We start from the raw sequence: 71,397 nt of genomic DNA, 5'->3' as shown, positions 1-71,397 counted from the left end.
CTGGCCTCTGAAGGTACCAGACACAAATCTGGTGCACAAGCATGCCTGCAGGGGAAACATCCATGCATGCTGAATGAATAAAACTTTTTAAGCATGTGATTCCACACCCAGGTTTCTATACATGGCTTCTGAGGATTGAACTTGGGTCCTCATGCTTGTAAGATAAGCATGTTACTAGCTGATCTATTTGCCCAGCCACAGCCCTGGCTTCTTGACTCTAAGGATCAAAGTGGGAAGGGATGAGGGAGAGGGTGATGGCGAGAGATTTGAAAGAATAGACAGACATCCAAAGATGGAACTCTTTTTTGGGCCACTTCAACCTTTCAGACACACGGACACCAGGATGTCACAGAGCAAGAAAAATCAAGTGGTGTGTGTGAGTGTCTCCAGCCAGGTCTCTAGTTACTTTGGTCCTTTCCCCCTTAGATAGACGGCCCTAGCCAGCCACTGCAGATCGCATCCTCAAATTCATGTGGGGTGTGCTGGAGGCAGTGTGTGAAAGCCAGGTGACGACTTAGCTTCCAGCTGTTTTCCTAATAACAGTGTGATTGTCTTCAAGCAGTCCACAGTGGGGGCATCCCAGCATTACAACTGACCAATTGGATGAGTCAGGGTTGTTTCTTAGGGAAAGCTCATTGATCCAGCACCCCAGGGCATCCAGGGATGGTGGGACTTTCCGACTCCCAACTACTGTGATACTTGTAGCCCTCCTAAAGGGGTTCACAAGGATTCTAGTTCATGAATCACACACCTTTGTGGGTAGTGTCACGTAAGACCCATCAGTCCATCCCTGCAAGCCCCAGAGGTAAAATAAGGACACTGGCCTGAGGGATGCTGTGTCCACACAGGTTTCTGGGGAAAAGTACCATTTCATTTTCTATCTCCAAGAGCACACATTAACTGCCCTTTTTGGGCCCTGGGGCCACTCCTACCTTCCCTCAGACATGAACACCAGGAAATATTTTGATGATGTTGCAATAAGCCCTGTCTCTACTCCTGCCAACATGGCTGTGGGGGTGGGAACTGGAGGAGAACATTCAGCCCTAAATTGTGCTTAATAAATCCATATCAAAATCATAAACCCTGGACTGCCATAAATTCCCCGACCTTGGTTCCTCCACCTCACCTGCCCTTTGCCCTCCTGTCTTAGGGCAGGCAGCCAGAGCCTCAACTCTGCTTCCCATTTCAGCTGCTAAACAGTATCAGCTAAGGTGACAAACAGTAATACCCTCATTTGGAGATGGTAAAACAAAAGTTAAGAAAAGTGAAAGAACCAAGAGTTGTCTGAGAACTGGGGCTTCTGGGAGAGCTCTTGCTGTCAGCCCATCCATAAAAGTTCTTTTCCAAGACATGAATCAGAAGCTTTTTATCCCATCATAACTAGCAGGGCCTCGGTGCTCACAGTAGGACCAGAAGAAACACAAAGAACACTGACTGACTGACAGGCAGCTTTAAGAGCCCAAAGTCTCAGGTAGCATGAATGACCTGTCACCCCAAATTGATGAGATTACCACCTTCCTCCATTTAAGAGCCCAGATCACCTTTGATTGACACTTCTCCAGTCTGTATTCTATGTAAAGTCCAAGCCGAGGTCTAAGGGGCCAAGGTCCCAGAATCTCTTGCAACTGTTTGATGATGGAGTGGAGTCATGATGCCAAGTACAATGTGCTTGGGTGCTTCCTCTTTGCTTAGCTTGCTGGACATAATGACATTCTCCTACTCTCTGGGGCAGCTATTGTTCTGTCATGTAAGTGAAGGACAGGCTTAGGAGAAGAAAGGGACTTGCCAAAGGTCCCTAGCTGGCGTGGCAGCTGATCAGGTTCCCATTGTCTAACTCCAGGGGCCACCACGAAGACACAGGGGGAGCCATTGATGACTTGTCACTGTGCAGTGGAGACAGTAGGGAGAATACTGGAAAGTGACAAAGGTCAATGGGCAAAGACCCAGGATGAGGCATTCTGGCTTTACAGAGAAGCAACACCGTGAGGCACCTCCCTCCCAGAGCTCATCATGTTCACGTGTAGAGGGAAAGGCAACACGTAGCTCACCAGTACGAGCCAAGGAGGGATGGTAAGGTGGAAGGAAGGGAGAGATCGCTAATGTCTGGGAAAGGGAGTGGCATGCATGTTGAAGGAAAATGATTTAGAGATTGCCATAGTGAGGCAGAAAATAAAAGTGCACTTGAGGTAGAGCTGAAGTCAGAGAAGGCCTCCAGAGGGAGGAGGTCAAATTCCTATCTTGGTTTCAACAACAGCACGTGCCACCTGGACCTTCTCCATCCATGAACCTTTTCTTCAATCAGTTCATAAATATTCTCTTTGAACTCAAAGCCACTGACATAAATAGGAAAGCTGTAAAAAATAGAAGTGACTGCAAAATTAAAGCAGAAATAAATTTACCCTGGGTCATATAGCCTAGACTGACTTTGAATTTGCTATGTGCTGTCCTTGGGGGAATCCAGGCTCATTTCATACCAAAAGCTTAGGCAGACGTGGGTGAGTTCAGTGCAGACTTTCAGTTGACATGAGCACACAGGGAACAGACTTCTTAGGAGACAACTTCAGTGAGACAACTCATTTAATTGGGGCCAAGAAAGGTTATTTAAGCTTTTGAGTGAGTAGGGGCTTTCCGGGGAGTGTACATCATTGGCCAGGGCCAGAGTGCTGAGGATGCCTCATTTGCATAAGGAAGAATTCTAGTTTCTGCTGGACCTTACGTTATATGGGAAAAGGAAGTTTAACCTGGCTGCCAGCCTACATGGCCTCCTCAGGGAGGAAGAGTGGGGGCACAAGGCATGGGGGCTTAGGACAGGGAAGGAGCCGGCCTATTCCTGCCAGCCTTAAAATGAGATTTCTGGAATTTGGACACTTCTCAACCCTACCCTTGCTCCAGACCAGCCTCCCTCACCCTGGCCCAGCCCCTTCACACAGCTCCCCAACTATGTTTCCACAGACACCTTTGAATTTTTGATTCTCTTGCCTCTGCCTTCCATGTGCTGGAATTACAGGCAAGAGTCACCAGGGCTTTGTGTATGCTAGACAAGTACTCTACCCACTGAGCTCCCTTCCAAGGCCCTGCCTCATGTGCTCCAAAGACCCCCTTCTGCTGTGCAGAGAACAGGCTTGTGACAGACACTGGGTTGAGGCAGTGAGCTTGGGAGTGGTGCAGGTGAGGGACAGGTGCATGGCCTAAGGAGCAGGCAGAGTGGGGAGCAGACGGAATTCTGAAACAGGGCCCAGGATTTCCGCCCCACCGCAGCCACGTCTTCTCCTGTTCTTCAATCTACCCCTCACTTACCTGCTTCAAGGAGACTTTTTAAAAAATGTTTTAAAAGTACATTTTGTTTGTTTTGTGTGGGTGGGGGATCTCCATGTTCACCGTGTGATTATGGAGCCCTGAGGACAGCTTGCAGAAGCTGGTTTTTCCTTTCACCACGTGGATCCCTAGGAATGGACTCAGGTCATCAGGCTTGATGGCAGGTGTCTGTACCAACTGAGCCATCGTTTCTAGCCCTACGGTAAGGACTTTCACAGGCTTAATTAAGGACCTAAAGCCTTATTTTTAAAGGTTTTTTTTAAAGGCTTTAGGGGTTCATTAGTAATCCCTTGAAGGAGAGAGAGTAATTTCTACCATATTAAGAACTATAGGAGGAGGGTGAAGGGGACTCCATAGCAAGAGTGTAGGTGGCCCCTGCTGGCAAGCAGCAAGAAAATGGTGACCACAGTTCTGCAACCATGAGGAACCAAATTCAGCCAACAGTATATGTGATTTGTGTCCTTCCTTAAAGCCTCTGGTTAGGAATACAGGCAGCTGGCAGCTGGCCTTAAGACACAGTAATGCCAGCCCATGCTTCTGAGCTAAGCATTGCAGAGGTATCCAGGGGATGTTACTTGATTGTATTTGGGATCTTCAACGGAGAACAAATACAGGCAGTGGTGAGAGGGTCACATTGGGATGTCTAAGGAGTCGGATCAAGGACTTATTGAGGTTGAAGAAGAAAAGCGATGGCAGGGAACGTGGCAGTGGTGCCCTGGCATGACATGGGGAAGAATTAGAGGAGCCACCCATTTGAGCTGAGCTTGGACCGCGTTACTTGAGATGTCAATGAGACACCTATGGAAACACTGAGTATCCGAATCTTGAGTTTAGGGGGAAGTTGGAGCTGGAGATGGGAAGTCCACATCGAGTTTCTCAGGGTCATGTTAGAGGCTGCCAAGCAAGCACTCAGGAAGCTGAGGCAAGCGAATCATGATTCTGGGGCTACACAGAGAGAGAAACCTTGCTAGACAGAAAGAGGGAAATGGAGGGGGAAAGGGAGAGGTGAAGAAAGGGGAGAGAGGAGAGAGATGATGTGGAGGGTGGGGGAGAAAAACCAACATACATCTCAAATGTGTTGATGGAAAGAGGCAGGTAGACTCGGCAGAATCCCATGACATCACCTGTACAATGTTCAAGAAAGACAAACCACAGGGGCAAATGCAGCTGCCGAGGCTGGGGTAGCTAGTTTCGGGCTAGAGGTCCCAAGGGGATACGGTTTGGAAAGATTCTGACCTCTGGACTGGATGTGAGCACAAGACTTTAAGCATTGACCAAAACTTTTAGAAACACACTCTTGATGAGGAAGAAGGGTCCATTTTGGTGCCTGGGGAGCTCCCAGCAGTGACTCAATCTTATTTAAATGGGTGTAGATAGCAAGGAGATGAAAGGTGAGGGCTTGTCTTGGAGGCTGGGAAAAGGATCCAGGAGGAGGAAAGTCAACGGTGAAGAGAAAGGCTTCAAGCCTTTTCTTCCTGTGCTATGTTACATGTGCTCCCCGCCTATTCGGACCTCAGTGAGGTGGTGGGGAGGCTAAATGAGTTCTCATAATGCAGAGCAAGAGAAGCAACGTGCCCAGGTCAATAAGCAGCACAATGTGGCATGGGAAGAAACACAAGCTGTTGTGTCCCACACAGCATTCCAAACAAGCAAAAGAGAATGAATGAATGAATGAATGAATGAATGAATGAATGAATGAATGAGTTCTTGAATGAGTGATTGTCACTGTACTCCAGGTGCCGAGGCCTCCCCAGCACACGCAGGCTGAGGCTATGAGAACGTGGTATTTTTAGAGAAGTGGAGGCCATAAAACTTGTACCAGAACCCAACGCCCAGCCCCTCCTCCTGAGCTCTGAGATTGCGCCCAGCCTTGGGAAAGGCTCCCCAGCCTTATCTCGGGAAGAGTGAAACTGTAAAACTCTTTATGGCTTTGAGATCATGTCTGGCAGGAGCAGCGATTGTTGCCATAAACCCGAGGGCGATGCCCTGGGTTGCAAGGAGTCAGGGGACAGTTGAGCAATGCCAAGGGAGTGGCCACTCCTCAGCTGAGCTCTTTGGTGCCTGTGAATTAAGACCCATCACAGACTTAGCCCACATTGTCCCTGGCTGGTACTTACACTTTTAAAGCTCACCAGGCCTCTTTCTATGTTATGATGTCATTGAAATTAGGATGTCTCTTTAAATCCTGAATCCCGTGGTGGCTGTTGGTTCTGGTCATTTTTTCCCCCTGTGCTCTTACTGGACAACTGTACCTTTTCCTCTTTTATCCTGAGTGACATGAGGGCCATTTGAGGAAGGGCCATGAACTATGGCAGTTTCCAGAAGCCTTCTGTTTGATAAGAACACTGGAGCCTCTGCAGCCGCAGCAGCGGTGGGGAAGCATCTAGAGACAACCACAAAGCAGCCCTCCTAGAAACGCCGCATGATGGAGATGCCTGCCAGTGTGGACAACAACAGTGAGAAGCATAGGGAAAAATGGTTCTAGGAGGTGAAGGGACATAGAACAACTGGATATGGATGCAAGGTTTGGGGAGGGGGAGACTCCTTAATAAATATGTTTTGCTTGTATTTCCCTCTTTTCTGTTTTTCTCCATGTAGTCCAGGCTAACCTCCAAATCTCTGTGTAGCTGGGGGTGGCCTTGAATTTCTCATCCTTTGCCTCCCAAGTGCTGGGATTATAGGTGTGCCTCACTATGCCTGGTTTATGCAGTGCTGGGATAGACCCCAGGGCCTTACACTAGGCAAGTGTCCTACCAATCAGCTACACACCCAGCCTAGTACTTTTATTTTTCTGAATAAACAAGAAAAAAATATATGGATCACCGAGAATCCTGGTGTGATTGCTCAAGCCTATAATCTTAGCGCTTGAGAGGGTGAGGCACGAGGATGTCCAGTTAGAGGCCAGCCTCGGCTACATAGTGAGTTTGAGCCAGCCTAGGCTTTCTTCATAGTAAGACTTTACACCCCCCCAAAAAAAAAGAGGAAGAAGAATAGAAATGAAAAGAAAGAAAGGCAGAGAGAGGGAGGCCTATAAAAATGCCTAGGCTGATATCACATGTGTGCTCAGCACGGGCAAGGCCCTCCGTTCAACCTCCAGGACCACATAGGAAAGGGGAAAAAACCAAGACAAATAAACAAACAACAACACACCAAAGATCTAAAAATCTCATCTTTAAGAATCTGGGGGGAGGGGCAATAAGACCACTGTCTTGGGCAGGGTTACTATTGCTGGGATGACACATCATGACCAAAACTAACTTGGGGAGGAAAGGGTTTATTCGACTTCCATATCCCAACTCAGAATCTTCGAAGGAAACCAAGGCAGGAACTCAAACAGGGCAGGAACCTGGAGGCAGGAGCTGATGCAGAGGCCATGGAGGGGTGCTGCTTGCTGGCTTGCTCCTCATGGCTTGCCCAGCCTGCTTTCTTATAGAACCCAGGACCACCCACAACGGGCTGTGCCCTCCCACATCAATCACTGATTATGGAAATTCTCCACAGACTTGCCTACAGCCCGAGCTCTTCAACTGAGGTTCCCTCCTCTCAGATGGCTCCAGCTGTGCCAACATAACATAAAACTGGCCAACACAATGGCTGAACGAGATGCTTGCCACCAGGCCCGAGAACATGACTGCAGTGCCACAGACCTGCATGGTCAGGGGAGAGAGCCGACTCTTGCCGGTTGTCATCCGGCCTCTGTACTTGTGCAGTGGCACGCCCTCCTAATTGCTCAATGTAATGAAATAAAAAAGAGGTCTTTGAGGACATAGGAAGGATAGGTCTGGCTTTGTAGCCCCAGCCAGACTCAAACTGGAAATCCTCCTGTCTCAGACTCCTGAGTGCTTAGGTTATAGTTGTGAATAACCACACCCAGCTCCAAAAGCTCTTTGAACAAAATAAGATAAAATATTCTAAGTGACAAGGAAGTACTATGTCACCATTTGATTGACAGTGTCTTCTTTCTGCGGGGTAGGTAAAATGCTGGTCCCTCTTACAACAAAAGCACCTCAGCTTAACCTCTTCCACCTCACCAAGGCCAAGGACTGATGACAGAGCCAAGCTCTCAGCAAACCCTGTGGTCTCTCAGTGCCCAGGCCTGGCTTGATGCACAGTAGCCACTGGGTTATTCCTCAGTCAGTCTTGTTCCAGCTGGACTACTACCAACCCTGCCATCTGTGGCACTCTGAGAAGCAATGAGCTGCCTTATTGTTCAGGCTTGGGACAAAACTCAAGCTCAGGTGGCCTTAGTTGTTTACTCCTACAATGGCACCACTTGAAAGTGTGGGGCAGGAGGATCATGAGTTGGAGGTCAGCCTGGGCTGTGTGGCAAACTCCAGTCTCAAGGCAAAGAAACAAACCATCAAAAATACTTCTCCTGGCTGGGGCTGGCTCAGTGGGTACCGGGAGCTTGCTATTGAGGCTGGCATCCTGAGTTCCAATTCTACAAGGAGTTCGCTGATCTCCACCGATGTGCTGTGGTGTGTTCCCTGTCCCCACATAAATAAATACGTAGATGTAGTTTTAAAAAACACCCTTCAGACTCACTAGCTCTCTGAGCTCTCCCGTCCAATAACCAGGTTCCTGATCCTTGCCCTATATTCCCTCCTCATGCTTAGTCATCCCTCTGTGCTCTTTCCATCCCAGCCCTCTCAACTACTTCCTGTGTGTCTACGTGCCCAAGGGTTCCCTTTTCACAGCTCTTTCCGAAGGTCCCTTTATCTGGAACACTGTTTCCTCTGCTCTTCGAGAAGCCACTTCCTCCTACCCATTTGGGTCTCAGCTCCAGTGTGGTCTCTTTGAGATGACTTCTGAAAATATGGCTACGTATAGGAGCTTCAAAGCTCGATGGTCTCACACATGGCTGAGTGCCAAGCAAACTTCATCAGCAAAGCAGGTAGCAGGCTGGACTTGGCTTGAGATCTTAGCATAGCAGCCCCGCTCTAACTTGTCATCTTGTTTGATTTTCTTCATTACCCTTAAAACTTCCAGAAGCATCTGTATATTTGCTTATTGGTTTATTGTCGTCCTCTCCCCTTTCCCTCCTAGGGTAGTAACTCCAAAAGAGTAGGAAGCTGGCCAGTCTTGTTCAGTATGGTTACTGTGTTAACTGGCCTCCAAGATGTACCCTGAAGAGCCCCCATTTTCTGGTGTCCATGCCCTTGTGTAGTCATTCCAGACAGAACAGGGCTTCCCTGGATGACCGATAGCAGTGGAACGCGGCTTCTGAGGCACTGTGGTTTCCTTCTTGCTGTCTTGGATGCCTTGCTCTGGGGTGATGGGAAGCCATGGTGAAGACACTCAGGGATCCATGGGGAGGGGGGTACTGAGGCACGCTGCCAATGAGCACACGTGGAAATGAGCTGCATTAGAATGAAGAGTTCAGCCCATCAAGTCCGCTGGAGAGCAAAAGGGCCCAGAGACACTTTTCCTGCAGCTTCATTGGAGACCCTGACACCAAGCCCACTCATTTAGACCATTCCTAGAGTCCAACACCCCCAAACCATGAGCTAATACATGCTTGCTGCTTTAAACCATAGTAATTCAATGTGAAGCCCCAGTTGCACAGCATAACGTTCATGGAATGTTGACCAACATGTGTGTTCAATTAATATTGACCAAAGAATAAGTTAGGTGCTCGATGAGTATAGTGCACACTATAAAAACAGATATCTGAAGGATAAACATCTATGTGAATAACATAGAGGGTGGAAGCTAGCTCAGCGGTAGAGTACTTGCCAGCGAGTACAACGGCTTGGATTCAATTCCCCCCTTGTTCTGATTTTTAAAAAATATTAAATCTATTCTTAGGGGGAGTTGTTTTGGTTTTCAAGAACAGGGTTTCTCTGTGTAGCCCTGGCTGTCCTGGAACTTGCTCTGTAGACCAGGCTGGCCTCAAGCTCAAAGATGCACCTGACTCTTTCTCCCAAGTGCTGGGATTTAAGGTGTGCGCCACCACCGCCCGGCTATTCCTGGGTTTTTACATTGAGTGTGCTTATTCATTCGTGTGGGGAACGTTTGCACGAGTGCACGTGTGGGCATGCTACACGAGCATGTTGTTGAACAATTTGCAGGTTCATTTTTCTCCCTCTACCATGTGAGTCCTGAGGATTGAACTCAGGCCAGCAGTCTTACATGACAAGTATCTTACGCCTCATCAGCCTAAATTAAGTGAATTTGAAGGACTCAATGAAGACTTTCCTAAACCCCTAATAGTCCTTAGACAAGAAGTTTGGGCAAGACTTTCTTTCACTACAGGATCCATTGCTCGGGGAGTCTCAGCTTAGCACGTTTTGACAGGAGCCAGGTTTCACACACCGAGTCTGGTCTCCACCACCTTGTAGGTCTGTTATTCTCAACCTTCTGACTCATTTAGCCACGAAAATCGACACTCAACACCTTGTTTTTAAAAGATGTGTTTATTTTTAATTCACCGTGAGTGTTTTGACTCTGTGTACCCGCCTCAAATGCATGCGCTACCCACGGAAACCAGAAGAGGGCACTGGATTCCCCTAGCACCGTAGCTACAGATGGTTGTGAGCTGCCATAGGGGTACTGGGTTCCGTAAGAGAGCAGCTAGTGCTCTTAACTGCTGAGCCATCTCTCCAGCCCCTCAGCTCTTTCTGTATGGCACAGCGCTGGCAACCGGGGGTTCAGGAGAGAGATAACCCAGTTTCTCCTCCTGTGGTCGCTAAAGGATGGGGTTTTTGACAGGAACATGTAAACACACACAGGATGTACAGCAAGCACTGGGACTGTGGTGGGGGTAAGAGAAGGACACCAGCAGACTACAGAGAAGGGCCCTCGGGAAGGACTGGATAGCAGAGGTCAGAGGTGAGAGGGAGCGCTGCTTTCCACTCGGTGCCCTTTTGCCCATTTGGATGTTTACTTTTCGCCAAGTACACACAGCAGAGCCAATCAATGAAACAAACAATCACGATTAAAATAAACAATTCAGTTAGCGGGTGCTTTTGTAACTCCAAGCACCTGCCTGCTTTTCCCTGTGATGAAATGTCTATTTCCTGGTGTCTCGATCCCTTTTTCTGTTGCTATGACAAAATCAGGGAGACATGGCAACTTATAAAGTAAAGAGATACACTTAGCTCGTAGTTCCGGAGGCTGGGAAGTCGAAGTTCGCAGTACTGGTATGTGCTGGTGACCGCAGAGCTGTATTAGAACATGGTGGCGGGCATCGTGAAGTGAGATAGACGCATGGGGCTACACCTACTACCGCAATCCTCTATTACCCAAAATCCGCAGACAGATAATACCCATCAACTTCCCCCAAGTTTCCACCTATCAGCTCTGCCGTGTTAGCGAACCACGTTTCAGTTGCACCAGGTTTGGGAGAGAGTGTTCAAACCGCAGTGCTTTGCATCCTCCAAGACGTGTTCAAAAGCCCGTCTCTTGGGCCCTGCCTCTGCCCTCCTGGGACAGCTCCTGTCGATGACTTCTACATGGGCGCCATTGGATCACCTCCAGCCTCTCCCTCTCTCCCCAGGAGGTGCCATGCCTTCTGACTTCTGGTAGGATTTGGCAAAACAACCCAGAGAGAGAGAGAGAGAGGATGTAGACATTTGCTTCCGGCTGAGACCACATCATTTCTCCGTGGCTTATGCTTCTGGTTTTGGTGTCACTTCTGCAGCTACAGCCAGCCTGAGGCAGCATCACTGCTTTGTGCTGAGTGTGTGTGGCTTGTTGTTGTTGTTGTTGTTGTTGTTGTTGAGATACTAGCATCTCTTGCTGGCCCTTGGGTCCCTCACCACATCCTAACCACATCCTCGAGTTGTCTCGGCCTTCCTACCCCATGCAGTGTTTGGGGGTGAAATCCAGGGCTCCTGCATCCTAGGCGAGTGCTCTACCAACCTGAGCCCCATTCCTGCCCTGAGCTTAGAATGTTCTCTAAGTTGTCTATGTCAGGCTTTCGTGGGTAAAGGGCTTTATGGCTAAGAAACTGTAAGGTTCTGAAGGTTCTAAATTTGGCCTATCAGAAAGAGACTGAATGAGGCAGCCTGCCTTGAAGGTGATTCCTGGGCACTGATGGGTGCCAGAGATGTCTGTAGGGAGGAGTCCCCCAGAAGGTAGCAGTCCACTGTGGTCACTGTCTTAAGGGTAAATGGTGACCCTATAGTCAGAGCTTCAGCATGTAAGTCCCCTGGGCCTGCTCTGTGAAATCACAGTGGTGCACTCTCATCCAATAATCACTCAGACAATACCGCCAACAGAGGCAAGGTGTCAGCAGGGCACGTGGCTTGGGAGGGCTCTCTGATCACAACTCCCACCAGCCCAAACATCCAAAACCCACCTCTTCTCACCACCTTCCCTTTCCTGGGCCAAACTACCAGAAGCCCACACTTGCCTCGCTCCTGGAAGCCCTACCCCAGATAAACCCAACATCTGTATTCTGCAGTATTCATGTAAAACACAAATTACTCTTAGCCCCACCTCACGTGTGTCGGTGCACTCTGGTAATTTCTGCCTTCAGGAGGCAGGTGCATCAGAATCTTTGCAAATTCGAGTCCATCCTGGGCTACACAGTGAGTTCCAGGCCAGCCAGAACTATCATGGTGAGACCCTGTTTCAAACAAGAGCAAAACCAAAAGCTCCCTTTGCCTTCTACCAACCTGACCCGTCTCCCCCTTACCCAGCGACACTGGCCCACAGCTGCAGGACCCTGGAGCTCTTGTTACCCCAGCCTGCATGGCTGTTCTGCCACAGCCTTAAAAAGCAATTGCTGCGACTGGAGAGATGGCTGCTCTTCCAGAGGACCCAGATTCCATTCCCAGCAAACACACATCTCACAACTTTCGGTAACTCTAGTACCAGGAGATCCCCAACCCCAACATTCTCTGACCTAATCGAGCACGTGCTACACAGACATTTGTGCAGGTGAAAGCATTCAGACACATAAAATTTAAAAACAAACAAGCAAGCATTGCTGCCTCTTGATGTTTTGAGGCCACTAAATGCCATGAAACGGGCAACATAAGGGCAAATTGGGAGGAAGACATCAAAGCTGGGAACAAGGGTTTACAGCCTGGAGAGATGCTTCAACTGCTTGAACCGCAGGCTATGTGCATATTCAAATAATAACAAATTATTAATTATGCCAAAAGGATCTCCTCAGCGAATTTGCATCTTTTTGTTTGTTTTGGTTTTGGTTTTTTTGAGACAGGGTTTCTCTGTGCAGCCTTGGCTGTCCCCGACTCAACTTGAAGACCAGGCTGGCTTCGAACACACAGCAATCCTCCTGCCTCTGCCTCCCGAGTGCTGGGATTAGAGGTGTGTGCCACGGTGCCCGGCTGTGAGTTTGCATCTTAAGAGTAGCCTGGTGGCCTGTACACTGAAGACTTGGTTGCCAGCCTGGGTGGGTGGGTTGGAGCTGGTGGAAGGAGCCTTTAGGAGGGTGGAGCTTGGTATTGGAGGACAGTGGTGTGAGGAACTTGAGAAGTCTGTTGGGAGTAGAGCCAGGACATAAGGCAGACAACAGTGGGCTCTTATACGATAAGGGACCTGAGGCTGGAGATGTCACTCTGGGATCAGATCCCAACTCCTAATGCGCTCACAGGTTAGAAGCACCTGCATGTCCCCGTAAGCAAAGGGCTGCCATTCCTTTTCGTTTGACTGGTGAAGAGGAGGATGCACTCTGGCCCAAGACCAACCAGGAAAGGAGCCTAGATTTTGTTTTACCCTTGGATCTAAATAACCGTTCACTTTCAAACTCTCTCACAGCTTTGAGCCTCACACAAGGGCCCAGCCTGGACCCCAGAAGGGACTAGGAGTTCAAACCCTGACCTTCCCCAGAAGCTTGAGCCCTTTTGCCCTCTTGCCCTCTTGCCCCCAACTCCAAAATAAGAGATAACCAAAGCACCCCGCTTACAGGACTGCTATTTTAAGAAAGCGACAAAACAATCACAGGCTTGTATGAGATAACAATAATGAGAGGGTTCCTAACAAACGGCTGAGCTGTGAGCTATTGGCTAATGAGCACTGGGTTTTATGACCTGTGGGCCCAGCCCCGATAGAAACTGAAGTCACAGGCAGAAAACTCCCAGCATCCCCTGTGTGGGGAGAGGCCTGATATCTCCTTTACATATGAGGGTGGGGAATAATTCTTGGGACCCCCCCCCCCATGGGCCACCATGTGTTACCTGTCTGGTTGGGTCTGGCATGCTCGGTATCTCTCTTGCTGAAGAAACACACCTGTGACCACTAAACATTAAGAGACCTTAATGTTTCGGTTCGTTTCTTCCCAGGCCTGGGGGAGGGCGGCAAGCAGGTGGGGCAGTGAAGGAGGTAAGATAAACCTGGCATGAAGCAGACATTTACTTAAAGTCACTGGTAATTGGGACACCAGTGATGGCAGAGGAACTTAGAGGGAGAACCAGGTCTGGACCCTAGGTCCCCAATTCCTGGAATGGGGTCTTCCCCTAAACAAGCCTGTCAGGAGCTTGTCCCTTAGGCCCCCTGGGAATTCTAGCCTGCCCTTCAGTACTCACAACTCATCCTTAGATACCAGGGACCCTCTTTAGAGTCCCCATATTGTTTTTTTTATTAAAACCGAACCTATATACCACAAGAGCTCAAACAATATGGAGAAACACGGAGAACAAAGTTCAAGATGATGACATTCTGCTCTCCAGAGACTGAGAGAGCCAAGCTAAGCAGCTACCATGGGTCCAAGCATTGCATCCTCCTGCCTCAGCCAACTTATGTGCTGGATTCATGAAGCTGTATACTTAATAGTGTCAGGTGGTGTCGTAAGTGTGAATTACAATGCTACATAAACAGTTTAAAGATTCAGAAGCCAAAGGCAGGTGGCTTGCTGTGAGTTTGAGGCCAGTTTAGGGAGTTACACGGTGACACCCCGTTTCAAGAACAAAAACAAACAACAACGAAACAAAACAAAAATCCCATGACTCATGACCCTCTGAACACAGCTTAGGATTTCACAGGAAGAACTCTGTTCTTGAAAAATCACAGTAACAGTGATTTTAGTTTAGGGATTTTTTTTTTTTTTCGTATGTTTGTTTAGGGTGGAGCACTTTTCCACAACTTGGGAGTGGAGGTCAAAGGAGAGCTTACAGGAGTTAATTCTATCCTTGTGCCATGTGGGTTCCAGGGTTCAAATCCCAAATCCTCAGGCTTCAGTGGCAAGTGCCCTTACCAGCTGAGCCATCTTGCTGGCTCCTTCATGCTTTATTATTATTATTATTATTATTATTATTATTATTATTATTATTATTGTTATTGTTATTGTTATTATCATCATTATCATCATCATCATCATCATCATCATCATCATCAAACATGTTAGTATCTCTTTATTGAAGATTGGCTGGAGCGCCCCCACGTGTTCACATTGTGTCATAACACCTCAAGGATTGCAGAAACTAAACTTTAGACTTGTCAACAGCTGTCCCTAACTCGAGTCCCAAGGGACCCAGTGCCCTTTTCTGGCCTCCTCAGGCACTAAATTTGTGTGGTGTACAAACATACTTAGAGGGAAAACACCACATAAACCAAAAAGCTACCCTTTTATCCAAGCTTAGTCTTTCTAAAAAAAAAAATGTGTAGTTTGTGCACAAATTAGTAAATTTCATTGTGCTTTGATTAAGCCCCTCACTGCCCTCTTGTTCCTCCTTCCCACTCCCCTGTCTCCTTCCTCCCCACCCCAATAATTCTTCTACTTTCATGTCATATATGTATTCACATACACATATATGTAGTTAAGTCTAGACCCTATAGGAGCTGGACGTGGTGGAGCATGCCTTTAGTCCCAGCACTTGGGAGGCAGAGGAGGATGGAGCTCTGTGAGTTCAAGGCCAGCCTGGTCTACAAAGTGAGTCCAGGACAGCCAAGGCTACACAGAGAAACCCTGTCTCAAAAAAAAAAAAAAAGTCTAGACCCCATATATTAAAAGTCATATTTTCTTTCTTCTTTCTTTTCTGGTTAATAATTAATTAAGAATTTTTTATGTCTGTTTTGTTTTTCCACATGTCTGTGTACCACATGTGAACTCTGGTGCCCACAGAGTTCAAAAGAAGTGTCAAATCCCCTAGAGTGATAGGTGGTAGTGAGTTGCCATGAGGGTGCTGGGAGCCAGTACTCCTAGCCACTGAGTCATCTCTCTAGCCCCTCCCATTACCTTCTCTCCTTTTTCCCTCTTCTTTCATGTCCTGTGCATACTATGCAGTATGCTAATTATGTATTGTGTATTATATTTAAATATGTATTCCACATTTTAAATAAAGCTTGTGGTATTTGTCTTTCTAAGTCTGGCTTATTTCACTTAGTATGATGGTCTCCAATCTCATCCATTTTTGTACAAAGGACAAAATTTTATTAACTTTGTTTTGTCTTTTGTTTTTGGTTTCGGTTTTTGGAGACAGTAGCCTTGACTAGACTCCCTTTGTAGACCAGGCTGGCCTCACAGAGATCAGCCTGCCTCTGTCTCCCTGAGTGCTGGGATTACAGGCGTGCACCCCAGGGCCCAGCTTCATTTGGGTTTTTTACTTGTTTGTCTGAGACAAAGTTTCCTCTAGCCCAGGCTGTCCTTTAACTGAACATATAGCTGAGGACAGCCGTGGCCTTTTGACCCTCTGATCTTCAACTCCCTTCATTCTGGGATCACAAGCATGCCCCTGGGAACCCAGGGGAACCCAGGGCTAGGGGTGTGTATCTTAGTTGGTAGAGTGCTCACCGAGTATGTAGGGAGCAATGGTTTTGATCTCCAGTGTCCCATAAAATGGAACACAGTGGCACATGCCTGTAATTCCAGCATTCAAGAGGCAAGAGAATCAGAAGTTTAAGCTCATCTATTGCTTTTTCTTCACTGCTGAATACAATTCCGTGGTGTGTTTATGCCAGATTTCCTTTTCCCATTCATCTGTTGCTGAGTGCCCAGGTTAATTACATGTCTCCACTATTATGCACCGGGCACAATAAACCTGTATAGCCTTTTGGGATGCTGACATAGCTTCCTTGGGGTAGATATGCAGGAGTGCTCTAGCTGGATCATATGGGAAACCTATTTTTAGTATCTTGAGGAAACTGCATACTGATTTTCATAATGACTACAACAGTTTACAAGCTTGAAATCTTGATTCCAAAGGGCATTTTTTTTTTTTTTTTTTTTTTTTTGCTTTGCTTTGCTTTTGTTGCAAGGCCACATTAAAAAAAAAAAAAAGTACTCAAACCTACACTAACCTAATGGGTCCCAAGTCCAGCCCGGCCTTCCCAAGATACCCTCCCTGAAGGTGCCAGAGAAAACTCAGCTGAGAATCATTCTACCTCCTCTGGATTCGGGTGCCAATGGAAAAGTGATCCGGCTTTCCAGGTACCACTATCACAGTGTCAGGATGACATTTCCTAGGCTTCAAAATGCTTCCATCTTGATAATCGGCACAGTGACTCACACCGGAAAGCCCAGCTTACACCGGAACGCTGAGACAGGAGGCTTAACCATACAAGGTCAGCCTGGGTTCCACACCGAGACCCTGTCTCAAAACCCAAACCAGACCAGACCAAACCGTGATGACCACAGCTAGCTCATGGCCACCTCGTTGAGATGCACACATCTGCTGTTCCTCAGTGTCTCTAACGACCTGCGGAGTGCGCCGTGGTTTACTGGCTTCTCCCTTCCCTGACACAGTGAACTTTGGGCCTCTCCTAGACCAGTCACCAGAGCCAGGTCGGAAAGTGCTTTGACTCAAAGGCTGAGAAACTTGAGAAGTCAGCAAGCGCTGGCTGGGGGAAGGCTGATAACAGCTGAGATTCACTGAGAGCTTTATGGCGCCCGGCCTGTGCTGGTGGTTTAACGTGAAGGTGCTCTCGTTTGATCCTCGAGGCAATCGGGAGGGAGCATGTGTTATTAATCAGACCTGAAGCTCCAAGGTTAGGGCTGGGGTTCTGAGCCAGGTTCCTCAGGTTCAAGTGTAGAGGGCCTAGGCAGTACACTTAGGGGGCAATAAGGAGAAGGACACAAAGGAAGGTCTTGTAAGGGGGGGAAGCATCCAGTGACAGACTCTGAAGGTGAACAGCATGGAAGTTGCACAGTGAGACTCTGACGAAAGAAAGGAAGGGAAAATTTTCTACTCAGTGAGAGAGCAGCCCATGGCACAACCCCATCTGTGTCACAACCAAAGCAGTTCTATATTTTTTTAATCCCTTACCCAACCCCCATTTCTAGAAAGTGTGTGTGTGAGAAAGAGAGAGAGAGAGAGAATACCATGTGTAGAGATTGGAAGAAAGCATCAGTATCTTCCATCATTCTCCTCCTTAGTTTCTGAACCGTGTTCTCTCACTCAACCAGAGCTTGCTGAGTCAGCTAGACTGGCTAGGCAGCAAGCCCTCGGGCCCTGCCTGTCTCCACCTCCCCCTCACAGGGTTACAGAGGCACACCACCTCAGCTGGCTTTTGTTTGTTTCTCGAATCATTGTTTTGCTTGCATATATATGTCTGCGTACCACGTGTGTGCTGTGCTCATGGAGGCCCAGAAGAGGCCACCAGACTCCCTGGAACGGAAGTTACAGACAGTTGTGAGCCTCCATGTGGGTGCTAGGAATGGAACCTGGATCCTCTGTAAGAGCAATAATCATTCTTGACTCCTGAACTCACTTTGTTTGTTTGTTTAGTTGTTTGTTTAACGTAATGCTGGGAATACAAACTCAGGTCAGATGCATAGTGAGTACTTTGCCAATGGAGGCATCTTCCCAGCCCATTCTCCAAATCATTTAAATACATTTAAAATGTATTCTGAAGCTGGTGCATGCCTTTATTTTGAACACTTGGGAGCAGAGGCAGGCGGATCACCATGAGTTCGAGGCCAGCCTGGTCTACAGAGAACATTCCAGGACAGCCAAGGCTACACAAAGAAGCCCTGTCTTGAAAAACGAAACAAAAACAAACAAACAAACAAAAAAGTGTTTCCTGTAGAGAAATGTTTTTCTCGTCTCTGGGAGGAGACTCACCCCCACAGCTCTTCTGCTCAGAAGACAACTTCATAATCTCAGGTTAGAATGTCCAGCCAAGCTGCCAGTACAAGCTCCCAACCTGATTCAGGCGTAAGCCTCCTCCACAGCCTAGCCAAGCTTGCTGGGGAAAGTGGCATTGATGCCTCTTATCGCTTCCTCTGAGCTAGGGGTTGTTGTGGCAGTGAGAAGGGGAGCCTAAGATGCCCCAGCCTGGCTGCCTTCCAGCTCTCTGGACCCAGTGGGCACTGAAAGCTTCCGATTTAGGTGGGCACCCACAGAGATGGCCATGCACACAAACCTCTCTTGCCTTTGGCTTTGGAAGATGCAGCTCTCTTACAGGGTATGCTAGGTGGGTCCCCTTAGGAATCCGGATCCCACCCCCTGTGTCCTGCTGGCTACCCTTGACCTCCCTCCAGGGATCCTTTGGTCACAGGAGCCGAGTCCTTCTTGTAGGCAGTCTCTTCCCATACTGGCCCGTGGGAAATCCTCAAGTACACTCTGTCCCTGAAATGCCTTCAGCGTGGGCTGACCTTGGCATAGATGCATGTTCAGGTGCGTTCCAATGCCAGGCCGCCCATCCTTTCAGCCCTACTTGTCCCTGCATCAAACCCCCATACTTAAGCTTTCCAAATAGTACCTCTCTTCCTCCCTCCTCCCCAGGAGATGTTTGCTGCATCCTCTCCTCCGTCTTCCCATCCTGGGAGACCTGTGAGTAAACATTGGGATCACAGGAAGGGGGGTGCTTCTGCTGCTCCTGCTCTGATTTTAGCAGTGCAGGCTTTGGCACTCTGCCTTGAAAACTGGCTGCTGGTTCTCACAGGGGAGCTTCCTCCAGCTTGGTACAAGTCCCTTCTTCCATCCTGAGACTCATTTTCGACATTTCTTTAGGAGACGGTGATATTTATGCAGTGGGCTTGCTACGATGCTGTGCATGACCCAGTAGATGTACAGAGCATCATCAGAGCTGACACACCAGGACTCCCAGCACCGCCCTGCAATTCCTTCTCTGTGTGACCATTCACGAGTCACTTGACTTCTCTGTTTTCTTCCCTTCCCCTTCCCTTATTGCAACAGTATTTCATGGTCACTGTGTAACTCCAGGCTGGCCTTGAACTCACTATAAAGCTCAGACTGGCCTCAAAGTTGAGATCCTCCTGCCTCAGCCTTCTGAATGCTGAGATTATGGACGCACCTCTGAGTCCGTTTGCTCAGCTGCCACATGGAATCAGAAGATCTGAGGCTGTTCCACAGTGCCTCTGTGGAGTTAGGAGCATGAACACACACACAGAGCCTGGTACAGTGCCAGGTGTGTGGTCAGAACTAGGTCTAGGCTAGGTACAGGAACGATGAGAGGGGAGGTGAGCTCTTAGGCTGGCATTGATGGGACAAGGGGTGGGATTTCTCCTATCCCTGCCCCATCACCATTTAGGGCCATGTTTTGGAAAATATTCAGTCTGGCTGAAATCCAAAGCCCCTGGGAACAGACAGGACATCCTGTCCCTCCAAGCAGCCATGCTGACTCAGGGAGATCAATGTGTGACCGCAAAAACACAGCTGGCTCTGACCTCTTCTGGGAAATCCACATGGCTAAGCCCTGGGCACTATTCTGCTCCCATTCTGAGACCTGGATGCCTCCCTTCGGGGGCCTGATTCTGGGCTCTTGAGCAGAAGGTGGCACGCAGAGAAACAAGTCTCTGGCACTCGAGGCACGCCAGGCCTGGGGCCGGGGGTCACAAGCTTCCCACGACCCTCTGATTGAAGTCACATATGTCTCCCGAGATTGCCAAGCCTCTGACCGCCATCCCCACCCCCACCCCAGCTCAGGTCTGGACAGTTTTCCAGCCAAGCCAGGCTTCAAACCACTGGTTGGGCAACTGTTGACCTCAGACTAGGGCAGACCCAGCAAGTGAGACCGGTGAGGCTCGGGCATGGGATGCTGTGTCCTTTAGCTTCGCAAGAGCTAGCGTGAGCCCTCCCTATCCCAAAACTCCAGTACCCAACCTCACTGCCATTCACTTGTTTTATAATTTGGGCAAGTCCCCCTATCTCTCAGAGTTCCAGCCCTGCCCCCTGCCCCCTGCCCAAGAACTTCGTGCCACCCTCGAGGGCAGTTGCCCAGCAGGTGGAAGTTATTATTGCGAACAGCACTAAACGCCAAGCATAAAGTAGTGTGGGCACAGTTCCTATGAGGCCCTTAGGTTCAATCTGCACCTCCCCTCCCTCCCACCAAATAACCAAACTAATAAACAGCAATGAGGTATTTGGTTTAGATGGTTCTGCGTTCAAAGCCAGACACAAAGGAACAACTCACGAGGCCCCACCTCTCCCCACCTCAGTTAACAAGGGTTGGGTGAGGGACGGTGTTTACAAAGTTTTAGCTGCTCAGCTGGTAAGGGAGCTTGCAGCAAGCCTGGTGGCCTGAGTGACTCACGTGGTAGAGGGAGAAAAAAAAAAGATTCTCCAAAAGTTGACCTCTGACCTCCACACATGTGCCATGCGCCACACCAACACCCGAATCACATATACACGTGCCACATACAGACTAAACAAATAGGTATGTAAATGTAAATTTAAAAACAAATAACAACAACAACAACAAAAAAGCTAAAATGCTTTATCAGATCCTGTGTGGCCACACGTAGTTTCTTTGAGCCATGTAAAAATGGAAATTAAAAAAGTAGCCGAGCTGTGAGAGTCTGCCATTTTAGATGCTCTGGGATTCACGGCTGACCAACAGTAAGCCCAGAGAAACCTAAGCATTTCTAGCCGTGTTGCTAATGCTTCTCAGATCATACAGCTAAGTCTTTCTGATGAGTCACAGGGGACACACAGTGAGTGCCTGCTATGTGTGTATTGCTGCAGAAACCACACAACCTGAGTATGTACAAGAACACACACACACACCACTTAGGGAGGTAGGCAGTTTGGTTTTCACTTATTAAAACCTGGGTCTTATAAAAACAAAGCAGTTACAGAAAGTCAAATTCAATTTGTAGCTTGAAGAATTCTTTCAAAGGTCTAGAGAGATGACTCAGCAGTTAAGAGCGCTTTCTGCCCTTCTACTAGACGGGGGTGGGGGTGGGGGTGGTGGTGGTTCTACTCCTAGCACTTGCATGGCAGCTGCCCATTATCTCTATCTCCAGTTCTAGGGAACCCAATGCCCTCTTCTGGCCTCTGAGAGTGCTGCACAAATGTAAAGCAGCCAAAACACCCATAAGCAGAAAATAAAAATAAAGAATAAATCTTTTTAAAACATGACTTATTTCAAAACAAGCAGGACTCTCACAACTGTAATGCCTTGTTGGGGTCAAGAGAATCAGGAGTTCAGGCTCATCCTCGGCTACATAGTTCAGGACAGCCCGAAACATGTTAAAATATCTCAAAAAAATTAAAATAAGCAAAAGAGGGTCCAGCAAGATGGTTTGATCAGTGGAGATGCTTGTTGCCAAGCTATTGACCTGGATTTGACCTACATGGGGGAAAGAGAGAACTGACTCTTGTTAGCTGCCCTCTGACCTTCACATATGCACGTGATAAGTGTGTGCGAACACATACACAAAATGTACAATTTTAAGAGAGTATAGTTTGTAGCAGAGCATGGCAGCTCAGATCTGTCATCTCAGAACTTGGGAGGCGGAGGCAAAATAAATGCTGCACGTTTGAAGGCACTTTGTTCTGCACAATGAGTTCCAAGGCAGCCAGGGGTACAAAGCAAAACTGTGTCCCGAAGACAAGGGGGAAGGATACCCGTGAGCTGTTTATATGCTTATACATTTCTTTGGTGCAAGGGGAGCAATGGGACACCTACTTAAATTTGAATTTCTAAGAAACAAAGGTTTCTAAAGTATAAGTGTGTTCCGGATGTTACCTAAGGCACCCAGTCTTAAAAACAGACCTCTGTTTATCTGAAATTTCAGTTTAACCGAGTGTTCTGTATTTTATTTGGCAACCTAGAGGTTGGGCACTGGAGAGAACCTCAGATCACAGGTCTCACGACTTCTAACCTGGGGTGGTGGCACACATTGACACCCTAGCACTCAGGAGGCAAAGGCACAAGAATCATGAGTTGGGAGCCAGCCTGGTCTACACAATGGCACCCTATATTAAAAACAAACAAACAGATAAACACAACTCAGGATTCCCAGGCCACCTCACACTCCTCCCACACATGCAGTTTAACATCTGGCAAAACCCACGTGTCTTTGTGTCCCTGCTGGTCACTGCCCACTACCGTAGAACTCCTCTTATCCATAAGGTAGGGGAAAAAAAGATGTAACTTAAAAGCATCCCTTTGCATCCGATATTCTCTTCCACCACCAGAATTTATTTCTAGAAATGATCCATTGTCCTTACTCTCCCTGAAAGAGGAACCTCAGAAATTTGCCCCCAAATTACGGTTACACAAAACATGGATATGTGTATGGTGAGGGTAGTTAACGCGCCAGATGTAGAGCCAGTAAACTCCTTTTTAAACTACTGCAGTTTGGAGTTAACTTTGTGAGCCCCAAAGCAGGAAACAGGTAGCTTCTGAGTTGGGGTCCAGGGCAAGAATCGTGTTATTCACGAAGAAACTGAGGCCAGGAAGCTAGGGCATTTTGCCAAAGTGGCTCAGCTGATGGCGTATTGACACCAAACAACAGTCCAGATGTCAGCTAAGAACCGAGGAGTTTTGGAATGATATTCCTTAGGTATGAGTCTGAAACTATTTTCTGCCCCGATTTGCCACTTCCCTGTCATGAAGTAGAGGGATTTGCATAAACGTGACGACTTAATGAGAAAACGATGTAGAACAGTGGGCATATGGCAGTATATTCTAGGGAAGCTGTTGTTTTCCTCCTCCAGGACAATTTCCCTATCTACACACACGGCTGAACGGCCCGGAGCCACCAGATGGGGACAGACCCAAGCCAACCATGCAAAGTTCACTCCTGCGCACTCCCGGGGAGGCACCGCCTTCGCGCGCTCTGAACGTCACTTCCGGCGCGAGGGCCGGGCCGGCCGGCTGGGGAGTGCGGGTCTGTTCTGCGCGCGCTGCCAGCCGAGGCTCCTGCCGCCGTGACCCGCGCTCCGCCCGCCGCCGGGCTGGTGAGTGCCCTCGAGCCCGTGCGTGCGCCTAGGGGCCAGAGATAGGGACCGGAGAGGGCGAAGCCGCCGGAAGTGGGCCAGAGGGGCGGGAGACCCCAGGAAATGGGGACACCTGAGGAGGGGGCGAAGACCGGAAGTAGGGACCTTGGATCGCTGTCAGCTGCACGGAGGTCTCTGGGGCTCCGAGAGAGATGGCTTCCTGCCTCCTGTTGTTGTAGGAGAGAGGGAATGCTCCACAGGGAGGTAGCGCCAGGTGGAGAGGATGTCAGGCATTGTGTCCTGTTCCCAGGGCCACCCATCACGTCGTTTCCCCAGGCTGACAGCTACTGCTGAGCCCTTGGGGACCCAACAGGAAGCTGCAGGTGGAGGAGAAAGATGATGAGGCCTGGGTGGGGCTTGACGATATGCTCTGCCTCACTGAGCTTGCCAAACTTCCCCTGATGTTTACTGAGTGCTGTCATAAGCCGGCACTGGGGCTTGTGGTGACCCTGGCAGGCAAGTTCTCTGTTTCCTCCTTTGCAAAGTGGAAACAGTGATGGTTGTGCGCTCGCTCAATAGTTCCAAGATGAAATGTGAAGTTGACCGGGTAGTTCAGTGGTAGAGTGGTGCCTGTCATCCTGGGTTTTATCTCCATCAACACGCAGGAAGAAATAAGAAAAATGGATGGACGGTGCAGAGTTTGAGACAACGCTTAAGCTTGTATGACCTCTTCGCACCAGTCCTCCGTGATGTAAGCTGCACGAGGCAAGGGTTTATTGTTTTCTGCTGTGTCCCTAGCATCCATCAGCACAATGCCTCCCACATACAGGAGGCAGTCAGTAATTCTTTGATAAATGAATGGGTGGGAACTGACTCCGAAGGGTTTCATGTAAACCCCTGTGACACTGAACAGACACTTCTAAAGATAGGTGCGAAGTGCTGTGGAAACCTGGAGGAACTCACCCTGAGGAAGCCAGATGGGCTTCACAGAATAGATGCCATTGCATTTGGGCCTTGAAAAGGATGAATTGTCTGGGTGGTGGCAAACATGGAGAGGAACTTTCATGCAGAGGGTGTTAAGTGTGTGAGGTAGTTCAAGAATGGTGGGTGGGTCATTAGTTCGTCCTCCCTGGCAGGGGAGGGGTGGGAGAGGAAAGAAGAGGGCCTTTGAGGCTATCCTGTGGCACGACAGTCAGTCTCAGGTAGGCAGGGAACTGGCATTCCAGGCGTGGAAACAGCCCAGGATAGATCCTGTGAGGTCAGGATTGTCCCATTCCTTGCTCCGCTTACCTCTGCAAAGTACGTTAAAATAAAGTATTTATGGTGTGGGTCCTCTATGTCTTAATACCTTTTTAGGGGCTACATTCAAGTTAATGAACAAGACCTGGGTATCACACACTGGTTACCCACAGACATGACAAGCATGGGAGATGTGCTAGACGATAGAGCTCACGTCCCGGCAGCTCAGACAGCCTAGAGTAAGTGCAGGCTGACTTCTTCATGTCGCTGTACCCTTTCGTCAGAACTGGTGAATCTTTTATATCAGTGGTTCTCAACCTGTGGGTCATGACCCACAAAGACCATTGGAAAACACAGATGTTGACATTATGATTCCTAATAGTAGCAAAATTACAGTTATGAAGTAGCAACGAAAATAATTTTATGTTTGGGGGGGTCACCACAACATGAGGATCCCAGCGTTAGGAAGGCTGAGAACCATTGCTCTGTATCGTCACTTCCTTACAGTTCATTTTTAAAATTAAAGTCACTTCACTATCACTTGTGTGATGTGTGGGTGCACACAGCATGGCGCAGCTGGGGGTCAGCGGTCAGCCTTGAGTTGGTCTTCTCCCACTTTTACATGGGTTTTGTAAATTCAGTGAAGTTAGTTCCAGGGATTGAACTCAGGTAGCCAGGCTGGAGCTACAAGTAAGCCATCTCACACCCCTAGTTTATCCCTGAGACAACAGAGCAATCCTTTTCAGTAGGAATCAGATCATGTCGAAATCGATCTGCCCCTCTTCACTCAGCACAAAAGTCTGAAGCTCTTACTGACCTACAGTGCCCTGGCCATTACCTCCAATGGGTCTCTGGATCCATCTACTTTTTCCCACCTTGCTTCCTTAACTCTGGCTGCACTGGGTGGGCTTCTTGCTTTTCAGAAAAGCCAGGCATTTTCCACATGCCCCCATCCAACCACATGATGTGTTTGGCTCATCCTGTCTTCTCATCTTTGCTCAGATGTTACCTAGGCGAGCCTTCCCTGACTGCCCTATTTAAAAATGCAAACCTGAGCCCACTCCCTGTTCTTCCTCTTCATGACAGTGGACTGCATATCATGGTTAGGAATTCCTCCTATCTCTACTGGGCTCAATGAAGCAGGGTTTTTCTTGATTTCTGCAACCTCAGTGCCTGGAAAAGAACCTTGTACAGCATGAGTGTTTAATACTTGTTGGGAACCTGTGTGTCATCCAGTCAGGACTTAGGGTGAATGTGTGTGGGTTGGGAGGAGCTGGAGGAACAACACCATTGAGAGGAACCAGAATATGCACAGAGTGAGGATGTCCTCACTACATTTGGAAGCAAGTGCAAGAAGCTGGTGGGGGGAAAAAAAAAGAAGCTGGTGGGGCTAGACGATAGAATTCAAGATATGGAGTGGGCAAGCCTGAGATTTGGAGGGCGTGGCCTGCTTGGTCTCTGGCTGCAGTGGGCCAGAGGGAGTTCAGCCAGGGCATTACAGGTATGTACAAGGACTCTGAGATCGTCCCTGCTCTTGCTGAGCATGCGATGGAAGATCAGCATTCACTCACAGACAAAGGCTTAGGCTCTGCAGCCAGAGAGTGCAAGCAGCTGTCCCGTTTTTCATTCAATAGTGTGTCAGTGCAGGTTTTCCCAAATCAAGCCCTAGGATCCACAGATGGACAGACAGTGTGTGGAGTTTGTTGGAGTGCCTACACCGATAGAGGAATGGAGATGAGAAAGGAAGAGCCTCCAGTCAGTGATGTAGGTCTGGACCCTGGAAAGGAGATTTAGACAGGAAGAGTCCAGCCAGACCAACAGCCCTTGAACCACGGTTGCCTTTTGGAGTTATTTGGTCACTCACTAGAGGGTGTTTGTACAAAGTGTGGCCTTCATTAGATCCATTAGATTCATTAGTGCCACTGAAGGGACAACAGCTGGGCCCCTTCGTTACATTTCCTTAGCAACAGATCTGACACATTCCCACAATCACTATAGCAAATTACATTGTGAAAGGAAAATTCAAGCAAGTTGTACACGGTGTCACTTGTAACCCCAGCACTCTAGAGGCTGAGGCAAGAGGGTAAGCAAGTTTCAGACCACCTTGAGCTATGTTAGTGAGACTGTCTCCCAACAAAACAAACAAAACAGTATGGTTAAAAAAAGAGATCTCTTAAATGTCCAGTTGTTCAGATCTACTTCTTAGAGGTAACTGTTGATAAGATTTTTTTTTTTATCTCCTTTCACACAAATGTGAATTTTTTTAACTGTACTCTCTTCTGGCTTTTTCCTTCATATGTCGGTTCATGAAGATCTGTATCTCTCTGTGTGATGTCAATGTTGGCTGTCTTCCTTGATCAATTAGTTATTGGGGGGGGGGGCATGCTCAGGCCACAGTAGGGAGTGTGTGAGGGAGATCAGAAGACAGCTTGTGTGAGTCAATTCTCTTTTTCCACCATGTGTGTTCAAGCTCACATTGTTAGGCTTGGTGTCTGGTGTCTTTACTTCCTGAGCCATCTTGCTGGCCCTCCACCTTGTATTGTGAGACAGTCTAACAACCTGGAGCTCACTTACTCCACTTGTCTGCCTGGCCAATGGGCCCCAGGGATCCTCCTGTCTCTGCCCCACCCCACCCCGATTCCCCCCGCATAGGAGCGACAGACTCACATGCAGCTATCCCTGGCTTCTATGTAAATAATGGGCACTTTGCTGGCTGAACCATCTCTCCAGCCTAGTTTTGAATTTCCGTATTGACAAACTGCTCTCTGGAAAGATTCTGTTTATATTCTGACCAGTATTTTAGAGAACCTGTTTGTTTGTCTGTTGTTGTTTAAACAGGGTTTGAATCTCAAAGTTGTTAACATTCACATTTCTGTAACAACAAGTCAAGCCTCTATTAAGAGCCTTCCAAGGAAGGTGTAGTGTTTAGCTGTTGGATTTGACTTAGGTATGTGATTCAGGTCACAGTCATTCCTCCTTGGGGCTCACCTCCCTGAGGTAACTTAGAAAAAACCCTCAGCACCTTCCCCCCATTTGCTGCTCCTGGTGTCCCATGTAATCAGTGCTTCACCTTTAAAACTTACTTGCACACACATACATGTAAGTTTATGAATATGCACATACCAAGTTTCTGGAGAGGACAGAAGACCAATGGGGTTAATTCTCTCTCTTAATCTTTCTGTGAGATCTCAGGATCAGACTTGGGCAATCATTAGGTTCATGTGGTAAAAGTTATCTGTTGAACCATTAACAGAAGGCCCATGATGTGCTTTTAAAAAAAAAAAAAAGAAAGAAAAAAACAGTTTCTCTGTATAGCCCTTGTGGTCCTGGACTCTGTAGACCAGGCTGGCCTCATCTAGATCCACCCGCCTCTGCCTCCTAAGTGCTGGGATTAAAGGAGTACGCCACCACCATTGGCTGCACGCTGCACTTTCTTAACCTCACTTGTGGCCTGTGTTGTCAGCAGGGACCCTGATAGCTAATGTCAGAAGAAAGTGACTCACTGAGAACCAGCCCCTCTGTGGCCTCACTCTCCGAAAATGAGCTGCCACTTCCTCCGCCCGAACCTCCCAGCTATGTGTGCTCCCTGACGGAAGACTTGGTCTCCAAAGCCAGAGAAGAGCTTCAGGAGAAGCCCGAGTGGAGACTCCGGGATGTGCAGGCCCTTCGAGATATGGTGCGGAAGGAGTACCCGTACCTGAGCACGTCGCTGGATGATGCCTTCCTATTGCGCTTCCTGCGGGCTCGAAAGTTCGATTATGACCGGGCCCTGCAGCTGCTGGTCAACTACCATGGCTGCAGGCGGAGCTGGCCAGAGGTCTTCAGCAACCTGAGACCCTCGGCCCTGAAAGACGTTCTCAACTCCGGATTCCTCACGGTGCTGCCCCACACCGACCCCAGAGGCTGCCATGTTCTCTGCATCCGACCAGGTACTAGGGGGATGTGTGGTCTCTGAGATTGGTCTGACCTTCACTCTGTTTTCTCTCATAGTTCCTCCCACTTCCTTGTTTTAGTGAAGTTCTTTTCTTGTTTGGTTTTGGCTTTTTAAAACAGTCCAGGCTGATCTCAGACTCACTATGCATCAGAGGATAATCTTGAACTCCTGACCCTCTTGCCTCTACTTCCTGAGTACTAAGATTTTAAGCATAAGCTACCATGGCTGGTCTTAAAGCTCTTTTGACTACAGATAGTAAAACCTTCCTCAGACTACCTGAGGACCACAAGGAAGACTTGACCAAATCAGGTAGAAACAGCTCCAAAGATGCTGCCACTCTGACCAGGAACTCGACCCCAGAGCATAGAACCCTAGCACTGTTTGTGCTTGGCACCGGTAGCTTCGCCATGCTTTTCCTCCTCAAGTTAAATCTGGCCCCTCTCAGTCTTCAGGCTCACCTGGCCACCCAGTGAACTTCTGTCATTGCAAACCCAGGTTTCCAAAGGAGAGACTGCAGTGGGCTGAGGAATCTGCTCTTGGTCATGGGATGCAAACATGCTTGCCAAGCCCCTCCCAGCATCTGCCCTGAGCGAATTGAGTACAGATAGAAGTGAGGTAGTGTGGGCTGCACAAAAGCCTGGAAAGTGCCTATTCTGTGCCTTCCTCCCCTCACCCCTCCTTTCCTCTGTTGGGTTAAACCCTGACAAGATTCACTTTATTTTTGCAGTGTTGGGAATGGAACCCTGGCCTGCACCAGCTGTTTAGGAGCTGTGCCACTGAGCTATGATCAGAACCCCTTGACTTCATATGCTCCTTGGTGTAGCTTACTTTTAAAAAAAAAAAAAAAAAAGTGTATCTCTCCCTCTCCCTCCCTCTCTCTCCTTTTCTTTCTTTCTTTTTTTTTTTTTTTTTTTAGATGAAGTTTCTATGTAGCCCTGTCTGTCCTGAACTTGCTATTTAGAGCAGGCATACCTCAAACTCACAGAGATCCACCTGCCTCTGCCCCCAGTGCTGGAAAAGGTATGTGTCCAACTTAAAACAACAAAACCATGTCTTTTTAATATTACACAAAGAACTATGGTAGACTCAAAGATAAATAAACATTATCACATCTGTTTATTCTACCTTCTAGTCTGTTGACTTTACTATTCAAACAGTAGAGAGGAGATGGCAGCTTAGGTATCAGGAAAGATAATGAAAACACATTTCTGTTCCTGCCATGTTGGCTCTTCTCAGATCTTTGGCACAGTCGTCTGTAGCCAGGGAAGCTCCCCACAGACAGCATTTAAAACTGTAACCCTAGGAGAAGCTAATAAAAGGGAAAAAATTAGAAATGTTTTAGCTAGTGAATGGAGGGTGCAGGAACTCCAGCCTTCTGATTCCTAGTTCTGTCTCCTGGGCACCAGGTGCAATTGAAGAAAAAGCCTTCATTCCTCTCGCAGCCCCTCATTGCAGCGCCCATAAAGAATGAGAGTTAGATTACAGCATTCCTCCTAAGCAGGCCAGGAAGTGAGCCAGTGCTGGCAGCCCTCTGTCTGAAGGAGTGTCACCAAATGGCCACCTCCACATGTTTCCCTCTGCCTGGATGCCTCACATCATGTTTCCTTCTAGCCTTTTACCAAACTGTCTCTGCAGTCTAGACCATTCTCTTCACCCTGCACCACATGTCACACATAGCTGGAGCTGCTTTACCTGCTGTGCTAGGCATTTTCTGAAATTAGGTGTTTATTTTAAAATAAGCAGTGAAGATTTCTGAGCACCAGGAGACCTAGAAACCAGCCAGCAAGCTTTTTCCTGCTACTGTTAGCTCAGCTCATAGAAGCATTATCAGATGGCACCATGCTGGCTGCTCCTCCTCCTGGCACGTGGCTGCACTTGTGACATGAATATTGTCCTCCAGTTTGGATGAGATCTGGATCCCTCCCTGCTGACCCAGCTTCTTAGGAGGAAGCATACCTACGAACTTGTGTTCCTAACTGGGATTTACATTGCCTTTTTCTAAGCTCTTGAAGTGTATGTGATTGAAAAGATGATATGCACTTGTATGGCAGCAGGCTTAATTCATGTGAACATTATTCACCCAGTTTGGCCAAAATTTGCATAGGGCCAGTGAGATGGCTCAGCAGGTAAAATCACTTGCCCCATAAGCCTAGAATCCAAATAAAAGGGGAGAGTGACAATCCAAGATTGTCTTCTGACCTCCAAACATGCTCTTTCTTACATAAGTCTCCTCACACATAATTGGGTACATGTATCATATATACATACTCAAAAATATTTTTAAAAAGAAAATAATTTTATGCATATTGCATATCCTGTTGCTAGCAAGATGAAATTTTAATGTATTCTTTTTATGATTTCATATATATCATTACTTTGATCATAATCCCCATTATTCTTTATCACCCTTCCCTCTGAATCTCCAAGCCCCTTCTTATTTCCAAGAAGCCCTCAGTGTTTGTGCCTCAGCCCCTTGCAGGGAATGGGCGAGTCGGAATGGCACACACTGCATTTTAGTAGGGTTGCTTGCATGAGCATAGATCGGGGATTATTTACCTGAGCAAGGGGATATTATGAGTAGCCATACCACTGAGGACTAGGACCCCCTCCCCCAGCATTTAGGGGTCTCATGTAGCCCAGGCTGACCTTCAGCTTTCTGTGTAGCTGAAGAAGACCTGAACTCCTGTTCTAACTATCACCACCTCCCAAGTGCTGGGAGTGCAGGTGTGAGCCACAGCACCTGACTAAGCTTTGTCTTTCTACAGGACATAAGATCTTGGTTAAGATTTTCTTGAGAATAGCAGTTACCAGTTGGGCATGGTGGCCCATGCCTATTATCCCAACCCTCATGAGGATTGCTGAAAGTTCAAGACCAGCCTTGGACACAGAGTAAGACTCTGTCTCGACCCTTTCACCCCTGCCAAAAAAAAAAAAAAAAGTGAAAAAAGAATAGTGATTAACTGTCAAAAATACCATTGCCATTCTTTTATCCTTTTTCCAAAGAGAGGAATCATTAAACATGCAAATATTAATGAAGCGTACATCCTGCAAGGAGGAATTTGAGGAAGGACTTTATGGAACACAGCCGTGCTTCCTCCTGTAACACCTCTGGAGGTGTGTGTGAGTTAGGACCCTCACTTTAGATGGCAAAGGACTAAAAGCCAGCTTCAACCAACTGAACTCCTTTACTTGGGTGACATCTGGATTGTTAGACTTGAGGGGACAGAACGGGAGAAGTGACTCTGCCAGCCATGGCTTGTGCGTCATTCTCAGGCCACCTCTGGCCTCATGGGTATCTGGGCCTCAGATTCACAGCTTCACAGCTATGAGAGGGAGGAAGAGATCTTCTCTTTCCCAAGAACCACACCCTAGATGGCATCTGGCTCAGTGTGACCTGGCTCAGACCACAGGCTCTGGCTAGGATGTCATACCAGACTGTCCAGCCAATCCTCATCTCTTACCCTCCCTGGAGTCATCAGTCAAGCCAGTTCTGTGCAACCTGTGTGACCAGAATGGAAAACTGGGGTGGTGGTGTGATAGTACTTGATGGCAGGAAGCAGAGGTGGCCGAGAAGGCAGGTAGCCTACCTGTTTACTTAAGAGACAGAGGCTCAGAGTACTGAAGCATGTTGCCCAAAGTCACACAGCTAGTCAGAGGCCAGCATGTCTGACTTCAGAGCTTATGCTTTTAACCTCAACACTCAGTGGTGGTTTCATCTCCAGATGTTTCATCTCTGCTGGGCTTGGGAGGTTACGAAACATCAGCTGCTGGGCAGGATTATTGTGACAAGAATATCTTTCATTGTAAGGCCAAGGTTTTAGAAGATGTATCTTTCTCTGCATAGATGTTTATATTCATTCTATAACGCGGTCTATCTCTTGTGACCTCAGACAGATGGATACCGAGCAACTACCCAATTACCGAGAACATCCGAGCCATTTATTTGACATTAGAAAAACTCATTCAGTCCGAGGAGACCCAAGTGAACGGAATTGTAATTCTCGCTGACTACAAAGGAGTGAGCTTATCTAAAGCATCTCATTTTGGTCCTTTTATAGCCAAGAAGGTGATTGGCATCCTTCAGGTATGGCTCCTGTTCACCACGTACCCCTAGCTGTGGTTCTTTGCTTTCCACCACAGCCCTGTCCCCTTACTGTCGTCTTATGGAGGATTACACAGACCCCACTTCCCACCATCAGTGGGAATAATCTTCAGTCCTTCTTGTCACTTCTCCACAGGTACCTGCAGAAGGTACCTCTTATCTGTGTGCTTCAATGCCGCTGTCATTGCAGTTCGGTCCTTCAGGGAACACACTGAGGCAGACAAGAACTTGTTTTCCTTTTTGATAGGTGGGGCAGCTGAGGGCTTGAGAAGTAGCCTGCTCATCCCACAGCTACAAGAGGTTGAGCTCTTGCTTACTGGCCTGCCCCTTGAGTGCTGCCTCTTGTGAGCTTTGAGGTGCCAATGGTGCAAGTGCCTGTTACTGGCTTCCACAGATGTCCAAGTCCCCACTGTGAATCAACTTACATAAACAGACCACTTCCACATTGGTCATCATTTTATTTGGCTTTTGAGAAGAATCTCTTATAGTCAAGGCTGGCCTCAATTTGATTTGTAGCCAAAGACTGACCTAATCCTCCTCCACCAGGCATAGCTCCATCATTGTTAATTTGAAAGTCTTGATTTTCCTTAGCTTCTACTATTTTTATTTTCTTGTGCTATGAACAGAACTCAGGACCTCCTGTATGCTAGGCAACCACTCAACCACTGAGCTACCTCCCTGGTTCTACCTTTCTTTTTTTAATTATTTTACATATATGGATGTATGTATATCTATGTGTATGCCTAGTGTCTGAGGAAGCCAGAAGAAAGTGTCAGATTTCCTAAGATTAGAATTACAGACAGTTGTCAGTTGACAAATGGCTGCTGGAAATCAAACCCAGGTTCTCTGGAAGAGCAGTCAGTGCTCTTAACTGCTGAGCTATTTTCCCAGCTCCTAGTAATGGCTACTGCTGAATAACACATACATACAGTGTTGGGGTTGAGTCTGTATCTCTATTTCTCTACTAATGTAAGATCACCAAGAAAGGACCAGAATTCCAGGATTAAATTAGTTTGGGAACTATGTGACTTAATGTGTCCCTTTCTTGTGAATTTCACTGCAAACATCAGTGTACTGAGACAGGGTTTCCCCAAGTGGCCCTGGCTATCCTTGAAATTACTCTGTATATTAGTTACTTTTTTTGTAGCTGTGATAAAACACCATGACCAAGGCAGCTTATAGGAAAATAAGTTTATTTTGCACATAGTTCCAGAGAAATGAGTCCATCGCGGCAGGGAAGCATGGCATCAAGAGTCAGGCACGGTGGCAGGACAGGAGGCTGAAAGCAGACTTCTTCACTAGCAGCACAAAGCAGAGAACACCCAAAATACTGTGAGGCTGTATGCTTTTAAAGCCCATGCCCAGGGCCCTGCCTCCTCCAGGGGGTCACGCCTCAGCTTCCCAAACAGTGCCACCAAGTGGGACCAAGTGTTCAAATGCCCAAGCCTTGGGGGGACAGCTCATGCAAGCCACCATACTAACCAGACAGGCCTTGAACTCAAAATCCTCCTACCTCAGCTTCCTGTGGCTACAGGTCTGCACCACTAGATTCATGTAAAGAAACCTGTTTGACTCTGCATGCCTCTGGCTCATATGTTTCCCAAGCAGCCCTGCCTCATATCATATGTGGTGTACCTTGGGAAGTACAGTGGCACAGCTCTGACCTGGAAGGCCTATTGTTTTACAACTCTTTCTCTGCACACTTGGGCTGTTGTTTGCTGCTATAGGAGGGCTCCCTACCTCTTTGCTAGCCCTTCGGACCCAGACTTTCTCAAAACTTGTCTTCCTGTTTGTTCACACCATGGCTGGCTCTGAGGAGGCTGTGAGAGTCAGGCAGGACTGGGGCTGGACTTTTTATGGTTTAGATGGGGAGGGCAGCTGCGGAGGGGACAGTTTGCAAATATTACAGATGTTCTAACATGGTGTCCCTCCCACCCACAGGATGGCTTCCCCATTCGGATAAAAGCAGTCCACATAGTGAACGAACCTCGAATATTTAAAGGCATTTTTGCCATCATAAAACCATTTCTGAAGGAAAAAATAGCAAACAGGGTGAGTGATGTTCTTTGAACTTGATACTTTAAGAAATCTCCCTTGATTTTTTTTTTTCCTCCCTTGATTTGTGACGCCTAGGACATCATTTTTGTTTGGGAACTAACCTGGAAAGTACAGACATGATCCATCCTTTTCATGAGGGGAAAATGGAATCAGTGAGAATACACAGTCTGCCAATAGCAAGAACAGGATTGGGTGCTGGGTTTACAACAGGACCTCAGGCAGCCCAGGCTGAAGGTGGGATTTTTTATCGTCAGCTGCCTCTCTGCTCTGCTTAGACTTCCTGGTCTCCTGGCTTATGCATTGTGAACCAACATTGCATTTTATGTTTAAGAGGGTCTAGGGAAGGGAAGAAATGGGTAACCAAGCAGATGGATCATCGTTGACTCAGAGCTTCATGTGTGCCAAATACTTTACCATTGACTTACACAGCCAGCCTTAGATGCCATGTTTAAAAGAGGGGCCTCCTTTCTGACCCCTCTTCTTTTCATCTTCCTCAGGGCCACTGATGGAAATGTGATAATAGCATTTTTATTCTCCTTCCCTCTACCCAGAGACATTAAGATTTCTCCATCGTGCTCTTATGTTTTTAAAGATCTTTTCATTTGCAGTGTATGGGGTAGGGTGGCATGGGGTGGGGGAGCGTGTGTATGCAATACCCAAGGAGGCCAGAAGAGAGCATCAACTCCCCCCAGAATCAGTTACAGACCTGTTGTGAGCTGGCTGATGTGGGTGCTGTGAACTGAACTTAGGTCGTCTGGAAGAGCAGAAAGTGCTTAAAGTGCTTTTAATTTCTGAGCTATCTCTCCAGTCCAGTTCCATATCTTTTCAAAACAAAAGCATACAGAGCCAGGTGGTGGTGGAACAGGCCTTTAACAGGCCTTTAATCCCATTACTCAGAAGGAAGAGGCAGGTGGATCTCTATACGAGTTCAAGGCCAGCCTGGTCTACAAAGCGAGTCCAGGACAGCCAGCGCTACACAATGAAACTCTGTCTCAAAAAACCTAAGAAGAAGAAGAAGAAAAGGAGGAGGAGGAGGAGGACATAAACAGAGCTAAAACTTTAGATCTAGATTCCCAGGCCCTTCCTATTAACAGAGCGGAGTGGAGCATGGTATGAGTGTAAAGATCCTCAGTCATTCTGTGCAGTTAAGACTTGAGCACTACTGGTTGGGTATGAATCCATGTTGGTTCCTGTCCTACCTTTCTGCTGCTGTCATAAAACACCCAAGAGCCACTTAAGGAACAAAGGGGTTTACTTTGGCTCACAGTGAGGAAGTAAAGACAGCAATGAAGATAATCTCCACAGGCATGCCCAGAGGCCTGTCAACCAAGTGATTCTGCCACTTTGACGATTAACAGTACCTATCACAATTCCTAAAGACTATTTGCATTTTACCATGCAGCCTTTGGAGAGATTTTTTCCATCTTTGAAATTGTGTTATTTGTGGTCCACAATGCTGTTCATTTGCTCCCTTCTGTGCTGACACATTCAAAAGTATAATCGATCAACTTCTCCATGAAACATGGGAAGAACAGGCCCAAATTCCTGCCCAAAGATTCTCACTCTGGAAAGACACACAGAGAGTGGATTAATTGTGTAATGAAGGGGTTGTGCACTCACTAGGGTAGTGAAAGCTGGTGCCATTGAGACTTGTGAGGTGAGGGAGTAAGTCATACAGTTGGGAGACCAACACAGTATGATGTTGAAGCGCAGGAGGGGTGCCCAGCATGCTGGGTGAGCAGGTAGGAAGCTGGCGTGGCTGGAGCTGAGTAATGGAGAAAATGGTTGAAGCCTGAAAAACTAAAGCGCCAGTATGTAACAGGCCTTGTGGGCCTGTGAGGTGGGAACATCAGAAGACTATAAATATTGTGACATTACCTGAGCCACACTGAAAGGAGGGGACTGTACTAAGACAAAGCTAGAAATTGAGAGGCCAGGCAGGAGACAGATGGAGCTCGGAGAAATGATGGTGGCACAGGACTGGTAGGGGGGAGTGAAGTCACATCATGGCTGTAGTGGGGGTCCACTCAGTGGAATGTGGAAGAGGATACAGTCCCGGCTCCTGGGGCTGAGGAAATTTCTTCACTGAGAGCATATTTATTTGAGCACCCATCACAGGGAGATTGTTTCATTACTGATTCCCCTGCACATATTTGTCTGTGCTTAAAGAAAATTTTTATAGCCAGACGTGATGGTGCACGCCTATAATCTCAGCACCCAAGGAGGCAGAGGCAGAATATGTGTATGTTTGAGGCCAGCCTGGTCTACCAAGAGAGTCCAGGACAGCCAAGGCTGCTCGAAAAGCAAACAACAACAAAAATTATTAGTGTCTTAGGTTTCTGTTACTGTGATAAGCCCATAACCAAAAGGATCTTGGGAGGAAAGAGTATCTGGCTTTACTTATCTCTGCTCTCAGTGCACTGAGGGAAGCCAAGGCAGGAACCTGGAGGGAAGAACTAAGACAGACTCTGGAGGAATACTGCTTACTGGATTGTTCCTCAGGCTTGCCCTGTTTGCTATTTTATATACCCAGAACCACCTTCCCAGGGATGGCAATGCCTGCAGTGGTTTGAGCCTTCCCACATTAGTCATCAATCAGGAAAATGTCCCATGGGCCAATCTGATGGGAGTATTTTCTCAATTGAGGTTCTCCCTTCTCAGATGATTCTAGGTTGTATCAAGTTGACAAAATAACAACTTATCAGCACAATTAGCAATATTAATACACAATAATCAGTTTCTTTATGGCATTTTCATTCCCTGTTACTCTCTTGTCCTCCTCACTCCCACTGAGCCTTTTCCTCATGTCTTTTTTGTCTGTTTTGGTGACCCAAGAGTTTGTTTAGGGTTACTTACAATGTCATGAATATGAGCTCTTATCAGTGGCGGTGACACTGAAGAAAATGTCTCCCCCCTCCCCTAGCAACCATTAACTGCTTATAGAGCCTCAGGAAGGAGTGGTCCTCATGCTCCCCCATCCCCATAATGGAATGTTGAAGGGCTATTTGTGCCCATGATCACAGCTGCTGAGTCTGCTTTTTACAATGTTCTGTTTTAGTTCTTCCTCCATGGGTCTGACCTGAACTCTCTCCACACAAACCTTCCAAGGAATATCCTCCCCAAGGAGTATGGGGGCACAGCTGGAGAGCTGGACACTGCTACCTGGAACGCAGTGCTGCTGGCCTCAGAGGATGATTTTGTAAAAGAGTTCTGCCAGCCTGTGCCTGCCTGCGATAGTCTCCTGGGGCAGCCCTTGCCAACTGAAGGGCTGATCTCAGATGCACAGTGTGATGATTCCATGCGAGCCGTCAAGTCCCAGCTCTACTCCTGCTATTAGCACTCTGCTGGGAGAGTCACCCTGCACAATCCCTTCCTTAGAAATGCACACGGCCTAAGATGCGAAGGCCTCAGTCTCGCTCCATCATTATACAGCAGCACGGAGCTGCCTATAGAGATTCAAGGGCAAGCCCATCGCAGGCAGACCTTTGACTACCCGGGTTATTCCAGGGAGGATATGGAAATTGCCCTGGTGATTCCCAAATGTTTGGACCTGTTAGTCTGGAAGCTCTATCTGTTTCTTATGCATCTTGGAAGCAACCAGAGTCAAAGTCACTCTGAAGTGACCAGAAGACAACCTGATTGAAGCAATTTGGAACACTGAAGCAATTTGGTCATAACTCTGAAGAAATTGCCAATCCTGAAAGGTGGCCACATATGGGACTTTTGAGTCTCTTTCTCATAAGCCCTAGGTGTTGACCGCTGTTGCACATCATCAGCAAAGTTAAAGGTTCAGGACCTAGTTGTCCTTGGCTGGGCCTGGAAAGCACTGTTAACTGAACAGTAGAAATAACAGGACACGGGCAGTTCTTAATGATCAAATTTGGAAGCCAGAGGCTTCCAGGATTGAATTTTGCAATAGAAACTTCTCAGACCCATAAAGCCTTAGCTCTGGTTCTCTATGGAATCATACAGGTCAACATAAAATACTGGATTCTAGTACTGTATGGCTAAAAGCATTTGGACTAGGAGTCAGTGTGACTGGATAAGACAGAAATCTCAGCTTACTATTTCTGAAGTGAGGCTAAATGGAATGAGGGCCTTTGGGGGTGCTAAAATCATTAGGTTTTTTCTTGGGGTCTTATATAGATATATATATATATATATATATATATATGCGCCTTATGTAAAGGAGTATCACCATTTGGCCCTGCCTTTAAAGAAACTAGTATGTTCCTGGGGCTTGGTGGTAACCAACTACTTTTAAAGAATGATGGGTAAGCTTGAAAGGGATGGCTTTTGTGAGGCTGACCAACTCTTGTACACAAATCTTGTACAAACTCCTTCCATCCTGGAGACACTACTAGTATATTAGAAACAGCCATAGTAATTGCCAGATTTGGGCTTCCTCAGTTTTTGTCCCTAGAAACACACCGGGGCAGGCTATTGCTGGTTCACCTAGGGGGCCTGCCCTCCCAGACATGATAGAGTGTTTATCTAGTGTGGGAGGACTGGTAGGCCAGAATGTTAGCTCTGCATTTGGGCACTTTAGATACCTGTTAAGATTTTAGCCTTAACCCAAGCATTGAGTGAGATGATTTATCTCCTGGTTTTAGACCTGTTTCCTTTGGTATTCATCACATATTATGGTGTTAAATAGTGTCAAGTATTGTTGGTTGTGCATTTACTAGACTAAGCAGGTACTGCATAGACCTTACAGACAGTGCTTTGAGAGTCAAAGGTCAGTCGGTTGTTACTAAACTGTTCCACCCTTACAGCATTTCCCAAAACTTCTGCAGAAGCTCTTAGGGAAACTTACCTCACTAATGCCAATTCTGGGGGGCATTCTTTTCACTGTAGATGCTAATCCTTGATCTTTTAGGTCCTGCCTAAGCTCAAGTGCCAAAACATCCCTTCTTGAATACCCATGGAGACAATTTGCTGCTGAGTTTCTGCTATTTGATTTAGCTCCTGGCAGGTTTTCTGCCTAAAGGACAACCACTCAGACATCTGAAAAGGCCCATGATGGCTCCGAACTAAGCAGCATGGATGGGAGAATCTAGGTCCTAAGGGGTAAGATAGCAGGAGGAAAAAAAGTCAAAGGTAAAGATCAATCCCTGAGGTTGCCTGGTTTAGGTCCTCTCATGTAACTATGTAGTTGTCTTTTCAACTTAACAAAGTGACAGTTAGGCTTATGGGGAGAAATCTTGGAGCAGACATTCTGCCCATTTGTAAGGTCTTTCTGGTTACCAAGAGGAAGCCATTCCATCAGGCCTCTGAGGAAGCTGGATCTGCTGTCTCCCCCAGCTGCTCTGCTGCTTGCTGAGTCTGGAGAAATCAGTTTTAGGACCTCAGGTTTGAAGCAGGCTATGAGACCAAGACCTCCTGGTACAAAATAAAGCAACTCATATGCTGAGCAGCAGAGATGCAGCAGGCCTCAGTTGACGGGAACACAGTGATAGAGCCACTAAGCAAGAACTTTGTGAGTTCCGACTGTAGGGTAAAGCTGTAGATATTTCAGACAGCGGGAAATGAACTTTTCCTAAAACTTAAGGTCATGTGGTATTGGGAGGGAAAAAGGATAGTGAAATAGAAGTGTGTTCTAGCTTTATCTTCATGCACAACCTTGAGTGTGGCACTTAGTACCTTGAGCATTGGACAGAGGCTTGTACACTCAAGTATGAACCCTGTTCCTAACTGGCTTTCTAGCCATAAGGATACTCTACTCTGCTTTTCTTATAAGCACCCCCCTCCAAAATCAAGGTTATTTAAGAATGTAGGTCAAGTGAGTTGTTGCTTAAACTATATTAGTGTGGGAATATAGTTTTCTTCTCTTGCCCAAGTCCACTATAGACTTCAAGGAAATTCGGCTTCCTTGAAAATGATTCTGCCTTCATGTAGGGATACAGATAAAATCCAGAGAATCAGCCAGAAATGCTTTCAGGTGGGTTTGAACCACTTACATCTCATCCTAGGTTTGTAAACACCTCAGGTTACAGGGCAGTTTCTTCAGACTTGGAGAAACATTTTCTCTGAATATCTGAGACAGCTTTATTACCTGGCAGGCAGTTTGGGCAGAGGTCATTTCATCCTGGTCTTTCATGGAACTTGCTTTTTCATTTGGACAGCAACAGCTACACTGCTGTTGTCATTATTATAATACCTCATCTTGAAGTCATCAGCACTTCAGGTTTTCTTGTGAAACCTCCTTTAGGAAGGAAAATGCTAACTCAGTTGATAAAAAGTGTAGTTGTGCCTGGTCATGTCAGGCAGGAACACCAAACACTGCTCAGAACAGGCATCTTGCTAAGGCTTCTCAGTTTTTGCCATCCGTTCACTTTGTAAATCTCAAGTAAATTTCTTTTTGCTCTCACGATTCAGAAATGCTCAGCTTCAAATGCAAGAAGCACAGTCAACTATTTCTTCTTAATGGGAACTTGCTCCCAGGAAGGTCCAGTATGACTTGCAGCTGATGTCATATTTACTGTTTTGTAACCACAAATTTACTGATTTTCAATTACCTGAGGGCCCATGGGTGTGTTTTCAATCTCACTGGAGGCTTTTTCTATCAGGCAGTTAGTGGTAGCTGCTTTGAATTCTTGTGGATGTGCCTCAGCTTCTTGGTATATTACACAGAAACCCAACAGATAAAATACTTGAAACTTCTCAGTGGCCAAGACCTCCAATACCCTCTCTGATGGGTGGGAACTGGGCTATTTTCCTGACCAGTCTAGGCCACCATTTTAGCCCCTTACTTCAAACTGAAATTCAGTTTGGCTTTGAGTATAGGCACATGTGGTGGATTCATCTACTTCAGTGTTTGTTTTGACCAAAAGTTTATTTTTCTAGTGCATTTTTCTAAGTGGTGAAAATATGTAATTTTAGTATGCATGACTGGGTCTCCAATAATAAAAACCCCTGTAAAGCTATGTGTGTGTGTGTGTGTTGTGGGTTTGTTATTGAGACAGGGTCTCACTGTGTAGTCCTGGTGACCTGGATAGACACAGGTTTCCTAACCATGGGTCCAAGTACAGCTTCCTACTCTCTAAATGAGGTTGGGAGGAACACTGGCAGGCACTGGCTGACAGTGAAGATCATGAATACTTAGAGCACACCAGCTGTATATGAAGCAAAGTGAATTTAGCTTTGCACAGTGGTAGAGGCACTATACATTTTTCAGTCCCAAGACTTCTGCGATGTTTCTCTGGACTGACCCTGAAACCTTCCAATAACCAATGGTTCCTAAAGAGCTCTTGTAGACTGGGCACGTGTGCCAAGAACAGAGTACATAATCTCATTTAAATCTTCAGACACCATGAATGAAATGTATTGTCCCATGAGGAAAATGGGGCCCAAAAATGTAATTAGCCTGCCAAGAACAAAGCCAGGCAGTCCAACTGGATCCTGCATCAGGAGGACATGATGGGGGTGGGGGATAATGGCACACATCTCTCATTCTTATACTCTTATAACCAAGCCCTGTGGGAATGGAAAGGGAGGAATCTTTCAGTGAACTGAATAAAGTGGGACCTGCCTCTAAGTCCCTGCTATTCTGAGGCTGAAGTTTGGGATTAGCCTGGACAACACAGTCAGATCCACTTGATCTTAGTCAAAAGGCTAAGAAGTAAGACACCATTCCATAAAAAACAAAAGTATCAAATTGCCTTGTTTTCTAGAAACATGCACAAATGTGTAAGTGCTTTTGGGAGGAAGAGGTGTTTGGTTTTGAGACTGGGTCTTCTGTAGTTCAATCAGATCTCAAATATGGTAATATAACCAAGTATGACACTGAACATACACTTCTCTGTTCCCACCCTTCCAAGGGCTGGAGTTACAGGTGTATCCCAGTGGACTTTTAACTACTGAGGGTTTTTTTGTTTGTTTGTTTTGAGACAGGGTTTCTCTGTGTAGCCTTGGCTGTCCTGGACTTGATTTATAGATCAGGCTGACCTTGAACTTACAGCAATCCACCTGTCTCTGCCTCCCTGAGTACTGGGATTAAAGGTGTGTGGCTTCCATGCCCGGCTGCCCTCCAATGTACTTTTTTTTCTCTTTTGTTAAGACAAAAAAGTCTTATCCTATAGTCCAGGGCAATCCTTTCCCAGCCTCCCAAGTGCTGAGATCACAGGCATGAGCCACTATACCTGGCTTCTTTGGGCTCATTTCATACATTAAGTATAGATAATGGACTTCATTATAACATTTTTATACAAATATATTTTTACCATGTTTATTTCATTACCAACTCTTATTCTCCTCTTCCTCCCACTTATCCCATTTTCCCAACTACTTCATGTCTTTTCTTGTGTGTGAAACCAGTGAATTCAATTACGGTTACTTACAAGAGTATGAGCAATTTACCAGTGGCTACACTTTTGAAAAAGAAAGTCTCTCCCTTAGTAACATTAACTGCTTCTAGACACTTGAAGAAGAATGGAGCCCCATGACCCTTTCCTATCTGACTATAATAATCTCCTCAGTAGAGAGTGGCCTCATTACCCACCTCCCCAACAATATTTCATTTCAGAGACTTAAGTAATTTAACATTTTCATCCAGAAGCACCTATATACATACTATTGAGGGGTACTGGAGTGGAACTAGTGCCATATACACTAAGCTGCTACCTGTTGTTTTTTTTTCATAGAGGGCATGTTAATGCTCCAGCAATTGGGTCCTTGTGACTAGTCTGTCTGGCATGGTGGTTGAGTCAGTTGAGAAATTCTAGCATGGAATGCAGGCTTACTGCTAGCTTCTGGTGACGCAACAGGTAAATGCACAGAATGGGAGAGCATGTTCTTCACGTGCCCTTTCTGGGATGAGAACAGCTTGACACTTTACCTCTACTTGAAAGTAGTTGTGAGGATCAACAGAAGTATTTCTCCTTGGTCTGAGGCAGAACTTTTCCAGGCTTCCTAAGCAAATGGCACTGTCTGAACACTGCCACAGTCAGTGGCAGTAAAAGTTTTAACCAACCTTGTATTTAAGGTTGGTTAGTAGGGCTAGGGCTGTGGCTTAGAGATGGGGCAGATGATCTGCAGGCAAAAGCAGTAGATTTGATCCTCACACCGTAAGAAAAACATAAATCTAGTAACAATATCTTTTAGGGAATCACTTTCCTTACAGGAATTTTTTTTTTTTTTTTAAAGAAAAACATTCATGTCCTTACCTGAATGGATGCCACTCACTATGGATATGACCTTAAGACACTAGTGACAAAACCAGTCACACACCTTTAACCCCAGCATTCAGGAAGAAGCAGGCAGAACTCTGTGAGTCTGAGTCTGTCTTGGTCTTTGGTCTTTATCAGTTCCATTGCAGCCGGGTCTACATGGTGAGATCCTGTCTCAAAGGAAAAGACACCAGTGCAGTCTTCCCCTATGTGTCTCCTATCTACTCTGTATACTAGACTTTGGGCCCAGGTGCAATGAGGTTTATCTTTAAGTCAAGCCCGAGGTTTCTCTCTGCTTTGCCACTTCCTGGGTAACCTTGGGCAAATCACTGACTTCTCTAAACCTCAGTTTAAGTTATAAAGAGAGGTGACCACCAACCACACAGCAACAGATACTTCTAAATCACTGCTTGCAAATGTAGCTATTTATATATTTATATTTTATATTTACATTTATATAAATATATTTATATTTGTTTGGGAGGGGCCATATTAAAGAGCAGGCTTTGAGCATGCTAGGCAAATACTCTACCCCTGAGCTAGATCCTCAGCTATATGATATCTTAGTCTTCATTTGAAGACAGGCACAAGTCACACAAGAGTAATCAGGACATCACTGTGTATACTACTAATTTGTGTGCCTCAGTTACAAGATGAGTGGGCCAACACAAAAAAAAGTAAAGAAATGAACTTCAGTTCCTGCTAATAAGCACAAGACATCTGCTGCCAATACCCAGAAATCACCTGTTAGTAGCACACTTAGCTTTGCTTATGTAAGAAGCAAAATACAATCAATCAAGGATTAGTTACAGATAAAAATGCTGTCCAGCTTTCAATCACATCTGTTATGATTTGGTCTAGGGTTTGAAAAGTTTTACTAATAACCAGGTCCATGGCTTGTTTAAGAGGGAGAAAGGAGCACTACTGAGATTGTACCTAGCACCTGATACATGCTAGGCAAACATCCCACCCACTAACCTACATGCCTTTATTTATTTTTTAATTTTAAGATAAGGTCTCTTGATTTTGCTTAGGCTGAAACATGACCTATAGCCAAGGCAGGCCTAGAACTTATGATCTTCATGCCTTAGCATCCTGAGTACCTGGCATTATAGACATGTGCTACCATCCCTGGCTTCCAAGGCTATTTCTGGCAATGCCTTAGTTATGAAGATAAAATTTTAGGCTGGGCATGATGGCTGCTGCCTATAATATACATCTATGTTTAGCTGAGTAGAGGAGGGCCAGCCTAGCCTACAGAGCAAATTTCAGGTTACCACAGCCTAGAGCAAGAACCCGTCTCCAAATAAAGACTGACCCAGAACAGTGGTTCTGTGTTCTTTTAATACAATTTCTAATGTTGTGGTGACCCACAACCATAAAATTATTTTCACTAATACTTCATAACTGTAGTTCCGCTGTTAGAATTTTAACATAAATATCTGTTTTCTGATGATGTTATGAGCCCCCTATAAAAGGGTTGTTCAGTACACACCCCCTCTGCAAAGGGGTCATGACTCACAGGTTGAGAACCACTGACCTAGAAAGTAAACTAAATCAAGCCGGGCTAACTAGCCTCTCAATGACTTTGATAAATTCCTAGAACATGCCACAGACCTCTGAATCAGGACCCTCAATCTACAGATAAAGGTGTGATGAAGTATCAGGTAGACTCATCTGGAATGGTATGATTCAAACAATGTCCTGCTTTGAAGTGTGATCTCAGGTTTACTCAAAATGCTGGCATTCTTCATGTCTCCATACAATCCTGCACTTGACATATAATTCACTTGAGATTTAAAATGAATGTTTCGTGTTAACAGTCAGACTTAATTCACACTTAGAATGTAGCCAAGCAAAGGTGGAACTGCTCCCTGTTTTTAAAGGGAACTTATTTCAAATTAATCTCAAAGTTATGGTAAAAAAAAAAAAAACTTTATTATATTATTTTAGTTTAGAATTGTTTATTTTGAAGCATAAAAGGCAAAGAACAGGGAACTGTTTTGAAATTTAGGACCTTTATAGGTCTGACCATGGCTCCTCTGCTGTTACGAGAAGGGTAATTGTCTCCCACAGTTAATTAAGATCAAGGGCCAAACATATCTGCCCAACAAATCCTTTGTAACTTGATTTCCACACATGAACCTAAATGACAGTGGTTCCAACAACTTTGGTCAAAGCCAGCTTCCATAGCCTCCAACTCTACTTAGCTCTCTATATTATGATTATGTTTAATTCTCTGAGACCACCTCAAACCCAGCCTCTATTGGATTCTGAACACCTCTGACCTTTTACGTACATCTATTCTTGTTTTAATGCATAGTGACATTGGCATTTACTGTCAAAAGTGCTTAAAATAGAACCATTCTATGAGACAAGTTTATCTTAAAACAATCTCCTGTACTAAGGCTCAGGGAGAATGTTCAAGGTCATAAGCACTGTATATACTCAGTAAGCATAAAATGGCCAGTGAATAGCCAGGAAATAGCAGAGCTCAGACAGAGACCCAGGAGGTCTGACTCTCAAACCTACTCATCATTTGAAGGGACCACCTTCATCTTTTATACAACCAGGATCTCAAATAAAACCTGTCTATACAGAATCACCCAGAAATCAATCTCTCCTATCCACTTAAACACTATGTGGAAACTGTCTAAGCTGTTCATTTTTCCCCCAAACCCTCTTTATTTCTCTATTTCAAATGTTAGATGAACTGCCCCATTATCTGTTGTATGAACCAAAATTACAAATCCTAAGAGCACTATCTTGAGGAAGTCACTATACCAGCCTCTATTCAGGGACCTCTTCCTAGTTTTCAGCATTAATATGCCATGCTGGTCACCCCATTTTCCTTAAGATAGAAGAATGTCTGTCTTGCTTTTACCCCTACAGGGCCAAGTGCAGAACAAACAATGAGTGCTTTATTATACCTCCCTGCATCTTTTCAGGAGCATCTTCTTGGATAGTGCCTTAACTATCTCTTACCTATGTTAGTCTTTCCCAGAGAAAATATTTGAGATAGTCTCTAAATGATCTTAAGACTTAACTTACTAGTCAAATCTTAAGTGTTAGAAGAGGAGCATCCTGCCTGAAATGTCAGATTGATATGGGACTCTCCAAATAAGCAAATGACAAAAGGAAACCTACCAAACACTGTGGAAGGAGGAGGTTTAAGAAACTAATTATGATGGCACAGACCTACATTTCAGTACTTGGAAGCTGAACAGGATGATCTGAATTCCAGGCAAGTCTGGGATATACAGAAAAGACCTTTTCTAAGCAAACAAACAAGAAATTATCTATTTTAATGAAGTACTTTTATAGTGCAAATGTAATAAACTAACATGCTTTTGACTTTTACACACTCTTAACAAGATCATTACATAACACTGCAGTGTTTCCAAAGTGAACTTTCATTTTAATCAAATCTACAAAACATTTACTGGGATGACATATCTGACAAAGCCACAGACTTCTATCAAGCAGTGTCATTGTAGTATAAAAGTAAGTAAAGAACTCAATAGCCTTCTCTCAGCCTTATGAGTAGCCACATTTCTGGGGAAGGATCTACATACATAATTCCTTGCCAAGAACCAAGATGCTACACCTCTGAAAAGCCTATGCAAGAAACAGTGTGACTGTGTCACACAGCAAAAACGTTTACTGAGGGAATGTGGATTAATGTAGTCTTTTTTGGTTTGTAAGGAGACTGTAATAGAAATATATTAAAGATAGCCTCAAATACCAACAATCTTCTAACTTACAGTTTAAACCAAAGTTGTAGGAATCTACAAGTCTTTTTTTATAAAGAATTCTCCTCACAGCACAGCTGTAGTTCACGTTAAAACACAAAAATGTTCCCTTTGTGCTATAGCCTTACAAATAGACATAATATATGTGTGTGTGTGTGTGTATATATATATATATATGTATATATATGAAAGCTCAGATTCTGTATCAAGCATTATTCAATCTTGCCTTTCGATATAAACCTGAATACAGCCAAATTTGCAAAGCGTTCACTTAATAGTTTAGTTGACAGAATGTAAAATGGATATGCATTTTCAGGAAAGAAGACTTTGTTAGTAGTGTCCCTGACACTCTGAGCTCAGTTGAAGTCCCGACCTGTGAGGACCAGTGGAGCCACAAGGGTCCAGAGGTAAAGGAGGAGGCACACCCAGCTGGAGCTCATTTTGATCCACACAGCTAGCCACTGGCTGGATACCTTCTGGAACTTGGCATCAGGGCTAAGAAAACAAGAAGGGGTTGGGGTAAAGATTAATTTTGCAAAGCTGCATCCCTCCCATTCCACCCCCCCCCCACACACACACAGTGAGATTTAGCTAGTACTCTTAGCCCTAGTACTGTACTAGCAGGGACTTCAGAATCTATTTTTTAGTTATTATGTTCAAAGGACTCTGCCTCTCCAATAGCATGTTCCTTTTTGCTAAAATGAAAGACCTAACTATTCTTTGAGCAAGGTTCTTCAGTACCATCTGAATTACTCTAATTACTGGCAAAATGGAAACATATTCCTTTTAATGGTTTTTCCTTAGAACATTATTACTTTGACCAGAATACTTACTATGATGCTCTAAAAGCACAGAAAAAAAAAATTACCAAGGTCAGGTTGAATGGCTTTATGTCACGATTTTCTCAAATAACTTGTCTAGAAAAGCTACCAATAATTTGACTGCAAAAATTTCCAACTGGACTCTATTTCAAGCAGGGCATGTTGGCACATGCTTATAATCCCAAAAGTTACACGGCAATAGCAGAACCAGCAGAACAATGGGAAGTTTGAAGCTAGACCACGTCAAAGAAGCCAAAAGAATTTTGACACTGAATATAGACAGCTTCATCTTCTGAGTCAGGTTAGGGCTCTGCAGTACAGATAATTCACTGATTATATAGGCATTCCCAAGGCCTGAGCGCTCTTGTGCCTTTGCCTATGCCTCCTACCTGTACCAGCTGGTTATGGTCATCATGATGTACAAGGAAGCACAGCAGAGCATCAGATGGAATAAAGAGTAGTTATACTGCACACCCTCCTTCTCATTGTCTACAGCCCGCCGTGGCTGTCCATCTTCTTCATCACTGGCTCCATTGGTTGTATCACCAAGGATAACACTGTCACTCCCAGAGAGGGTCAGCTTGTTAACTTGGCTATTGCTTGAAGTACGGATGCTGGAAAGTAATCCCAAAAAAGTCACATCAAAATGAAACCACTTTAGATGAAATGATGCCTACGGCCCACAAATGTGTAGGTTATTTCTGGGCTGTTCCTACTTTGGACACAGAAAGCCTGGTGAAAGCCCTGTCCAAAGTTACAACCTGCTGCCTGTTAATTACAGAATGGTACTCTTAGTAGTTGCTTTTTAATGGCTCAATTCCAGGACCATGCTGCCCAGTGTCTTCTACTACTACACAAGTGCCTCTACTATGCTTCTAATAATACAGCACCCACTTCTTCCCAACTAACTTACATCCTGCATGGCTCTGTCTCAGTGTCACAGACTCTTGAAATTCTTCCCTGACATCAACCCTCCCTAGGTTGCATGAGAAGTTTCCTCCTACTTTTCACAGCTCTCTGGGTGCCCTGCCCCAGTACTTGTCAATCCTGCCTTGCTTGCTATTCAAAGAACTCCATAACATTAGCTATAGTCATCTCTGGATTCCAGCACTGCTGATGTTCACTAGAAGAATGAGTTAATGATTAAATAAAAAATACAGAGGAAGGACAAAAACTACATGATCATTTCAACAGACAGAAAAAGCACGTGACAAAATTTGGTATTTTTTCAAAATAAAAATACTCAAAGTAGGAATATAGACTTTTCTTCTACTGATGGGAGTCCATCAGTGAAAAAACAGCAAATGTCATACTTAAATTGTGAAAGATAAAACCTGCCATCCCCCCACTCCCTAGATCAACAACAAAGCAAAGATCCCACTCTACTATTTAGCACTGTACCAGAAGTTTTAGCCACAACAATTAAACACACACCAAAAAAAAAAAAAAAAAAAAAAAAAAAAAAAAAAAAAAAAAAAAAAAGCCATCAACTGATTTCAGTAAGGTTCTATACACAGAAGGCACCCATATCTATAGCTGAACTTACAACATGGTGGACCTGTAATGTCAGCACTCAGAGGCTGATAAATAGAACCATCAGGAATTCAATGATACACATACAAACAAGCAAGCAAACATGTATATATAAATAAAAGTAAATGAAACCAAAGTCATTTTATAGGTAATTAGCGGGCTCAGAATGGCAGCACATACCTGTAATCCTACCACTTAGGAGAAGAATGTAGAATGCAAGGTCAGCCTAGGCTATGAGAGACTGTCTCCAAAAAATGGGCCAATAAGATAGCTGAGTAGGTAAACCTGCTTTCTGTGCAACCTCAATTCAACCCTAGAATGCAGAGTGAAAAGGAGAGAACCAGCTCCTGAATGTTGTCCTATGGCTTTTGTACCATGCAGTGGGCACACACCTATCCACCAGGGAGATGAAAGACTAGTTCTAGGTTATCCTCAGTTCTACTACAAGTGTGAAGCTAGCCTGGACATGTCTCAACAAAAGTAAAAAATAGCCAGCCTGAGATCTCAGGGCCAGAAGATGGCTCAGTGGGTAAAGGTGCCTGCTATCAGGCCTGGTAATCTCACTTCAATATTTCAATGCCAAGGACTCACATGGAAGGACAGATCCATGTCCTACAAGTTGTCCACTAACCTTCATATGCACACCATGGTGCAATCACTGCTCATCCCCATACACACTAAATAAAATGGTTAAAAAATTAAATCTACACATAAAGTGGAAGGCTACTCAAACTTAAATCACAAATGACTGAAAATGTTATCCATGGTAAAAGTAGATTCAAAAGGAGATATTCTCATTTCCTATTTTATATGTGAAATAGAAAGAGAATTTATAATTTATAAGAGAAATTGACATATTCTCTTATGTCAATTTATAGAAATAAATTTATCTTGGCTAATTCTTAATATTTCTTACTCTTAAATTATTAATCTAATATAAAATATTACAAAAAAATGAAATGCGTGGGAAGACTGGCAAGACTGGCACACATGAATAAGTATATGTGGTTTTGTACTAGGGACTATTAAACTTGTAATTTTTTACTTAACACGAATGAGGAAATAAGGACTTCTAAAAACTTTTTGGCACAATTATTGAGATCACACCCAGGGCTTCATACACACCAGACAAGCGCTCTGTACTCTGACCAACACTCTCTGCCCAAATCACTGTATTTTTTTTTCCTAAAAGATAATTCTGAATATCCCTATTCCAGCCTATCTAAAATTAGGAAGATTTTTATCCTTCTATGCAAAGAGGTACCTCCATAAGGCCAGGAGGAAGTATGAGACCATTTTCTTAACTTTAAGAAATATACACAGCTGGGTAAAGGACTTTTCATTAAAAAGAACTACACTGTTTTAATTCCTTCACAATAGTTTAAAAAACATATTATTCATTTTCATGAGAATACTGTATTACGCACCTCCTACCTAGAACTTACCTAGAATATATAAGGCAGACAACAAAGATAAACAGCCCCCCAAAATCATCCAAATTCATAAAGTGTCCATTCTGTGATGGTGGAGTATAGGCAGGAGCAAGAGTAGTTGAGTTTGCTGGAGACATGGTTGGTGAAGTGAGATGTGTAATGATGCTCAGAAGGGAGGGGTTGCAGGAACGGTCTGAAAAATGAAACATTTGTTATCATTAGTTATAGCTCACTCTTGTTCCAACAAAGAAGCAGAGGGCTTGCCTACAGACCATTTAGCTTAGAAGAATATGAAACTCAGCAGTCAATACTGTATTTGTTACAACCAATGACCTAGCTTTAGAAAAAAATAGTATCTCAAGTTCTATAAACCTCTATTATGATTTCATTGGTTTTGTGAAGTTTAAGTGTTTTAACTTGGTGTTCAGGCTTTCCTTTGATTTTTTCTTTTCTTTTCTTTCTTTTTTTTTCTTGAGACAGGGTTTCTCTGTGTAGCGATGGCTGTCCTAGACTCATTTTGTAGACCTGGCTGGTCTGGCCTCAAACTCAGAGAGATCTTCCTGCCTCTGCCTCCTGGATGGGATAATAGGTATGTGCCACTGCGCCAGGTACTCAGGTTTTCCAAACAGGAGCTTATCCCTAATTTTATTTCAATTACTACTTCATCATCATCATCATTTTATCATTACTGGAATCAAGTATCCTACAATAATCATTTACCTTTTTTAAAGAGTCTGTAGAATTTTTTTATTAAGAAGTAATTCCTTAATGACTGTAACACCAATAAACTGAAATAAAACGACTCAGTGGTTAAGAGTACATGATGCTCTGGCACCCTCTTCTGGCCTCTGGCCTTTTGGCCACATGACCTGCACTCATGTGCATATATCAAGGCCTGCACATATATTTGTAATTAATAAATAAAACAAAAAACTTTTTAAAGGACAAAAAAGAACAGCAGGTATGGTGGAATATACCTTTAATCCCAGCACTCAGGCAACAGAGGCAGGAAAATCTCTAAGGCCAGCCTGTCTACAGCTCCAGGACAACAACAGGGACTACAAAAAAACGTGACTCGCTCTCAAGTCCCACAAAAAGAAAACAGAAATTCCGCCAAAAGGCCAAACAAGATCACCGCTGCCCAGCACTCTTATCTGTGTGACTTAGTCTAGGTTAGAAAAAGCCTAGCCTATGCAAAGGCCTGTAGTCTGGCTGCCAGTTATGAATCGATGTGAACAGACATGGAGAACCACACATAAAAGGTAAATATCTGAAATCTACTGTCAATAATGGACATTTACACTTAGTTTTATTGTTTGTTTAATGTATAAATAATTAGTAAATGTTATTTATTACATTTGCTTTAGTTCTAGTTTGTATACCTATCAAAATAGTTTTATCATATGAGTTACAACATTCCCTTACCAGGTTCATTGGTCATGGCTGACCACGTGAGGTAAAGAGTGTACAGAGTGATGATGGAAGACTGCAGGAGGCCAGAACGAGTCTGATGTTCCTATGGAATCAAAACAAAAACAATGCTATATGGATTGTAATGGCTGACTTTCTAAAAGCCTGTATGCCTCCCTGGGATGCACTGCATTGTTAGAAATTGAAAACCTTATTCTTCTTGACAGTTAAAGATGACAGGTAGCCCTTCAGTTAGAGTTAGTCTATAAAACAATAAGGAAGACAATCCATGTACTACTGGTTTGTAAAAGCATTTTACTTTTTTTTAAAGTTTTTCAAAACAAGGTTTCTCTGTTTAGCTCTGGCTGTCCTAGAACTCACTCTGTAGACCACAGACTGGCCTCAAACTCCCAGAAACCCACCTGCCTGGCCTCCCAAGTACTAAAATTAAAGTTGTACACCATCACCACCTGGCTTTCTAGACTCTGTATGAAGAAAAATCTCCTCAGGTCTACCACAAAATAGCTAAGTAACCCACCACTTCTTAGGAATTTCAGTTTTCTTTGTTCTCAGTAATTCTTTTTTTCTGGATACTGTTGCCCAAACTCAATCCTGCTTCCGCTTCCAGCATTGTTGGGGTTGGAGATATATCACATCCAGGTAGTAATTCAATGTGAGTTACCTTCTTTTTTTTTTTTGGAGACAGGATCTCATATAGTCTAAGGCTGCCCTTGAACTAATAAGTAGGTAGCCAAAGGTGACCTTGAAAAACTGATCCTTATGCCTTCACTTCCTGATTGCAAGATTATAGTCACGGTGCATCTTGCCTGGTGCTAAGATCGAACTCAGGACTTTGTGCAGGCTGAGAAAGCACTCTACCAAGCTATTATCCCAGCCCCTCCTGCTCATATGTATATGTGTGTGTATATTTCCCACACACACACCCCCCGCATGTGTATGGTGGGCGGTGGACCAACAAGTGGTTTTCCTTCCACCATGGGTTCCAGGGATGGTACTCAGGTCAACTGGCAAGCACCTTTACTGACTAAGCATCTCAGAAACTTCATGTTTTCCTGAGAAATGGTCACACTATGATTTTCTAGCCTTCAATTCCAAAGGGATTATCACACTTCAGCCTTATAAGTAGCTGGGACGTAGGGAGGTACCACAAACCCAGCCATTTTTCTCAATTAAAGAAGAAAAAAAAAAAGGCCACCTGGGATTACAGGCATACCCAACCACACTTACTTTAGTTTTCTCACATTTAAGATAATTCTCTTAAATTCTCTTTGCTCTCCTTCCGTTTGTCTAGAATTCCAGTAGCCCAAATTGGCCTTTATTTGCAGCAATCCTTCTACCTCAGCCTCCTAGGTTTAGACTAGTTCTCTCAATTTTTTTTACTGGTTTATTTTCAATCATGTGTGTTTATATGTCTAAGTGAGTGCACAGCACTTGTGTGTGGGTGCCCTTAGAGGTGATGCACCATCTAATATGGCTGTTGGGGAGTCTTCCTTTGGAAGAGCAATACCTGTTTCCAGCTGCTGAGCTATCTTTCTAGACTCCTCACTTTTCTTACTTTGTAAAAAGTATATATGTATGTACGATGTGTGCATGTGTGTGAATAAGCACAGGTGTATACCCTGTAAGTGTCCTGAGGTCAGAGGACAACATTGGTTATCAGTCCTTGCCTTGTGTTCTACATCTTCAACACTGCATCTACTAGGCTAGCTGGCCATGCATTTACATGGATGCCCATACCCCCATCTCCCATCTCACAGCAGGAAGCCTGCGATTACAGACATGTGCTACCGTGCCCACCTTTTTACATGTGCTTTGGGGAATCTGCCCTGTGCATGGTTCTTTATTCACTAAGTCAACTCCCCAGCCCTAATTTACTCTTAAAATGAAAGCTGAGCGTGGTGGCTCATGCCTATAATTCCAGCAATGGAGAGGAAAAGGAAGATTCAAGAGTCCAAGGTCAGCCTGGGCTATAGGAGACCTTGTCTTAAAAAGCCAAACAATGAAAAACAAAAGGAAAGGTGATATATCAATGTTCTTTTCACATTTAAAACTTTGTAAATTTGCCGGGTGAGCTGGCACACACCTGTAATCCCAGCACTACAGGAGGCATAGGCAGGCAGATCTCTGTAAATTTGAGGCCAACCTAGTCTACAAATCAAGGCTACACAGAGAAACCCTGTCTTGAAAAACCAAAACCAAAACCAAACCAACCAACCAACCAACTACTCTAAGTTTTTGATTCTTTGGTTTCAATTCTTTCAGCCAAAATCTCCTCACTACATAGCCTCGGCCAGCCTGGAACTATGTAGACCAGGCTGACCTCAAACTTTAACAAAATTATGGATATACAACACCAAGCTTCAAGTTACCTAGTTTTGGGAGAGGGATTATTTTCTTCTATTTAAGTTTTGTTTAAATTTACGAATTATGTGTAGAAGTGTGTGTGCCACAGCATACGTGTGAAGGTCATAGGGCAACATCCAGGACTCGGTTCTCCTCATCCACCCTATGGTTCCAGGAGATGAAACTCAGGCACCTTTCTCCGCTGAGGCATCTTACACAAGTTACCCACCTAGTAGTTTTAATGATCAGAAATGTCATCATGATGCAGGAACTCAACTGGTCATGGTGGCACATGCCATCAAAGAAGCCCTGAAGTTCAAAGTCTGGACTGTATGGTGAAGACTAGCCAGTTAGGGCTATATATAATGTGAAAGCATCTCAAAATATAAAATTAAAGATCAAGAATAAAAATGTGGCCACTCAATAGCACATGCCTGCTTACTAAGTTATAATTACAAAGACTTAATCATAATATAAAGAAATATTTAAGTAGCTAAATATAATTTCACTAAAACATTGCCTGGAGTTTAAGCTTCTAGCATTAATTCCAAGTCTTTTACAGGAGAAAGCAGAAAACCTCCATACCTGAATTTTGGGTAGGATGGATACAATAGAAACCGCAACACAAAATATCAGGTTGAGGCTGATGAAGACTTTGTTTTCTGGGCAGCCATCGGGTTTCGTATAAAAGACGTAGAGCAACACGGCAAAGATGATCGAAAGGATATAAAAGAGGCTTGTGAAAGACAGCAAAGCTGGAAAAGGGAAAGCAGTATGAACATCCACCATCTGAATAGTTAAGATCAATTTTCTTCCATGTCATATAAGTAAAGCAATTTAATTCTAATTCATTCCTACGGTGAGCAATAAGGTACAGTAAAATCTGAGATGCCCAGAATTAAAGTTTCATAGTTTTGAAATGATTATTCGTTTAACTCCAAAATCCACTAAGAAATAAACCTCATATCCTGGATTACCAAACTTGGGTTTCATGGGTTCAATGAAAAATATTTGATGATAACAGTTTAAGTAATCTCTGAATTACATGTTAAATATGTAGGTAAGCTTTTCTAGATGATTCTTGGTCTTTCAATAGCACAGTTCAGGGTCATGTGAACACCTATAATCCTAGCATTTGACATGCTAAAGCAGGAGGATCACAAGTTCAAGGCTAGCCTGAGCAACACAGACAAGGTCAGAACTGACAGTGTCTACATGCCAGGGATGATGTCTGAGGTAAACAAAACAGGCCCTTTTTGAGACAATTTCATTCTGTAGCCACACAATTTCATTCTACTTTAACCTGACTGGCTGACTAAATAAATAAATAAATAAAATGAGGTGACCTTCCTGGTCTGGGAATTCATTTGCTTCTTTGAAATATCTAAAGAACTATTCTTTCCCATTCACACAGATAAGCAATTAGCTGTGTAATTCTGAATATCTCAAAGTGCTTGCTTAAAATCTCAGAGGTAGTTTCACTATATACTGAAAGAGTCCATTTGCTAAATGTACATGCTCATCTTCCAGCAATGCATACAATTCACAATAGGCATGAATGACAAAAACTAGCTTTTTAGCAGGTGGCCATAGGGAGTGGAGAGAAGACTAAGTGGTTAAGTACACTTTTGGATGCTCCTCCAGAGACCGTAAGTTTCAGTGCCAGGGGAATCTGATGCCTTCTGGCCTTCACAGTCATTTCATGCATGTAGACTAGAGACAAATACAGGTAAAACACTCAAACACATTTAAAAAAACAAAAAACAAAAAAAAAACAAAAAAAAAAAACCCTACAGTTAGAGTTTTTATATTTAAAACTGAAGATTTTATTATACAGCCTACTCAAGGTAGTATAACTCCCTGAAGTGAGTTTAGATACCTACCAGCATACCAGAACCTTGGGTTTCCTTCTTCCATACGATTTACCCATAATTCATTCCAGGAGTGAGCCATGTCTACCAAGAGCACCAGCTGGATTAAAATGAACAAAGTAGCCCCAATAATGCCAGCATAAAACAAGACTGTAAACAAAAAGAAGTTATTTTCAACATAAAAGTAACATTTCAGAATGACTGCTATACTTTATGAGCAGATTTCAACTCAGGTAAAAGAGACAGTTAAGACAGTCTGTCTGCAGTACAGTATGATTATTATCATTTCAAACTTACACGTATTCTTTGCATTTCATGCCTTTAGAAGCATTTTACATTTATTTATCTGTGTGCATGTGTGCGCACACACAGAACAGGAAGACATCAGAGAACAATTTCTGTGAGTCATTTCCCTCCTTTTATCAGGTGAAATACTCAGGGGTCAAACTCAGGCTGGTCATGAGACTTTGTGGCAAGTGCCTTTTACTCTCTGAGACCTTTTAAAAATTGTCTTAGGCCAGGAGGTGGTGGCAAAGGCCTTTAATCCCAGCACTTGGGAGGCAGAGGCAGGAGGATCTCTGAATTCAAGGCCAGCCTGTTCTACAGAGTTAATTCCAGGATAGCCAAAGCTACACACAGATAAACTATCTTGAAAAACAAAACTTGTTTTAGTTCGTGCCAAAAAGAGTCTAGTGAAATGATTCACAAGACAGTTACCAACCATGCTAATTAAGCTAATTAAGAGTATAAGAATCCTTTAAAAATGGCCAGAAAAAGCTGGGCACAGTGGCACATGCCTGGGAAGCAGAGGCAGGCAGATCTCTGAGTTCCAGGCCAGCCTGGTCAACAAAGTGAGTCCAGGACAGCCAAGGCTATGCAGAGAAACCCTGTCTCGAAAAACAATAAAAAACAAACAAACAACAACAACAAAAACAAAAAATGTCAGACCAGGAATAAACTAATGTCTCTTGGTGCTCAAGCTCAGGAGTACATTGTTTTTAAAGATAAAAAACACAGTCACATCAGTGTTTTGAGTAAAGCTGGAGTAATATCTGTCTTTTTGCAGAGCTTAGCAATATTTTCCAGACACCATACGACAATTATTTTTTTATTTACATTTCCTCAAATTATTTTAGTTTTAACTTGCACAAACAAAATTATTTTGGTTAATACACCTGGGCCATGGTCAGGGTGTGAATGGTCAGAATGCATTGCCAAGCTAGATGTGGCTACTAGGGAGTAAAGGCTGAGGAATGTCTGGAAAGACACAGAGAAGTTAGGACAAGATGCTGTTACTTAGTCATTTCACTAGGACCTCATACACCAAATAACTCCATGAGACTTTCCCTTTACTCCTCTCAGGAAGGGAAAACTACATGGGAAATGGTCAGATATCACCTGTCACCATGTCATAGAAGCAAGCAGCAAAAGAATGTTAAGTCTTCATGTTGACAAGCTCTCTGATGAACTTTTTCTTAGACGATAAACTATTAAATAGTACAAAAAAATTAACATATAGTTCCAGAAAAGCTGAGAAGTGGAATGAATACCTCCCAGTTTTACTCCATCATTGTCTAAATATGTAGTAATACAATTGGACATTACATCTTAAAGGCCAGTCCTACAAAATCACTCTTAACAGAATTACAGCTCTTCATCAATCACCACAGAGTTGTACATGTCAACCCCTTGGCAGTAAGTCATACCTGAAGTGAAATGACCCCCAGGGATGTAGAAAGAGCCAACCATGATACCAATAATGGCAGCAATTTTGAAGAACCAAAACCTATTAAAACATAAAAATGACTTATGAAATGCTAATTTTCATTCTTATACTGAGAAAAACACATTTTTGGCTACAAAAATAAAGCCTAAGTAGCATTTGCAATATAAATGTCTAGACTTGTTTCTTCATTTGACCCATGTCTATTCCACTCAATTTTTCATACAAAATATATTAAATCAGGCCTTATGACACACGTCTGTGATCGCAATTACTCAAGAGGTTGAAGCATGACAACAGCCAATTCTAGGCCAGCATGGGCTACAAAATAAATCAAAATTCTATTTCAGTAAGCAAAAATTTAAAAAAAAAAAAAAAAAAAAAAAGTAGAAAGAGGGCTAAAGACTCAGCTCTGCGGCAGACTGGTTGTCCAGTACATGCAAGGCCCTAGGTTAAATCTTACCACCCCTAACTTACACACACAGTCATGCATGCACTCCCCCCCCACATACACAATGTTAAACTGGTACAGCAGAAAGAAAGCTGAGACTAATAATTCTTAAGATGAGCTTCACTGAGTTCTAGCACCATAGCCAAAGGCAGCCATGAAGAGACAGCTATTATGGATGGCAAGACATAGGTCCTAAAGAGAAAAATGCCTTCAATTCCCTTCAGTTCTCCCAGAATATGAAGAGTTACAGCATCTTATGATGAGACTCTGAAGGAAAAAATCCTGGAAGAGGGTAGGTTGTTGGGGAATTTGAAGGGGTTGCTTCGATAACCAGGCCATGAGTGACTTAACATATGGGCTAGTAGTCAGAAGGAAGGATGGCACCATATAAAAATAAGCATATAATTCAAGAATGGTATGGCTTGCTAGTAGCTCAAAATAAGCGGAAGGAAACTAAACTCTGTAAGAGCTGCAAAGTCACAGCATGTGTGCTTATCAATGCTGTGAGAGCCGGGGGCAGGGTAGAGTAGAATGTGTCTGAGAGGTAAGGCAGCTAGAGGTTCTGTAACTAACAATTAGCATGCACTGAGTGCTGGAGGAGAGGACCCACACACTGAAAGATAGTCTTACATACCCATTGTGTATTGCTGCTCTGGGATCTTTACTTGTTCTTACTTTTAACATGAGCAAAAAGAAGGCAAAAAAAAAGATGGCCACAGCAAAGTTGATCCGGTATACAGCTTTAAAACCAACCAGCACATCACAGTTTTTCTCTGCCTGTGTGTCAGCCATCTTGATTTTAAATCCTCCTTCACAGAATCCAGGAATCTGAGGAGGCAAAAAAATTTCAATGCCATGAGACTATCAACATCACAAAAATGCTATCTCACTACAGAAGCAGGGACTTGGTTTAAAAAAAAAAAAAATTACCCCTTTAGCAATTTCAAGACTATGAGATTTCTCTCTTTGACTTCCAACTGACTACAATCTTATTAAGAATATATACAAATCAAATTAAAAAAAAAAAAAAAAAAGCTAGGATAGAGGATTGCTTAGCCATGAAGCGCACTTGTTACTTTTGCAGGATTCAGTTCCCAACATCCATATGGTTGTTCACAACTGTCCATCTGTAACTCCAGTTCCAAGGGAGCCAATGCCTCTTCTGACCCCCAAAGGTACAAGCACACACATGGTGCACCATACATACACGAAAAACATTCATACGATATCTATATTATGAGTGGTTATGACAGTTAAGTCTGTAATCCCTAAAGTGAGATGAGCACAAATTCCAAGCCAACCTGGATACTCAGTGAGTTAAAGACTAGCTTGCCTCATTTAGGAAGCCCTTCTCTGAGACAGGGTATAGTTAGGTGGTAGGACATAGGATGGGCTATGGGTTCAGTCCTCAACTGACCCACCTTCCCAAGGTTATCTCCATTTTCCCACAGAATTTTTTGGCTACAACAAACTCCTTCCAAAGTAAAGGAGTAATATAGCTTAAAGCTTACAGAAACAAAGGAAAGAGTCACTTCTAAATTCTGTTTCCCCTGGGTCATTAGACTAGAGCCCAACAATGCTCACTCTGACTTCTATGTCTGCAAGAGTAATAACACCTCATCTTCTGTGTCCTGATTACAACCAAAGATAATTTAAACCAGGTGTGGTAAGCACATGTCTGGAATCTCAGTAATTGAAAAGTAAAGGCAGAAGTATCAAGAGGTCAAGGGAAGCCTATATATTAAGTTTAAGGCCAGTCTAGGCTACAAGAAACCCTGTCTCATAGTAATAATTATAATCATAACAATAATGTTAAAAGACCTAAATTACTGGGGCTGGAGAGATGGCTCAGTGGTTAAGAGCATTTGGTTCCTTTTGCAGAGAACTGGGGTTTGGATCCCAGCACTCATATGGTGTACTCACAACTATCCATAACTCCAGTTCCAGGAGATACCCTCTTCTGAACTCTGCAAATACCATGCACACATTTGATGCATATACATACATGTAGACACAACATGCATATACAGAAAAATAAATCTTTTAAAGTATTTTAAATGATCTTGATTGAGTTTAATAGCAAAACATTACAATTTTAAATACTGCAAAGTATAAAAATACAAAAAAACCCACATGGTAAGATGCTATAATGTCTATTTACCTTCTTCAGCTGAGTTTGTATACCTTCTGTCATCATGATGCAAGACACAATAGTGCCAAGGAAGAGAATAGAAGCATAGATGAGCCGAGTTACAGTGGAATTCTTACTGATGGGACAGCAACCGCATAGCAGACATGATGCACCACTACAGAGGCATGGAACCTGTAAGAAAAAACCATGGGCCATGAGAGCTCCTTCATGGCTGTTGTAGAATGGATGGGGCAAACTGAGGTTTGATAGTTTTAACAGAATCCCCCACTTAATGTGGCACATGCCTGTAAACCTAGCACTTTGAAGGCAGAGGCAGAAGGATCATGAGTTCCAGGATACTTGGGCTACAAATCAAGAAACTGAAGGCATAGTAACACACATGTGCAATCTCAGCATTCAAGAGACTTATGGAAGAGCATCACAAGTTTGAACATGGGACTACACAGGAAGTCTATCTCAACACAAAACAAGACAATAGAAAGCAAAAACGGAAAAGCTTTAGGGCCAATGTTATTTCCACCACTTTAGCACATTATGTATCTAACCCTAGTTTTCTTTCTGTAAATGGACTCATTAATAAAATACTCCTTTAGACTTTACTACAATAAATAAGCCCACCACAGTGCCTGAAACATAGGAAGAGCTTCCAAAGTATATTCACAAAAAACATACTTTGTGTGAAAAAAATGTAAGAAAAACACAAACAACTCTACTTTTTGTTTATTGTTAGTTCCCAATTTGATGTTTCATCATAAGGCAACATAACTACAGCCAGATGTGGTGGCTCATGCTTTTAATTCCAGAACTTGTAACGTAAAGAAAGGTAGGCAGCTCTCTATGAATTTGAGGTTAGCATGGTTTCTATAGCGAGTTCCAGGCCAGCCAAGGCTACACAGCGAGACTCTGTCTCAACATCACGCAACCCCCAAATAAGGCAACATTATGTGCTTGTTAGAAAACTACCTGACTTACCTTGGTACTTGAGATTATCAAATCATAGAACAAGCATGGATTAATACAGATTTATAACCAACAACTAAGATGACAGAGCTGGAGAGATGGTTCATCAGTTGAAAGTGCAGTTGTTGCCCTTGCAGAGGACTGGAGTTCAGTTCCCAGTAGCCACATGGTGGCTCACAACATCCCCAACTCCAGTTCCAGTGGATCCAACCTCTCTTCTGACTTCTGTAGGCACCAGGCATGCACATGGTGTGCATACATAAATGTAGGCCAAATACTCTACACATAAAATAATCTAAAACATTTAAATACAAAACCAATGGATGCCATAGTCTCAGCAATCATCTTTATACCGTTCACAGATGTATCAGGTTTCTGTATTAGAACAAGCTGAATTAAAAGCCTAGTTCTCTCAGATAGAAAATGAACCTAATGCCACCTATCATCTGAACAAGGTTACTATGTGAAGAATGACATGGCCCTAATTTAAAGTAACCAATAGAATTCCTCACTTAGAAAGGGCTCAATATATCACAGTAATTATGTCCAACAGGAAGAGTGAACTAAGCAGTCAGCCTCAGTGCAAAAGAGCCAAATTATAGTTCAAATCTGGCAACTGTAATTCAGGTATTTTGAGACAGGAATGGTGATGCCTGTGCTTGAGAGGCAAAGGCAAGGGCAGCAGCAAAAGATGGCCACAAATTTGAGGCCAACCTGGCCTAAAAAGTAAATTCCAGGACTACCTGCAACTCTATCTCAAACTAGAACAAAATTTTCAAGACCCAATGAGACAAAGTTTCATTCTGACCAGTGTCAGAAAGAAGTTTTACACAATGATTTGCAATACAGGGAAATGCTAGAAGAAGAAAAAGAAAGAACTATGTGCAGCTACTCTATCAGAACACAGCTTAAAGTAGGCTTGGTTCAAAGCACGGCCCCTGCTCCCTCTGAGCAGAAGCAGAAAGAGTTAACCTTAACAAGCCCTGGATGCAATTTATTTTGGGGCATCCAAATATCACTGTAAAAAATTCCATTCCATACCTTTAATCCTGGCACTTGACTCTCTGTGAGTCAAGGACAGCCTGTTCTACAGATTTAGTTCCAGGACAGCCAGGACTACACAGAAAAACCCTGTCTCAAAAAAGCAAAACAAAACAAACAAAAACATTCCATTCCTTTTTTTTTTGACATGGTCTCTCTGTGTAGCCTTGACTGTCCTGGACCTTGCTATGTAAACCTCATTGGGCTAGCTAGCCTTGAACTCAAAGATAGGCTCACCTCTGCCTCCAGAGTGCTCAGATAAAAGGCATGTGGCACTATGCCCAGCCTAGACTAGTCTTTAATGAGTAGGTTCAGATTCTGCTTGAAGCTTGAACCCCAGTAAACCCTGTCTACCATACACAGTTAATTCAAACAAACTATCCTGTAAAATTTGTTTCTCAGGGAAATAATACAAATTTTGCCTAACAATTAAGAAATAAGTCTCATATAGCCACCCAGGGCACCACCAGTACACGGATTTGAGCCACCACCCCATGAAAGTACCAGCAGGCAGTTTCTATTGTCTTGCCTGAAGCAGCTATACCACAATGAATCTAATAAGCTCTCTATTGTCCTCTTCTTTTTGGTGGATTATTCACATCCTGAGCATTATCAGCCTGTTAAGCCAAAATCTACAAACCAAAGAAAGTAAAAAGACTACCAGCAAACCAAAAGGGCAGAAGTACATATTCTTTTATCAACTTCAGAAGGCAACAACTTTGAGACACCATAATGTCAGATCTGTGGTTTCTACCTACTGCTGTTGCTTTAAAACCTATCTGTGGTTATAAAGTTCCAGCAAACCAACATACCTATTTTTTTTTCTTGTGTCATAAATTCCTTGAAGGCAGGCTGTACTTTCCAGCTTTGCATACTGTGCAATCTGCCTGTCTACTATATTCTGTCTTTTCCCTATTTCATAAAAGGAGAACTCAACTCTTTCTGTTGCTTAGGCCAAAAACCTACAGTCTTAAAGCCTCCCTCACCTGACTTAAAGGAGCAACTTCTGGAAAATGAGGTGGCCTGGAGCTGGAGGGATGGCTCAGTGGTTAAGAGCACTGGCTTTTTCTTCCCAGGTTCAATTCCCAGGACCCACATGGCAGTTCACAACTGTTCCAAGGGATCGGACACCTTCATACAGAATATACATATAGGCAAAACACAGATGCACACAAAACTAATCTTTAAAAAAAAAAATGAGGTAACCACAAACTCCCATTTAATGGGGTGTTTTAAAGATAGGCGAGAACCACTTCTCATGCCAGTGTAAAGCAAACATCACATATCTAGTCCACTTATGTTTTCAAAGACAAAAATCCTTGCCCTCACACTAAAATCCTTTTGCCTTTTTGGGATAGGACCCCAGGTGTCCCTGAGTACCCCTTGCTGGCCTCTCACAATCCTGATCTAGCCTTCAGAATACTGGGATTACAGGTGCATGATTACTTTTGCCTCTTTCTCTTTCTCTCCTCAGTCTACAAGCAGCAACATCTAATCACCTGCCTGAATTACTCATCACCAAGAACTCAGTCTTACACACATATAATCTTTTCGGGGGGGGAGGGAGCCAGGAAAGGTAGCATACTTCTATAACCCCAACACTCAGGAGGCTGAGGCAGGAGCATTAACAGTTGGAGACAGCCTGGGCTACAAAGTGAAATTATGTCCCCAGAACAGGGCTAGGTAGGCTGAGATAGGAAGACTGCTGCAAGTTCAAGACCAACCTGGACTACAAAGTAAAACCTTATTTCAAAAAATGTAAAGGCCAAAATCTTTTGCCAGGAGTAGTGGCACATACTGTGTCTCCAAAGTGCCGAAATAACATCATCTGTCACGTTTGGCTCTCCTAGCCTTTAATTTCCTATTATTCTCTTCTCTCATTCCACTCTTGTATACTAACCCACTACTGGAAAAAATGAATTAATGTTCAAGGATTTTCTAAATATAAAGCCTGAATAGCATCATTTCAAGTTTTTGTTTTTAAACCAAGGGAAAAATGAACAAGATATCTCTGACATTACCTCTGCCCCAAGACAATGCCAATGACATGAGCAGAGACTGAATCCTTGGTTCATTACATCAGTTCGGGAATGAGAAAACAATGAGGCACTGGTTCAAGCTACCATGCTCCTCTGAGACAGATTTGTTAAGATTATTCGGTCCATTCTTTTTCCCAGACCCCAAAATTAACTTACAAAATGTTTTCCAACTGACAAAGTGATTTGACTAAATTCTTCACTTTATCCTCACAACAGCTCTGGAGGAGAGGAATGCTCACGGAATGCTTGGGTGCTTAGGCCACTGTGCTTCTAATTAAACAAACGGCTACACCCAGTCCCTTTTGCACCCAGGCTGCAGTGGGTGGTGATTTAAAATCCACGTTCCCAAACCAACTCTGCGTAGCGCTGGCATATGCCAACCTATGAAGGGAGGATGTCTCCAGCGACCCTAAATTTCAGGACGCCACCTACGCACTCTCCGCCTAGGAACCTCGGCGTCGCCAGTCCGCCGGAACGCTGGGTCCCGAAGGCTCGCAGGGGCGGGGCATCGAAATTGTAAACAATGGCGGCCCGGCCTCCCGCGACCCTCCGCCCACACGGAAAGCCAGCCAAGCCGCCGCACCCCTGCCCGGGACGTGGCCTACTGGAACCTGGACCCCCCGCCAGTCCCGCGCAGCTCCGGGCCTGCCCGTTTCTCTCTGCAAGCCTCGGAGAGCGTCGGGCCCGCCTTGGGCGACCTGACAAGCATTTCCCGCGCGCCTAAGGCCCCGGTGGGCCGAGACCTAGGACTCACCCAGCTGGCGAGGGAGAAGACGCCCAGGACGGCCCCCATGGTGACGCCGGGGCCGAGACCCGCCGCTCCGAGCGACTCGCTGCGCCGTGGCTAACTGCCGGCTGAGGCGTCGCCTCAGAAACGCGACGATTTCTCAAGCCGGAAACAGGGCTCGCCCTTCGCTGGACGCCGAGTTTACGTCATCGAGGAGCCCCGCCCACGGCTTACTGAGGGAGGGAAGGCGGGGCTACGGCTGCTGGAGTTGCAGGGGCCAAACGGGGTTCCTAGAGTTCAACTTCGCTTGGGGCGCTGGTGATCTAAGGGGACACAAAGGTTCAGAGAGAGACAAAGCATGTCCCCTGCGAACTGAGCTTCTCTGAAGAAGCTTACATCCGTCGTAAAGATCCTACAGACTGTTAAATTGTGTCTGGGCAGTACTTTGTGATTATGGAGAGATGAAATGTTTGTAAGGTCAGAGGCTAACAGGCTATGTTGAGCCATTTAATAAGCATTTTGTTAGGATCTGTGAAGCGCTAGAGAAGTGAAGCTAGAGGACCAGGAGTTCAAAGCTATCCTAGGCTACATAGAGTTCCAGGGAAACAAAAGTTCAGGCAAGCCTGGGTTGCAATGTGATCCTACGTCTGAAAAAAGGAAGAGGGTGGTTGTTCATGCAGCCGGAGGGGTACTGCATGCATGCAACCCCAGCATTGAAGAGACCGAGACAGGCCGATAAAAATTTCAAGGTTAGCCTGTGCTGCATAATGCGTTCTAGGCCGGACTGTTGAGAGAGAAGAGAGAGAGACTGACTGATTAACATACCCTCCTCCACAGTGGAACTCAGCATACCATTCAGGGCTTCATGCATGAATCCCTGTTCTAGGGCCATGATCATAATGGGCTCAAAACAAGCCCTTACTCTTTAAAGCAGGACCATCCAACTCAGAATTTGTGACCTAGTTAAGGAGACTGACAACATAAAAGCTCCGTGCTGTAGTGTGGTGTCAGATCCAAAAGAAACTCAGACCAAATGGGTAACAGTGGTGTCCATTAACATACCAAGGCCCACAAAGGGCTCCAAGGCTCACCCAGTACCTGGGAATTCTTTCAGTTCTTCTCATCCCACTTCAACCCTAAACCTCTACAGTCTACAAGCTTCTCTTCCCTTCCCCCTTCCTCCCTCCCCCTTCCTCCTTTCCCCCTTCCTCCCTTCCCCCTACCTCCCTCCCCCTTCCTCCCTCCCCCTTCCTCCCTCCCCTTCCTTCCTCCCTCTTCCTCCCCTTCCCCTTTCCCTTCCCCCAGTTTCTTATTTGGCCATGCCATGCACTCTTGGTTCTCTTTGCCCTCTAGGTTCTTTTGGTCTACTGGCCCTCCGCTCCTCTTTCAGCTCTCTTGCCCCTCTCCCTTTCTCCCTTTCCATCACAGCACTGGAGAGGCAAAGGCAGAAGTGAATTCAAGACCAGCCTGGTCTACATAGGGAGCTCTAGAATAGCCAGGGCTACACGGAGAGACCCTGTCTCTAAATAAATAAAACAAATTTTAAAAAGGCATTCAAAGGAATCCTCTGCGACATACAGAGTTTGAAGCCAGCCTGAGTTACATGAGCCTGTACCGGAAAAAAATAAAAGATTAAAAAAACAAAAAAAAAAAAAAAAAAAAAAAGGGTTAGGAGGTCTGCTAGAGATAGATGACTCAGCAGTTCAGAGCAAGCACTGGATCTAAGTCCCATTTCCAGTATTTATGTGGCAGCCCACAACCTTCTGTAATTCTAGTTCCCAGGGTCTTTGACACCCTGTTCTGACCTCTGGGCACTAGGCACACAGAGATATACAATGCAGACAAAACACCCATATTCATAAAATAATAGTCATAAACCAAGGGACTCTCAAATATGCTGGTGGAGACATTGAGGAATTCTGTGATTATGTTGTGTAATTAATCTTTATTGCTAACTGATGTAGGAGGGCCCAGCCCACTGTGGTGGTACTATCCCTAGGCAAGTGTGTCTAGACTATATGACAGAGTTAGCTGGCTAGCCAGTGGTGGCACAGGCCCTTAAACCTAACACTTGGGATCAGAGGCTGTTGGATCTCTGTGAGTTCATAGGCCAGCCTGGTCTACAGAGTGAGCTCCAGAACATAGCTACACAGAGAAACCCTGTCTCAAACACACACACAGACACAGACACACACATACACACACACACACACACACACACACACACACAAAAAAAAACAACTTGGCTGAAAACACACCAGAGAGAGCAAGATTGTAAGTAGCTGCCTCCATAGTGTCTGATCTTGTCAGTGAGTTCCTGCCTCAAGTTGTTTTCCTGGATTGTAACCTATAAACTGAAGTAAACCCTTTCTTCCTCAAGTTGCTTTTGGCCATGATGTTTATCACAGCGACAGATCAAACTATGGACAATAGGTTACAGCAAAGAGGTGGAAGTAAAATCTCTAGGTCTGATGCTATCTGAAGACAGCCTTGGCCTTTTGGTTGGTGGGGGCTAAGAAGCCAAAGGCCTGTTAAGTTAATCACAGGATGTTAGGTCAGACACACAGGTGACAAAGGAATGGATGACTGCTGAAGAGGAAGATAGCCCAAGGAAAATCGTAATTAGGCTCTGGAACTGCCACATTCCAATCTCTCCGAAATCACTGTAATCCCTGCAGTTCTAATCGGCTAATCAGCCTTTCAAAGGGGTCAGTGTAAGTAAGTGTCATTCTTTCCAGGAACTTTCATTCATAGATTTTTCCAGAGGGCCAAGCATCACATTTTGTGCATATAGGAGCCAAATAATTTCCCCCCATTGTTTGGAAGGCTCATTCCTAGAATCTGATGTAGATAAGTCTGAGTAGCAGGCAGGAAAGCATCTTCAGGAGATGGGAAAGGAAGGCTGGTAAAGACATTAAAGGAGAAATGCTGGATCATAGTGGATGTATTTGTCTTCCCTGAATTATCTTTGTTTATATTTGGGATATTCACACATGTCTATTATCTTTTAATTTCAGGGCAGATTTTTGGTGGTCAGTTTGGTTCCATATCGACATCCTCATGTGAAGTGCCTTGTTCTAACTATTGGAATGAATGACCTTTGATAACGAGGTTATTAACAATGTAGAAGAAACTCAAAGTGAGAGAACTGATGCTGAAAACGGCATTTCAGGCCCAGGCTGTGGCTTAGGTAGCTGCCTTCCTTTCATGCACAAGGCCATGGATTCCAGCCGTTATCACCCATTTTAAAAATGCAATTGAGATTGGAAGCTGTAGCAGAAAGCCACCGGTAGTTCTTTTTTAAAACTCAACTTTATTTGGGGTAGTTAAGCCTGTACCTCCCTTCCACCAACCCAACCTTAAGTAGGAGAGAGAAAAGGTTAATGGGGAGAGGGGGCCCAGACCCCTTTACTTCTTCCTGCTAATTACAGTCAAGGGCTTTTTTTTTTTTTTTTTTTTTTGGACCCTATACCAATCTCTGTCAACCACAGACACAGCTAGCAGTCTCCTCCATGCTGCTGTACCCCAAGCGTTTCTCTCCATCTGTCTGCTCCAAACTGCCACACCATCTCTGGTCTCTGGTCTCTCCAAACTGCTCCACGCCACACACCAACACCAAACTCCACCGAACACCGCATACAGTCTCTTTCTCGGCCTCATATTTATACTCTCAGAGTCTGAGACCACGCTCCTCTCTATGAGGCACATGGAAGGCTGTTACCAGCTGGCAAAGATCACACCCTGCATGTGAAAATTAACATGTGTGGACAAACTATAGCCCAACTAAAACCCCACACTTGTGATTAAAAGAAAAGCATTTTTGCATAACATACAAAGAAACCAAAACTTCCATTACAGGAAGCTCTAAGTGTGTACTAGGCTGCTGCCTGGGCAAGTGAACCCTTAACTACAGGGTGGGATGGGGCCGTGTCACCCTTAGACGTGTTATGGTGTTTGAATACACTGAGAAAGACCAAAGACTTAGACTCCATCTGAACTCAGATTAAATGAATTTATTCTTACTGCTGGCAGAAGGACGGCAGCCTTAGAGCCAAATCAGAAGCATGTCATGTCAAAGGAGGCTAAGGGGGAGGGGGTTTATAAAGTGGACATTGCAGGTGGGCATCACAATTATCTCATGTTTTATGGTATCCACGGTTGGTCGAGAAAAATAATTTACTCTCAATTGTTTCTCATCCCCAATATACAGAGATAAAGGGACCATCTCATAAGTGGGTTTATGAAAACTAGAAACTGGTTCTAGGGAACCAGAGCAACAGTGTTAACACAGCAGTGACACCATCCTTATCTCACATAGGAATACCTGCAGCCCCTAGCATCTCACAGGCATTTCCAACAAGTCAATGGCTATTAGCGGGTGCTTGGGACCAGGCTAGGTTCCTTAGCCAACACAGGAGAGTCATATATAAATTGCCACACAAACTAGACTACCTAGGAAAACTGAAAGAAGTGCCATTAATAACTGGGATAGAATGGTTTCTTCCTGGGCAAACAATAGCACAGTGTCAGGTTACACTGTGCCTGTCACAGTCCCACAGGTGCTAACCTTTGAACCTAGTCAAGGACTATAAAACAGCACTATTGAGAGTCAGGGAATTATAGCTGAGCTGTTTGTTTATTTTATTATGCATACAATGTCTGCCTGCATGTACACCTGCATGCCAGAAGAGGACGCTAGATTTCACTACAGATAGTTGTGAGCTGCTATGTGGTTGCTGGGAATTGAACTCAGGCCCTCATGGAAGAGTAGCCAGTGCTCTTAACCTCTGAGCCATCTCTCCAGCCATAGCTTAACAGTTCTTACAAGTGACCTAAGAACTCTCTCATTTAGGAAAGTCTTAGAACAACACGGATTTAGAGACTGTTAAAATCGCTAACTCCACTTGGTCTGAGGATGCTCGATAGGACACTAAAACCATGATAAAAGCTTAGAATAATTTAGATTGAAAAAAAAGAATGGACTTTTTTTCTGAGGAGAGAGCTCAGTTATCTCCTATGAAAGAAAAGATAGTAAAATACTTGCTCTTGGCATTTTTCAAAAAAGCTACTCTATTGGGTTCTTTTACCTCTATTTCTTCTCCAACCCCTCATCACTGGGTAGGAGAGAAAGAAGATTAGAGGAGAAAGGGGGCATAGAGTTGTAGAGGCTACTTCCTGCTGATTAGGGATGTTGGATTTCTCAGGGCAGGTCCAGTCTTCCTTGTCAGAATATCCAGCAGTCCAGCAAGCAAACAGCAATCCCACAATA

General features: G+C 44.7%; 2 protein-coding genes across 4 annotated transcripts; one reads left to right on the top strand and one right to left on the bottom strand.

Moving 5' to 3' along the window:
* Nucleotides 1-23,291: 23,291 nt before the first annotated feature.
* Nucleotides 23,292-38,623, top strand: Ttpal (alpha tocopherol transfer protein like). Of its 3 annotated transcripts, none has more exons than XM_055602267.1 (5): nucleotides 23,292-23,372; nucleotides 28,057-28,519; nucleotides 32,415-32,608; nucleotides 34,568-34,678; nucleotides 37,743-38,623. In XM_055602267.1, exons 2-5 carry the CDS (start codon nucleotides 28,072-28,074, stop codon nucleotides 38,019-38,021), a joined length of 1,032 nt encoding a protein of 343 aa, XP_055458242.1. In that variant the 5' UTR covers nucleotides 23,292-23,372; nucleotides 28,057-28,071; the 3' UTR covers nucleotides 38,022-38,623. The 3 variants fall into 3 exon arrangements, with proteins under 3 accessions (XP_055458242.1, XP_055458241.1, XP_055458243.1); XM_055602266.1 differs by having other exon boundaries at nucleotides 28,054-28,519; XM_055602268.1 differs by lacking the exon at nucleotides 23,292-23,372 and adding an exon at nucleotides 24,293-24,829.
* An 8,514-nt stretch (nucleotides 38,624-47,137) lies between these two features.
* Nucleotides 47,138-66,327, bottom strand: Serinc3 (serine incorporator 3). The gene is made up of 10 exons (XM_055602265.1): nucleotides 66,156-66,327; nucleotides 61,371-61,532; nucleotides 59,844-60,037; nucleotides 58,742-58,821; nucleotides 57,048-57,185; nucleotides 55,750-55,919; nucleotides 52,816-52,906; nucleotides 51,403-51,583; nucleotides 48,814-49,038; nucleotides 47,138-48,098 (listed from the first exon to the last, which is right to left on the bottom strand). The coding sequence occupies exons 1-10, from the start codon at nucleotides 66,192-66,194 to the stop codon at nucleotides 47,960-47,962; spliced, it is 1,419 nt and encodes a 472-aa protein (XP_055458240.1). The 5' UTR covers nucleotides 66,195-66,327; the 3' UTR covers nucleotides 47,138-47,959.
* Nucleotides 66,328-71,397: the final 5,070 nt, after the last annotated feature.

Source organism: Psammomys obesus, unplaced genomic scaffold (genome assembly GCF_907164565.1).
Source record: "Psammomys obesus unplaced genomic scaffold, mPsaObe1.curated_primary_1811, whole genome shotgun sequence".
Lineage (NCBI taxonomy): Eukaryota > Metazoa > Chordata > Mammalia > Rodentia > Muridae > Psammomys > Psammomys obesus.
This window is presented reverse-complemented; position numbering and strand designations above follow the sequence as displayed.

What these genes read in the sequence shown, in the direction of transcription:
- Ttpal (XM_055602267.1), top strand. Translation starts at nt 28,072, where the DNA reads ATGTCAGAAGAAAGTGACTCACTGAGAACCAGCCCCTCTGTGGCCTCA. An exon ending in TGTTCTCTGCATCCGACCAG is followed by an intron (nt 28,520 to 32,414) that starts GTACTAGGGGGA and finishes TTGTGACCTCAG; the next exon opens with ACAGATGGATACCGAGCAAC. An exon ending in AGGTGATTGGCATCCTTCAG is followed by an intron (nt 32,609 to 34,567) that starts GTATGGCTCCTG and finishes TCCCACCCACAG; the next exon opens with GATGGCTTCCCCATTCGGAT.
- Serinc3 (XM_055602265.1), bottom strand. Translation starts at nt 66,194, where the DNA reads ATGGGGGCCGTCCTGGGCGTCTTCTCCCTCGCCAGCTGG. An exon ending in TGGGGGTCATTTCACTTCAG is followed by an intron (nt 57,186 to 58,741) that starts GTATGACTTACT and finishes TTTTGTTTACAG; the next exon opens with TCTTGTTTTATGCTGGCATT. An exon ending in ACCATAACCAGCTGGTACAG is followed by an intron (nt 48,099 to 48,813) that starts GTAGGAGGCATA and finishes TTGTTTTCTTAG; the next exon opens with CCCTGATGCCAAGTTCCAGA.